This window comes from Pinus tabuliformis, chromosome X, assembly GCF_031772625.1.
Source record: "Pinus tabuliformis cultivar Carrire ecotype Pingquan chromosome X, CPIR1, whole genome shotgun sequence".
NCBI lineage: Eukaryota > Viridiplantae > Streptophyta > Pinopsida > Pinales > Pinaceae > Pinus > Pinus tabuliformis.
In genome coordinates, this window is record NC_142308.1 from 964,772,535 (window position 1) to 964,844,623 (window position 72,089).

Consider the following 72,089-nt stretch of genomic DNA (forward strand, 5'->3'; position numbering starts at 1 on the left):
CTATTACTAGTTTTGGCCATCTAGTTGTGTGAGGGAGAAGTGTGTTTTGGTTTGGAGTGAAGCCTAAAGGGAAGATCTTTAAAACTATTGTTGTTTGAAGCCATTGTGGAATGCTAGTAGAAGTGTGTGGGAACCGGGTCTTGTCTCATTTAGTTGCATTTGAGGTTTTTCGAGTAGCATCACTAAGACCTAAAAATTGAAACTTAACTGAAGGTAAACTATAAAATGAATTCAATTAACCTAAGGCGCATTTGACATTAATGATCATATCTAAAAGGTCTAGGCTAGAGACGTGTTCCAGCGTCTTTAAACCTAGCAGTTGTCATTAGCTTCGAAATTAGACAATGCTAGCACGGATTTGTGCTCCCCGTATCGTCAAGTATATAACGGGAGACCCCACTAGGTTGCAATCCTTTTATCCTTAAGAAGCCGAGTTGGATGCCTTGCGAACATGATACACCGAACATAGCATTCGGGGAGATTTCCTGCTTGTACTTCTTGGTTCACCAGGAGGTATTCTACAGTTCACGGTTTCCTGGTAATCCTATTTACTTAAATCATCCAAAGCATTCATTTAATCTTTTTGACTCATTAAATTTAAAATATCATTTGAGCACTTGTCCTTTCGAGCTCGTTTCCAATCGAAAGCAATAGAGTCATCTTTGTTTCTTTCTTGACTCTTAAAAAATGAAAGAACATCAGTCTTTTATGCGTCTTAATAATTGATTTCCCATGATCCAAAAACATCCTATTAGTCTTTTTGACCAAATCGTGAGTTCCCTTAAAAGGAAATTTTAAAGTCTTGAAGTTATTTGTTCTGTCGGCTAAGACAAGGTCATTGTGGTTGAACCATCTTGTTTACCCAATTCCTCTTCCTCTCCTCTGTCTGAAAGATTGTCTGAGGAGCCATTTCCTGAGTTATCAGAGTCACTCGAGGATTAAAATTTTGAACTCACAATTGTTTTGAGTGTTCAACCATTGCCATCTCATCCTCCAATTACTTTCGATATAGGGTCACTTGCTGATCTTGGCCCGGAATCTCTGGACAATCCCGTTCGAACTCCAGAGAACTCACCGACTACTAACATTCAGGTGTAACTTGATATATTTTACTTGTTTAGAGAGTTTTAAAAATACACGTAAAAGAAAAATCCACATGGTCCCTTTTTGTACATTTGTGTCTCTCGAGCCCGAAAAGGTAGAAAACAATACTTGAGAGAACTGCTTGACAATTTCAGTCAAGGAGTACCTTTTTCGTAAATAGTGCCTCCCAGCTTGAAAAAAGGGATAAACATATACTAGGTGCACGACGTTTCGCATCCATTAACGAGTTCAAAACGATAAGGGCTCAACCATCTTTTAGTGTTTAAAGGGTCGGAAAAGAGCTGAAAGCAGATCCCCTGTTTTTATTCTCTTTAACGAGTCAAAAGGGAAAAAATACTTGGCAATATTTTCATATGAGTTTAACGAGTTAAGAAAAGAGATGAAACGTGACTCATCGTCATTGTCAAACATCCATCACCTGTTGCTGCACAAGTAAGGCAAAGTGTATTATTGAGTCCTTGAGGCAAAATAGGTCAAAAATATTGACAAAACCTGATATTTTCATGAAAAAATGAATAAAAAGGGGAAGAGTAAATATTTTTTTACCATTTACCATTTTACCTTTGCTGTGAATACTTTTTACCTACTTTTTCCCTAATTGTTTTAGAGCAGATTGCGAGAGATCTGGGAGGTCAATCGACGAGCTGTTAGTTCTAGGTAATAGCCGAAGCCCTAAGCTCCATTTTCATGCTATTTATTTCTATTTTTAGCCATTTTTTTGGATTTTTAGGGAGGTTTTTGAAAATCGTTTTCACCCTCGATCAGCACGATTTCTAGGCACGGAATCATGCCGGCCGAGGGTGATTTGCAAAGCCATCAGCGCCGATCGACACAACTATTTTTAGAACATGCGTGCAAGTGCCATGGATAGGGAAAAACCCTATGTTCTAAAAACTAACTGTTTAACCTTGAATTTTAAGTGCCAAGGATGATTATTGACTCAAATTAATGGCTTTTGCATGAGAGAATCACCAAAAATGGTGGATTGGAAGGAAAGGGGACATGAAGATGTTGACACCCAGGAAATGAATGATCCAAATTTCCTGGATGCTTTGAGGGCTTGCGGGCTCCTCAAATTCTTCCTTACACCAGGGATGCCGGCCCAGTCCAAGTTGCTTCGATACTGTGGGATTCATTATGGCCCTCCTTCGACACGGTCACTTTCCGTCGACTTCAACTCATTATCCGAGAAGTTGACCAAGAGACTCCCTTCCAGTACCTTAGAGCTTGCATGCCCTAATGGCAATTTCTTCGCACTCGATGACAAGTTCACATCATTGGCTTTCAATCGAGTGATTTCACGGGTGTTCGACTTCAGTGCCAGTATTCACATTCCCTGAGTTGTGCTGATAGTTCCTTGAGGACCATTGTCATTATTGGTGGTTTCTCTTGTGCTTGTTAAATTTTTACATCATTGATTGGTAATCAAGCAACTTTCTAGCATGTTCGATGTCAACACACCCATTCGCATGCTAGGACTTGTACTTTGATCGGGTCGTTTTGGAGCGCAAGACCCTAGACTCAGATCACAAAAATTCCAGGTTGCAAAGTGGTGTGACATGGTTATGATGATATTCATGTCTCTATCAGATGGATGGCTACGACCAAACCATGAGTTATCATATGTGATCCTTCTCATTATTGGATGGCTGCGACCATACCTTGGTTTCATTATGATCCCCCTTGACGGATGGCTACGCCCATACCTGGATCTATTTACATGATCATTCTCTGGATGGCTACACCCATGCCATGATTCATGTATCATTTGACAGACATCTCAGTTTATGTATATGTACCTGTACTTGCTTGCATGCTTTCCAATGGCAGACCGGTTCCCCGCACTGATTTATAAAGCATTTCATCCCTCACTCTCTCTTGGCCTTCATGCTTTAGGGGGAATCTGTTACACAACATTGTTCACTATCCCTGTACTCCCCATTCCTTGATCCTGGAGGACCTCTACAATGAACCTTGCATGCTTTGCATTCATGAAGACACTCCCATTGTGTCCCTCTTCATGAGCAGATCGTTTCCCTTTTGCACCATTTCCCCTAAAACTTTTGTTTTTCCCAGTTTACAAGACTGACGCTAATGGCCTTTCTCTCCCCTGCACTAATGTGTAGAGATTAGCACTACTCCTCGTGCTGATTGGAGTGATTGAGCTATGTTTCAGTCGTGCCGGTCCTATTATGGAAAGTTTTTTAAATTAGAGCCGAAGCTTCTAGCTCTAGAAGCTCTGTAACAAAAGTCTGTTAAATGGTTTGGCCAGATGGGGTCGAGGATAATAGTTTGGGATCCTTTCCCCTATAATGATGGAACTACCTCAAGGGATAAGTCCTTCTCCCATGAGAAGAGGATCCATTTCCCATCCATATTTCCTATATAAACCTCCCTTCTTCCCAAGCACAAACTAGTCACAGTTGATAGTTTTGGCTGAGTGTGAGTGTTATAGTTGCAAAGTGTTGATGCTATTTTGGAGTAGACAAGCAAGCTATTACTAGTTGTAGCCATCTAGTTGTGTGAGGGAGAAGTGTGTTTTGGTTTGGAGTGAAGCCTAAAGGGAAGAGTTTTAAAACTATTGTTGTTTGAAGCCATCGTGGAATGCTAACAGAAGTGTGTGGCAATCCGGTCTTGTCAGAGGAAGACTGCAACGTCAAGATGAATGGTTGTAATCTCTCTTTGATATTAATATATGCAACTATCGATTGATTTCCTACATGTTTTGTAATATTACATATCCATGTCTTAATGTTTCTTGACTTGTTAAGTAGGTTGAATTGAAATTTGTCTATTATTATGTTTGTATGTTGTTGTTGTTTACTTGTTACAAGAGCTTGAAGAAGGAAGCGAGAGATTGCTAGAGCGAGCAAGCAAGGACATCATCAAGTAGGATAAGTGACCAGGAGGTAGGCCCTCTTGATTTATTCTAACCTAAGGAAATATTCCATAGAATGTATTTGTTGTGGCTAGACCCATTAACGGGCTAGAGGAATTCGTTCGTATCTGCACTTATAATTTTACTTCACCACAAGAGTCTTCAAATAAAAGTTTCGTTAATATCATTAATAATTTGTTGCAGGATAACAAGAAGTCTTGGCATAACAAATACATAATGCTTTGTGGGCTGATAGACTCACTACCAAAAAATCCATTGGTATGTCCCCTTTCCAACTAGTTTATGGGATAGATGTTGTTTTCCCCTCATCCCTAGGAATACTTGTTCTCGAATTACTACAAGAGTCACAAGATAAGCCCAATGATTTACAAAGGAAGATAAACCATACCATACAACTGCAACAATTAAGAGAGGAAGTCTACAATAAAACCCAAGTCATCCAAGAGAACATCAAAAGGATTTATGACAAAAGAACTAAAGCTGATGATTTTCAATTAGAAGACATTGTGCTAAAGTGGGATTCAAGAAATGAGGACAAGGGTAAGCATGGAAAGTTTGATAATTTGTGGAAGGGACGTTACAAAATTGATGCTTATAGAGGGAAAAATGCCTTTTTTCTGAAAGATATGTCTAAAGCAGAGCTACCTGGTGGACCTGTAAATGGAAGAATTCTCAAACATTATTTTCCTTAAGCATAAAAAACTTTTCACTCAAACCATTGTACATACAATTTTATTTTTCTACTGCCAGTGTGGGTGGTTTCCATCAGAAGTTGAAGCCTAAGGAGAAGGCCATAAGCTCCTGATGAGATGCTGCCATATCTACAACAATAAATAGATCAATTCAGATGTAGAACAAAGATTGAAGGCAATGGACCAAGGCTATTGATCCAAGTGTTCTTGACACCTCACAGGAGGATGTCATCCCCAGTTGGAGTGACTGTTAGGGTCATATGATTGATAGTTTCAATTGATGATTGGATATTTCCTTTCAATTAATGAAATTGTAAATAATCTTGTATTCTGCAAATGATCTCTCTCTCTCTCTCTCTCTCTCTCTCTCTCTCTCTCTCTCTATATATATATATATATATATATATATATATATAATGGTGAGAAGAGTGTATCCAAAAAATGTATATGAGAAAAAGAAAAAATAGAATAAAAAAGAAAATAATGAAAAAACCCCAAGAAAAAATGTATGCAGGTGAGCAAGTTGAAATGCCACCAAAAAAATAAAAAATGCATTGAAGTTAATTTAGAAGTTTTTCAAATAAAAGTGTGGAACTTGTTTAAATGCCACAGATAAATAAATTGCATAGTTTAATCATACTGCTTAATCATGATTAAACTAAGTTAAAAAGATTGCATAGATTAGATAATAAATCAACCATTAAGCCTAATCTTGGTTGAAATAAATAGGTAGATTAGAGGAATATTAACCAAAGTGTCTAAACTTGGTTAATTGCATAAATATGCATTAGAATAGGTGTAGAAGCAACCTTAGGAAAATAATATGGGCTTGCTAATCAAAACACACCCTTATGATTAAATTAATTATTTTTACCAGAGATTAATCCTGATTTAATAAAGTTAATCGTGTAATTTAAACACGATTAATTAATATATAATATTATGCTTGGGCACTAAAGTTATGATTTTATTATAAGGTTGAAAAGCGACAAGACTTATTTTGTTAGCTTATGGTATCTGGCGCGCATCATCCATCGGTTGTGATTTACCCTATCTAGATCAACGACGCGGAACCAATTTCAGACCCCCCTGCCCATTCTATCTTCATCAATGGGGGGGGGGGTTGGAAAAGCGGTATTCTTGTTCACGGGCCCCATGATATGTGGCAGGTGCTCATCACTTTGTAGACCCCCCCGCTCTAGACTACTTACCGCCTAACCCCCCTTCGAAAACCGCTCATCTTCTAGCCAACATTTATATGTGCTCGTCACATCATTTCCTGCAATGTCCTCTACTTCTCCTCATCTCCTATTCCACAACGTGTCCTCCCTACTCCCATATGCCATTATTTTCCCTCTGCCACTTATCTTTCTCATTGACACCCCTCCATTTCCATTGCAATCTTCCCGTTACGCCTTGCCTGTTACCTCTTGAATGTTCACTACCTAACAACCGATCCGCTCCATAATGGACCAGAGATAATGGGAAATTCGCAGTTTTCTTATAAAAATCCCTAAATTGATCACTGTGGCTCTTTTCTGCTCCTCGTCCATTTGAGATAAACATGTACAAAATTTTAAACTGCCACCTCATCTGCTTGATTTCTCGGTCACCTCTGCTGATTCTAGTCTGCCATTTTTGATCACGTACTTGTCACAATGACCAGATTCCTCATCATACATTAGAATTTTCCTGGGTAAAGAACAAACTCTCATCTTTGTTCCTGATATTTTGAGCAATGACGCCTAAAGGAAAGTCAAAGCAAACTAATGAAAATGCGTTGATCCCTCCTGCAATTGACTTAGACCATATACCATTGGCAGACCAACACTACAAAATTGCAGAGACCAATTATGAGTTTGACTTGTTCGAACTGCAAAATTGGCTCAAACAAACCTTTTTGGACCAGAGTGATGAAATAAACCTCTGGGAATCCCTCTTGCCATAATTCATGTTTCCCCAGACTCATCCTTTCCCAAATTTTGTCATATGGTGTCAATCTAGATATATTCATAGCTAGAGAGCCAATGTGGCCCATAATGGTGACATTTTGCTGACAATAACCTTAGAGTCCATTAACCAAATGATGCAAGTCCCCTTGAATGACTCTTTGAGCCCTTTTTTTGTAGATTCACTATGGAACTAGAAGTTGGCCTTCCCTTAGAGAGCTAGGATATTTGAGATTTTCCTACCCGAAGATGTTCAAATTCCAAAGAAGAATCCAACATACACAACCTTTATGTTTCCTAAAAGAACTAAAAAATCATGTCATTTGTGTCTTGTCTACTAGGATACCACTTAGATCAATGGGTAGATGAACCTATTTTTGGTTTTCTGTCCATATTCTCCACATAAGAAAAACCTTTTGAAATATTTAATTTTAGTCAATTTCATTAGTGTTAGTGTGCATGTTTTTGTTTCATCAAGCAGATAGATTTCCAATGACCTTGCAGAAATTAGATGATCAAGGTAATGAGAGTCAGTTATACGGTGGAGCTCTTAAGTAAGGAAAAATTCAAGTGATTTTATCTTCAATGACTTCATTGACCAGTTTATCTATAGAGTGGTGTGTCTTCTAAACAATAATGTAGAACCCATAATATGTTATGAGATTCAAAGAACCTTACACCTACTTGATCAAGTCAATGTAGGAGATTGGTATTTATACCATAAATACACAGAAATCACATTGTATGGTTGTGAGCTGCCACCATATAGAGTGCCAAATATGTTCCTATGAGAATTTTCTCATTGGAGTATATCAAGCAAATGATCAATATGGATGATTTGCATTTTGTCTCAGCCAAGAAGAAGGCCCAATTCAAGATCAAAACACAGGTGGGACCATTTATATGCAACAGTAGAGCAGCAGGCACTGAGGCAGATACACTTCTCAAGCAGATGAACTTTCAGTTAAGTTTCACTTGGTCCTATGACCCCTTCGGCATAATTTCCAGTCTAAGAGTGGAGTAGAAGACCACTCCTTATTCTCATACTCCCAGGCCTGAAATTGAGAAGTTTATGAACAAAGATCAATGGGAGGAGAACACCTTGCAGGAAGTTGAGGAGCAGATTTTATCTACAACCACCTCATAGACACCAGTCCCTCAGGAGAAGCATGATAAAAGGCCTAGAGAAGAAGAGTCTTCTCTAGTGACAGAAATTGGAGCCAAGCAGTTCTTAATTTATACAAAGAAGCCTAAAAAGAATCCAAAACCAGTTTTTATGCAGGATGAAGAAGGACAAGCTACTATAGTCATGACAGGTACACATGTTTCAACAACACCAAAAGACATTTTTGCAGGTACAAGATAAGAAGATATTTTTGTAGGCTCTCCATCTTCCTCAGCCTCACAGGACCCTCTAGATGTAGCTCAGACAATAGAGTTGGCTCAAGGCCAAATATAGCCCAACATCTTTGCAAAGTACAAAGAAATAAAGCAGAAGAATGAGATGCTAAAGGCCAACACATACACTTAGTTTTGAAAGCAAAATGCTTCTTCCCAACATAGGCTTTTGTTAGCCTTTGATACTGAACAAGGAAGAATGCAAATGGATTTTCTACAAGCACATGTTCCATTACCAAAATCACCACCAGAGTACAAGAAGACAATATTCTCCTTTGACACAAATCAAATCCATCTGATTGATCAGATGGATATGCACAAACAGACTGGGGAGATGTTATACTCCACTCTGACAAATACTGCCATGACAACTTCAAAACTGCATGCCTCCATCAACAACATACAATCTCAGTTAATGTTGGAGAAGATCTCATCTTTGGCAAAATATACCATAATAGTCATAAGAGGACTTAGTCATTAAGGTAGGTTATGACCTCAAGGATGTAAAGGTAGTAGAGGATATTGTAAGGAAAAATAATATTGACATAGCAGCTCTGAGGAAGAAGTTGAAGATGCCATCTACAAAGGATCCATAGACCAAGGAAATGGGAGAACTAGAAAGGAAAAAGGAAGACATGTTCAAGATAATAATTGAACATAATGTCCAGATCAGAGAAATGGAGGTGGAACTAGAAAAATTTCTTAAAGAGAAGGTGCATTCCTCACAGTTGGCTATAGTTCCACTTACTGTAGTACCTATTTTAGCCACAAGGACAACAAAGGCTTCTACATCGACAACAACACCAACACCAACACCAACTATAGATTCTCCCTCCGAATTGGTTAAAGCCATGCAGGAGATGCCCCTTCAGGGAAAGGAGATTGTGAAGTTGAAAGAGAAATTGAAGAATTTACAGGAACATAAGTTGAAGAATGATAATGCTTATATAATACAATTATATAAATCTCACAGGCTTGCACAAAGAATAGAGTTTTTAGAGAGTGAGTTAGTAATGGATCAAACTCTAGCACAAGCTAAAGAAAACATATGGAAAGATATCAAAGAAGCTATAGCTGAGATTTGGCCATCAATCCAAATCATTTCCAAGCAGGAAGAGTTGATAGAGAGGTCAAAAACATTGATAGAAGAAGTGAAGGAAATGTTTGGCCAAAGACTAGGTGAAGCCACAACGTTGATGAAAGTCCCAAATTATAAAACCAGAGAATAATTAGAGGAGCTACATATTAAAGATAGGACTGAAACCATCTTAGAAACCAAGAAGGTTTTGCATAAGAGAATCCTGATGGTTCAATTAGAGAACAAATTCTAGACTATAGAAAGTACTGTCCAGATACTTGATACCAAGTTTAATCTACTAAATAAGAGAGGTCTACTAGGTGTAGTGGCTTTGAATGACAGGTTAATCATCTTGAGTGACTACAGTAAAAAAATTTACATTATTTCCAAAGATAAATCCAAGTTTGCAGGGGTAAAATGAAGTATGACATGTAAAGATTTCTTGGAGGCTCTAGATTTTGATCTCATCATCAAACATGAGATTAAACATATTTTCATCAACAAACCTATCTTTGAGAAATATATCAAAGTTGATGAAACATATAGAAAGCTAATAAAAATTTTCTATCCCAAGTGAAGACTGATGGGATCAATTGTGTGATTTACTTGAGTAAAACATTTTTCATCTTAGACAACAAGGCAACACCTTTTTGGGACCGGTCATCAACAACCATCCTTGACAATAGTGCTAGCATCTCTAGGAATTTCGAATTCCTAAGTTTTTGTACTATTTATGTAATCTGTTTTAGGTATTTTGGGATTCTGTCTTAATCTTTTGACATCAAGATATTTTGTAAATTGTTTTTCTATAAGTACTTCATAATTCAAAGTAGTAGAGGTTGATGTTTATGTAAAGAAAGAACCATTTATGTAAAGCTCTTCCACAGAGTTGCAATGGACACATTTCAGTAATACATAACCTTTTTCAGGATTCTTGTGTTAGATTTTTTGGTGAAGTGATATTCTCTTTTGTTATTGTGTTTTCTCTATTTTTCATATGTGTTTCTTTTCTCTATTGTTTTAAAGAAAATTAAGTTCAGGATTTGTTTCAAAAGCACCTTGTTCTAGCTTAAAACAATATCAATGTTTTCTATTGAAGTCAAGCAATAGAATTCTTAATTACTCTCTTCTTAATGGAATCTTAATCATTTCTTCTTTTTCCATCTCATCAAACATATAAGATCCAATAAATCTGCCTACCTTGCCCTGTTAGATCTGTCTGTAAATGCTGAAATAAATCCATTTGAAGTATATTGACTCCATTACCCAATGGTGTACTATTACATTATCAACCAAACAACCAAACCAAATATAAAACCAAACCATTGAACTTTCATAACTAACCTAATATCTCAATATAAACAAATCTAAATCTAAAAGAGAGATCCCTCTCTGAAGCTGGCAGGGCTAGATCCCAACTTCCAAAGTGGTTTTATGGTTACCTTTGTAATTATGTCATAGTCTTAGGAAATACATAGTGCTAACACAATTGATGGTCTTAGCCTCCTGACTCACCCATGAAGAGGCTAGAGCTAAAGAGATCAAAAGAGTCATGGCTCGAGAGGTATATGAACTCTAGTGGATGAAGGAAAAGTTAAGAGGCCCTTGTCTCATCACCAATAACCATAGGCTCATAGTTGTGGATTATAGGTTGGAACCAACCTGTATAGATAAACAAGAACATGCAATCTTACACTTTAAAGATACCTTCATATTATTAGGAAATGAGAGCCTACAAGCCTATCAGAGAAGGTGGCATACTCTGCCACACGATTGTAGAATGAAGGAATATCACTCACCAGAAAGGTTAAGGAACACTTTGGATAGAAAACCTCAGTACAAAAGGATACTCCAGATATTGGGAATCAATTAGATTGGACTCAACTTCTGTCATCCTTTACTATTATGCTTGCAATAAAATAGGGACTAGGTAGAAAAACAAAGAGAAAGGGCCAAGATTTAAAAGAATGTAGGTTTCCATCTTGAAGAAGGAATTCCTTTTGAGATAGTTTAGTATGCCAGAGAGGCCACAGGGCTATAAATGAAGTAAAACTAGGTGACTAAGTTTCTCAAAGGATGAGTAACACTTTCAGTAGGGGGGTATGATGAGCCTCGTAAATAGGTACAATTCAAGGCCCATCTGACCATCTTGTCACACATTTTAACCTCTCTTTTTGCATTTGATAATATATTTTTCAACTTATAGTGTGTTCTTAGTAAGGCTAGAAGGAATTTGATATATATTGTATCCTAATGCATTGAATGTGTAGGACAAAGAGGATTTATTGTGAATATCATGTTGGCAATCAGTAGGATAAGATTTAGGAGGCTTGTTCCTTGTATCAACCCATCAACAACTCGACTAGTTCATGAGAAGTTACTACCCCTCAGTGGCTGCGAGTACATCAGGAGACATGATCCACTTTTTTAGGAGTTTTGGTTTGAAGAAACCCTCCCTTCAACAAGGTTTTCCCTCACTCACTTTTGTATAAATAAGAGAGCCTACTAGCTCAATGTAGATTCAAATTATAGAGGCAAGATAGTGACTATAAGAGAAGGAGACTTCCACTTTTTAATTCCATTGTCATGTTACATGTTTGATCAATTTTGAGATTAATGAAAAGCATCATTTTATTTCCAGTTCGAGTTTTCCTTAAGGGATATGAGTTTCCTTGGGTTAGGGCCCAACCCAAGTGCTCAAGCCCCTTCCTTTGTATATTTCTTTAACATGCACCTAGTATATTTGTGATTTTCTAAAAATATGGTTTATGAGAAAATCATTGTCTTTGTAGATTGATAAGTGAGCTCTCTTTGGAATCTTGGTTGTGTACCATGTGTGCAAAATCACCGACAGTACTTTTCCTTTTATGCAATAAGTATATTCTATTCTAAATTCAACTCATCCCTTCATTGATATTATGTTTTCTAAAGTTAGTGTTTTGGTAGCCATTTGATCACTTTGTTTCCATTATCTGAGCATGTATTTTGTGTGTCGATGAGATCCAATGGGTCATAGGGTAGAATAACATCATTTTATGTGCATAAATATCATCCCCTTCAACATTGCTCCTTCCATTGCTATTCATTTATGCCAATTGTTTACGTGCTTGAAATTACCTCATTGAGATACATGAGATGATTATTTTTTCTTTTCCCTTGTAAAATTTAGTATACTAAGTAGATTTGGGCTTGGCAAGGTCTCTTACACCCTTCCATATCTTCCTACCACGTTTTCCCACCTTCAAACTGCTCCTAGAGCCATAAGGTTTCTCTTAGATGCAATCCTATAGGAAAAAGAGCATATTGTAGAAATACTATATAAATCCTATAACAGTACACATAATTCTTCATGGCGTGCCCTTAATATCCTTTAAATATTTCTTTTTGCTTCTCATCACTTCACAATGTCCTTTAAGCCTTGGAAACAAACTTGAGAAGACTAAAGACCCTCTAGATACCTTCCTTTCATCATTGTACTTTCAATCCTACAACTAGGGTATATTGTTTTAGTTATGTGTGGAGTAGAATGAAAGTAGTTTACCTTGCTCACTTTCAAGCATTTAATTGTTTTTTCCAAAAAGAATATAGTTTACCTTTTTTGCAATAGCATAGATTATTTTCCTACAAGATTGATCATATTTACTTTCATTGCATTTACTTTCATGCAACTTGATTAGGGTTACTTACCTGCGATTTACTTTTTGCAAGATAGATTAGGATATCTTTTCTAGCATTTCCTTTCATGCAAATAGATTAGCGTTTCTTTTATGCAGTAGAACAAGTTAAGCTTAAGTTGTAGAAATTCTTTGTAGATTCAAACTGCTAATTGTAATTTACTAAAGCAATAGACTTGAATCTACTCTACTCATTAGCGGAAACAATTAATTGATCGAGAAATCATGAAGCATACAATAGAAAGAATTCAATCAACACATTACACAATGATATCTGTATATTGCATTAGTCTAAAAATATGAGAATATTGCAATGTCTTTCTCAAGCTCGAGCAACCTCTGCACTATCTCTATTTTTCTCACTGCTTCCTGGACAAGCCTAGGCCAATACTTAACCAAATTTTGGCATTCCCATGTCCCTATTTCCTTGCGTTGTTTCCTTGGGAGTTTTGGCTTTCCCAAGTCCCTATTTCCTTGCATTGTTTCCTTGGGAGTTAGACCCCTATTAATTAGGGAAATTCCTCAATATGAATTATGAAATCCTCATAGGCCTTCCTCTGATTTCATGCACCACCTGTACAATTTAGATGATTATACAACTAAAAGCACATTGTCCATGAACTCCAATCTCAACTAGGTAAGTCTCATAACTGATATACATTATTTATTTATGAGTGAATCATCAGTTAACTGGTTGAACACATGAAAAAACACGCCACTGTCTGACCTCCTACTAGTTCCTCCATCATTTGGAACTAGTTTAACTGAATTTAACTCAGTAAAACTAAATTAATTAATTAAAACTCAAAATAAAATCAACCATGGCTCCTATAATGTAGGAGACACTATATATGACTCTAGTTAGACCCTCAACTCGAATTAATTGAGAAAACTAAGTAAATTTAACTTCGTTAACTTGTACAAGCTGTCTTGTGATGTGGAATTACAATTTTATTCCTAATTTAATTCAAGGAAAAAATTAAATCAGGTTTTTCTTGTTGCATTTTCAACATCGATTATCTTTTTTCTTACAAATTTAAGCTAAGTAGTTTTCCTTTTTGGATTTTTCGAAGTGGTGTTTGTACATCTCAATTCAATTCATTGTTTCAAAACAACTTGAGTAGAATCTTCCATGCTCTGCATATAGCACTTACACCTCTTAAGTTTGTACGAAATTTGTAATGATAAATTAAAGTTGGTATCTTTGTGACTTGCAACATTCTTGTTGTAATACAAGGACTCACAACTAGGAATTATAATCAATGTATAACATTGTAAAAGAGCGATTTCTATTAGTAGACATTTTGATACATAGTTCATTATTTTTGGGAAGACCATTCTTAAGTGATTCACACTAGATGGAGAAAACACATATGCACCAAATAATTAAGTTTTAAACAAAGTTTTGATTAAGTTAAACATAGTTTCCAAATGGACGAAATGAATGCAACCACCAATATTTCATCCAACAACCAATTGAGGATGATCGAGTCTATCCATGTGCCTTAGGATATCTACAAAAAGAAATAGAATACCTAATTCAAAGGATTCCCTTGTTTTCATACCCAAATGGTGACCAATTTGTGAGTAAGAGTATGACCAATAGTGAGGTTTTAAACATTTTATTTCCAGTTCTTTCTTCGTGCACTGAATCTATGCTTGTATGATGTCATTATTGGTTTGCAGATTGGCTTTCCAAGTGCTTCCTAGTACGTGAATATAGAGCTCTATTGGTTAACATTCAAACAAAGGTAAATAACATTTATTTTGCATTTCTTCCATTGTTATTATCATTTAAGTTGGTATTAACTATGTGACGATTTTGTAGGATATGATCTCCTTCTCATTCTCACAAATATATATGTTTGACATACTTGTGATGTTATGTAAATTTTGTGAACTTCACTTTATTTTACCCTAACCTCTATTCATGTAAATAATGTGTTAACTATTACCTCAACTTTAGGTTGTTTCACATTTGTTTCTAGTTAGCCATACTTTTTTAGTTTTGTTTTATTTTTGTACATAACTTGTTTATGTTTTATTTTTAAAGAATTGTTAATTGACTACAACATGTCCTAATATTTAATTGTTATTAAAAGAATCTTATTCACTAACAAATTAATCACATATTCCACGTTATTGACTAAGATTCTACTTTCATATTATGCATACATAAGCGACAATTAAACTATATAATAATAAAAAAATTAATATCCAGAAAAGGCCTTCACTTATTTGATTACTGTATTTGAATATTTGTTTCATGTATAGGAGGAGGTATAATGTTTAAATTGTTCTTGCATAAATGATATTGCAGTCAATTTATTTTCTTTAAATTATAAGTTAAACACAACTGAGGCTCTACAATACTCTATGGTTGAAGCCTTAGAGAACTGATTGGCTTGCTGCAGCTGTAAATAATTTGGTGATTGGGGTTAGTATAATTAGTCAGTATTTTGTTTTTCTTATTTGGGTTGCTAAATGTAGGACTGTTCCTAGATAGATGCAAATGCTTTGAGAAGCGAGAGCGTTGAGTTGCACCACTTTTGGCATGGATTCAAATCTTACTCATGTGGATATAAACCATTGAATAAAATTCGTGTTAGTTCTTATTATCTGTCGAGGAGTTCAAGATGTTGATGTAGTGCCAAAGTGACACTTTCATTTCAAAACCATCAATAATTTTCATTTCATTTATACATATAAATTACCCATATTTATTAATTGTATCATTATTCGCTATAGCTTATAATAAGATAATTTCCCGTTACACAGTTAGGACTAGATATAAAATCCTTCAAGAACAACCAAATCAACAAGACTGAGATTCTTGGAAAATAGCATGGAAATCAGAAAGTCTGCCTAAGATCAAAATGTTCATCTGGACTCTTTTAAAAGGGAGAATATTGACCAGTGAAAACTTAAAAAAAAAGGCGTTCAAGGCCCAACACAATGCCCATTATGCATGTAGGTTGAAGAAAATATAAAACATTTATTCCAAGAATGCACTTTTGCCAAAGAATGTTGGCAGTAGCTGATAAGTCCATTGGAAATAAGAATAAATTTTGAAAAGCCCTTGCTGGATTTTCTTCAGACCTTTGAGAAGGCCTACCCATACACAACAAAGAAGAAATTCACAATTCAGAGAATATGGAAGTGCATTCCAGTTGTTCGATGTTGGCAAATTTGGTTGACATGAAACAAGTGCATTTTCAAAAATCAAATTCCAAGGATAGGGAAGATCCTCTCAAAAACGTGGGGATTAACTTATGAAATCCTCAACATCAAAGGAACAACACTAACAGATTATAACACTCTTCAACAGGAAGAGTGAGATTGGCTCAACAAAGCCATAATAAATAATAATGGACAAAAAGGACAGAGGAAGATAAACTCAGGAAATATATGGAAAATAAGAATGAGTGAAGAGGAACTGACAAACTAGAGGAAAAATCAGAATAGATACTGTCTATACTTTGATGGGGCCTCAAACCATAATCCGGGAAAGGCAGGGGCAGGGGGAATAATCCTCGATCCTGATTGGAAAGAAAATGTCACATATGAATGGGGACTGGGACAAATCTCAAATAATGGGGTAGAAGCATACAACTTGTTGATGGGAACAAGAATAATAAAAAAAGAGAAATTCAAAATCCTATCATAATAGGAGACTCAACCATAATAATAGAGGCAATGGCAAGAAACAAAAATCCAAGCAATGAGTTCATGAATATAATTTTTAGAAGAATCAGGAAGAACTTGGAAGGCTTTGGCGATGTAATCTTCAGACATTTCTTGAGAATTCACAATCAATAGGCGGATTATTTTGCAAAGCAAGCATTGGAAAAAAAATGAAGGGCATGTTCATGAAAACCAGGAGGAATATCACAACTCTATTCCTTAATAATTAGAAAAAAATCACACGTATAAAGCTCACCAAAACCAAGGGAAAGATCACAATTATAAAAGCAATAAATTAAAAAACAACAGTCACAAAACAATAAAGGACATATCAATGCAGTAACAAACAGGAAATCAGGGGAATGCAAAGGAAAAATCATGAAACTTCAGACTCTCGTATGAGAAACAATAGGAAGGACGATTGAAATCTTAGTCACAAGAACCACGTTGCAATCTATCTCATTGAAGGTAGGTCTCAGGCTGCGTTAAAGCACTATAAGAATAGAGGGTGCATTCAAAAAAATCGCAGCAGCAATCTCAACGAAGAAATCTTCATTTTCCATGTTAGTATGGTGTTACTTTGGTTTCAAGTCCCTTCCCTGTCTTCTCTAATAGCCCACAGTGTTTCCTCTGTTCAGCACGCAGACTTCATCTTAAGCCCCCACCCTTCTTCTTACCCAGCTCGCTCACCCCGTATCCCTTCAGTCCCTTCAATCCCTCCACTCAACGATCCATTGTAGCGCAAAGCCCTTCAGAGCATCCACGCCCTCCATCTGCCCCTCCCATTATCTTCGCCCTCCTCCCTAACTGTTATAACCAGATTTTGGTCTTCCTTCAATTCTATCATTCACAGGGACTTCAACTCTATTGGAATACACAGGAAAAACCTGACCGAGCGCTTAATCTGAACTTCAAAAAAAAATTCACCCGCAACTATAATTATCGACGGGCTCGCACTCCCAAGCCATTTCCGCAGTGCTTCTCCTTCCTTTCTCTAACCTCTGATCAAATTAGGACCGTTGATCTAGCACTCGATTCGACAGTTGTTGCTTAGCCTGATCAATCAAACTTGCGCGACAATCCTCCATCGTCAATCTGTACTCAATGGATCTGATGGTTCACATTGATTTCGGGTAGATATCAAGCACGAAGAATACCCGCCCGAAAAGCATTTTTCTCTCTCTCCTCCGCTGCTACGTGTCGCTCGGTTAGTGGAATTGGGCAACCACTCCTTTTTACCACTTATGCTTTTTACCCTGCCCGAAATACCACTTCCGCATATAAATATGCTTTTATTCTTAGTTAACGTCCGGACTTGTTCGTGCTCGACGACCGTAGATTTCAACCATCAACGGCTGCGATGGCTCGTCTAGATTCCTCTTCCACCAATGCTTCTAGTTAATCTCCACCATTGATCCCTTGATTCCAATCTACATGATTTAATCTTGGCTGCTATTCCTCTGACAACCTTGTCCGTTGATCTCTGATATCCAAGGGTTCTTGTGTACGACAAATGGAAAGCGCTCAACATTAGCAGAAGAAGAAGTATCTCAGGGAATACAAAATCAAGGAAGCACATCAAAACAAGGAGCAGTAAGCAGAGCCAAAGGAAGAACAAGCAAACAAATCAAATGGAATCCAACCCCATTGAAAAGGCAACAAGGAATGATGCATGCCCAGCATGCAAAGCGAATAAATTCGTGATCCAACGCCTACAAGAGTCACTCAAGGATGTCAGAAATGAAATGAGAATGGAGTATAGTATCCAAAAAGGAAACATGGCAATGCAGAAAGAAGAAATCATGGAACTGAAAACAAAATGCGAACATCTAGAAGAAGTAGTGGCATACTAAAAAAAGAACACTACAAGCAATGAAGGAGAGAACTTGGTCAATTATGACAAGAAGAACCGGCCAACTTAGGAGCAATCATTCTACAAGCCATGAAAATCTGTCAGAGAATCCATGACATGTAAATTTCTCTTTCTAGTAGGTCATTTTGTGAGGTAGTATACTAGAATACCCATAAAAATACATGAAGTTTTGAACACAAGCTTAGGAGAAGAGATTACGTTCCTATCTCATGGCTTAGATGTATATCATGTTACAGTCGATTGTAATAGGAGCTTGCTCCATCAAAGCTTTTGGTAATATATCAACTACCCGACCTTGTTTAAAAAAAAAAAAAAAGATAATTTCCCACAAAATTCACATATCTAAAATTATGATTATGAATGAAAAATAGCTAGAATATTGTGAGACTTAGTTTATAGACCTCGAAAAATGGATCACTAAGAAAAAAATTCACTTAAATTTCCCTATTGGCTCAATGTTCTTAAGAGGAGAGCTTGTTATGGCTTAGAATTTCCCTAAAAGAAAATCCAAAACTTGTCATAGGGGAAAGGCTAAGAAAACTACTAGGAAAGCCACCCTTTTTCACCTTGGTGGCATTTCTTCTCACTTTAAGATCTTGAAGAAAGGGGACTAAACCCTAAGTGGTGAATCCATATTAGCCAAAATAAGTCATAATAACTAGAGTGAAATAAGATAGGAAATGACTTGGCTTGACTCAAAGTAACAAGTTCACCCACCCCATAGTAGTTGTAAGAGGGGTTGAAGGCCAAATGGATGACATATCAATTTGATTTAGTTCTTTGCTTGAACAAGGGAATGTTGTACTCAACTTGTATCACAAATAACATTAAGAAATATTAATCAATATCCAAGAAATATTATGAATTACAAAATTGAGCACATTGATGATGTTCATCAACACTAATTGCTAAATGTGTGCCACATGTATGAAATGCTCAACTAGAGATACCACTTAAACAATCAACAATCAATTGTAAAAGTGGGAGGAGCCAGTCCCAATGGTTAAACATAAGAAACTAAGTAATGTTTTTGTGTATGTTCCATATAATGTATCAAAGCGACCAACTTATTTAAATATCCTTGTGATAATGTGATGATGAAAATTGATCAAAGAACTAATCTCACTGTTAGGAATATATGAGCATGCAGTCACCACACATAGGACAATTCAATTGATGAGCACATAGATATTATGGTTTACATCGCCAACTTGTAATTAGCAGACACTAAATTGTAGAAAACCTACTGAACACATGGAACTATTGTAACTACAAAGCATTGATTGGCAAATTTTATTTTATTTTATTTTTTATTTTTTATTATTAAGATTATAGGGCATTTGGGTATAAATTTTCGAAGTATCTACTAGAGTGTTCATCTTTTAGAATTGTCAACATTTCTATTGTCAACTTGATTCATCTTCAAGAAGACCAAATGTTGATTAAAAAAATGAAAAGATTCATTATCAATAAATAAGAGACAAAAGGTGGGGAAAGATAAAGAGAAGGAAACAAAGAGGTTAGTTATGCAAAAAAAACTAGAAATTGAATAATTTTTTTTTCAATAAAATAATAAATATAATTATTAATATTAACACTTTTATAATTTAACATATTGAAAATATTAATCTTAATATTATAACATTAATAGTTTATTATAGATATAAATATTATTACTATAGAACTAATAAATCTAATATAAGTAATATTAATGTTATAATTAAGAATAAAGATGCTACAAAACCATTATTACAAGAAACATTATTAATACTAATATTTTAAATGTTAATGCAACTTTATTATAAATATAGATAATGTTATAATTAATAATAACGATACTAGTATTTTAGATGTTAATACTACATTATTATAAATTTAGACACAAATATTAATATTATATAGTTATAATATTAACCATAAATAATAACATATTCTAAATAATATTAATAATAAAATTATAAAATTAACATCGTAGAAATAATAATAATAATAATAATAATAATAATAATAATAATAATAATAATAATAAGAATAAGAATGTGAATGTGAATGTGAATGTGAATGTGAATGTGAATGTGAATATGAATATGAATATGAATATGAATATGAATAAATATTAATATTAATATTAATATTAATGTAAAAATAACTAGCAAAATATTTGAAATATTGAGAAGATGAATCACACTGGATGGTTCAAAATTTGTTAACTGTATTTTTCTTATATGATTATTGCCAAAAAAATTGTCAATAATTCAAATATAGATTGTGGAAATAACAAAATATTATTAATAATACTATAATATTATATAAATAAAAATATTAAAATAACTATGATACTAAAATTATAAATACAATTTTTAATATTTAAAAAACATAAATATAATTGATAAAAAATATAATTAGAATTAAATTATAAATATAAATATTATAATATTATTATAATTATTAATAATAAATAATAAATCATTCCAAATAATATTAATAATATATTGCAATTAGTATTAATAATAAAACTATGATACTACTATTAAAATAAAACTAATGTTATTTTAATATCATTATAAAATTAAAACTATTAATATAATATTAATATTATTATTATAATATTAAAATTATAATACTAATATTATTATAATATTAATAATCAAACTATAATACTAATATTAAAATCATATAATATAATATAATAAATTATATTATTATTATTATAATAAAATATTATTATTATTAATAAACTACTATTATAATATTAATATTAATATTATATTATTAAAATTATAATACTATTATTGTTATAATATTAATAATAAACTATAATACTAATATTAAAATACTATAATAATAATATTAAAATAACAAAAAAATTGCCAAAAAATTGGTCAATATTAAAATACTATAATAATAATATTAAAATAACAAAAAAATTGCCAAAAAATTGGTCAATAATTCAACAAATATAGATTCCGAATTCAGAAATAACAAAATATTATTAATCTAAATATAAATATAAATATTAATACTATAATATTATATAAATACAAATATTAAAATTATATAATACAAATATTAAAATAACTATCATACTGAGATGATTATTGCCAATTTTTTGGTCAATAATTCAAATATAGATCCTCAATTCAGAAATAACAAAATATTACTAATATAAATATTAATACTAATACTATAATATTATATAAATAAAAATATTAATATAACTATTATACTAAAATTGCAAATACAATTTTTAATATTTAGAAAACTTAAATATAATTGATAAAAAAAATAATTAGAGTTGAATTATAAATATACATATTATAAAATTATAATATTATTATAAATATTAATAATAAATAACAACACATTCCAAATAATATTAAACTATGATAATATTATTAAAATAAAACTAACATTATTTTAATGTTATTATAATATTAAAACTATTAATATAATATTAATATTAAAACAACAACAACCATTATTATTATTATTTTTATAAAACTACTCTTATAATATTAATATTATTATTATAATACTATTATTATTATAATATTAATAATAAAATTACAATACTAATATTTTTCTTGTAAGCTTATGTAGGACCTTCTCAATTTCGAGTTTTTTACATGTCCGTTATTCACCCCATTTTTGGGGGAGGTAGCACACGAATCGAACCCAAGATCTCCGGCTCGGTGAGACTTCATACCACGGCCATTGCCACTTGAGCTACCCCATGCGGACAAAACTAGAATACTAATATTAAAATAATATACTATAATATATTATTATTATTAAAAATACTATTATAATATTAATATTATTATTGTTAAACACATACATGGCAGCAATAGAATATTAAAGATAAGCATGAGAGTCTATCTATTATTAACAAATGATCTACATTTATAGTACATTCATATGACCTTTGGTTTCGTATTCCAAGGTCTCTTGGACTTCCTTAGACTATTAAGCTTCCACACCAACCCTTAGAGGATTAGGTGTTCAACATTCCCCCCCTTAATCCGAAGGGTTATGTATGAGTCCAAGAAGAGAGCTGTAATACAATATGTGCAAAAATGCATGGCAGCACTAGGCTGAATGTCCTCTCTGAATGTTGGTATAAGGGAGGTGGTTTAAGGATGACCACCAACACTGGAATGCTTAGTGTAGTTCCCAGAACTCTTCCAAGTCTGGCATGAAGCTTAGGTCTTCTACTAGAGGAAGTGCTCTTGATGTTTTGAAGAGGGAAACCTTTAACCATGAAAGGGAGGTCTCACCTCGCATAAAAGGGAGAACCTCAAACTAAAAAGGGAGGTCTAAACCTGTGATGGTTTAAGGATGACCAACAACTCTGGAATGCATAATGCAATTCTTGGAACTCTTCCAAAATTGGCAAGAAGCTGAAGTCTTCTGCTAGAGGAAGTGTCTCCAATTCTTTGAAGAGGTATCACCGACTGAAGGCATGCTTAGGAGCATATTTGTCTCTGGATACAACTTTGAATCTGGTATGGCAGGTTGTGACTCAAGCTCGCTTGATGTGGCTTTGAATCTTGTAGATGGCCATCATTTCACCCCTATCAGATACAAGGCGAGATGATGGAGAAAATTCAACTGCAAGACTATTCAATACTCTAGAACAAGTTCTGACATATGACTGGAATATCTTCTTGGCTGTTGATGCCCATTGCCAAGAAGTGATCCATCCAAGATGAATCTTTGTTCTTACAAGAGGCTTGTTTTTGAAACATATGTTTGAAGAATGACTTGTTTTATGTCAATGCTTACATGGATGAAGATCAAAACAATGATCTTTCATATGGCTAACTCAGTCACAGTGTTGGCATTTAACAACTTGTTGTGGCTGATGTGGAAGAGAAGCAGAATCTGGAACAACTGAAGGTGAACTGTCATGAAGGAATCTAGCACTCTGAAACTGAATGGGCTTTGAGTAATCTGGAATATGAAAGGACACGTCCTTGTCATATCCAAGACCAATTCTGTGCTTGTTATGGACAAGCTCTTCCCAAGGTTTGATGATTTGCTTCGGAAGTGTAGGTTGAATTTTTGCTTCTTTATGCAAAACTTCTCTTGAAATTGGCACTTGATGGGGATCAAACTCAACATTACTGACATGATGACTTGCTAGTTGTTGATGGGATCCTATTTCAAAGTCAAATAAGGAATTGTTCCCAACAAGTTCAGAAGGATGTCTTTTCTATTGTAGCTCCTCTTGCTGTAGCTTTGTCTCAAGTTGCAAAAACTCAATATTCTCCTGTGCATTTTGCAGAGAGGTTTGAATATCTATGAGAGTGTCTTTGTTGACTTTAAGTGTGTTTTCAGCAGTAGACATGATTAGAGTTCTCAATAACTTTAATAAAGTGGTAATTTTAGCCATTTTATCAACAACTCAAACTCAACCAAAAAGGAGATTAAAAAAACTTGGATGCTTGAGCTTGCTATACTGCCTCACAATAATGACCAAGTTCATTCAACATAGAGGTTCAATGCAAAACATAAGCCAAACACATAGTTTCCAAAATTGATTTAGTGGCTTCCACAACTAATTCAATGATTTAGAAAAATTGTGCATAAATAATACAGTATAGTTACGCACAAACAATACCAGCACTTCACCTTACTCAAAACTTATTTACGACAGGTCGGACCAATTTCAGTTGCATTCCTTTATCTCCTTTATAACAAGCACCAACTTCAAGGCTCCAACCACCACTCATGGCCTTCAATTCGCACTGATGTAATGTCTTTTGGGGTCTGAGAAGTCTCTCCAGATTTTGATGTGAATATTTAAAAACTAGATGTGAATATTTAAAAACTAGTTGAAGGAGAGTCCACGCCTTTTTCTATGCTTCTGGTTGGCTCGGCATTGTATAGCCTTAGTTCAAACTTCTTTGCATTGTCTCCTCTCTCCAAAATTCACTTTGTTTCTAAGGAAACTACCCTTCTGCAAATCACATCTGCTCTGCTATAAAAATCGTATTTTGTCGTCTCTCCCATGGATCTCTATTCTACGCGTAGTTTCCATGCATATGTTTTCTGGACGGAATAAGGCATCTCTATATCTATGTCATTTGGGCTTCTACTTTACCTCTAACCAATAATGCTTACTTCCACCGGTATGTGCTTGGATTTCGAAACTCTAGTTCCTCATGTGCTTCATCTTATCTGATCTTTTCCGGTCCTTGCTTTGAGAGACATCATTTATGGTCTGGACAAGCACTCAGTCAGGGCTCTTCAAGGAGGACCAATGTACTAACCAATGGACAGAGCTTGAGAGACAGAGAAACGCATGGAGAAATTGCAGATGCGAGAGAAAATGAAAGCAATGTGGATATTGTGGTGAAGTGACAGAGTAGACAGGCATGGGATAATCAATAGCAACAAACTGAAAACCAGCCTAATCCCTTTAGCAGGTTCTGACCAATCCGAGTAATTTTAGATAAGAGGCACGCTCACATGATGGTAAACACAACACATAACAGTCATCAACCTCCAATTTTAGTTATTCTGCTAAAATAGCAGAACTATTTAGTTTACTTGGTATATGGAAAACCTTCAAATTTTCCATAGAACCAAAAGGAATTAAAACCCCAATTCATAACCTTATTGCGTCTGAAATTTAAATTAACTCACATGCATCTTTCGACACAATATGCGTTCGATTACCCATTAAAAGGATGATCCATCACTCTGAACCTTAAACTCTTTTTAATGATTTTATCGGGTTCACTAGCTGAGGTAACTTGTTTGTAAGTTCCTGCATGATCATTGTGGATCTTCTTAAATCCAGTTCTGTATGTGGATTTCCCCCTTGAGGGTCCTGCTTATCTGACCAATCACTGTTGGTCCCTCGTTGACTTCTCTTTTTATCAAGCACTTCAATTCATGCCATTTATCTCACTTCTCCATATCCAACAAATATCACGTCGTTCGCTCACCAACTAACTCGAATGATCTCCATCGTTGATGTGACCCATCCAATCGAATGGCTATCGCGTCACCCGCTCACCAACTAGCTTGGTCGATCTCCACATTGATGAATCCCGCTGAATCCAATGGCTATCACGTAATCTTGTGTGAAATCTTGCACGATGAATAACAAGTCGAGAGCGCATGAGAAAATTGGTTTTCTCTTTCCATCATGTGCTACGTGTCAACCCCTTAGGTTAATCACATGAAATTTTAGAATACCATTTACAGCTTTTAGGGCGCGCAAGGTACTGCTTACTGCCTACAAAGACAACTCCATTATTCTGCACCTTTTCCACCCTTCTGTCAACACGTGCCTTGATGTGATCTGTCCATTTCTTAACTTACTCTCTTGCTATAAGATCTCCGTCGCTCATCTTCCATTAACCCTGTCCATTGATCTGACTGATCCAACGGTTATTGTGCACTGTCGCCTAATTCGCTGGACCTCGACCTGGAAGGATTTCTAGCCTACAACAAAGTATCAATTGTGCCTATTCAGCTTCCTGACCCACTTAAGGGTTTCGGTCTTAGCTTCGAGCTTCTTGGGAAGTCACTTGTGGACGAGAAAGTCACAGTCCATGGATCCTCTAATGTGGCAGCAGGGGCAATGTTCATATAACTGGATGGTGTATATACTAATATGATTCAAGGCAACCATAGTCACTGTGTACAATCGTGGTGTACATGCCAACACAATTTCACTGATAATTTCACTGAAAAGGAGGAGGTATTATGGTGTGGAGTTAGGAGTATTAATTGTGTGGAAGGAGAGGTGTTAACCAAGAAATGGTCATGGTAATGTAGTATTATGAACATAGTAATACCGCATGACAATCACTCCATGTCAAGCAACACAATGCTTATCCAAAACGCAGTCAACACATTACCATTCAACGTAGAATACCATTCAATGCAGAATATGTATCGAATATTTATGGCTGCAATACATACTTACTTCACTCATGGCACTCACCACGGTCATCTCAGTCTTCCATGCAACACAGACTTTAAAGGTCGTTTGATTTTCTATCAAACGCAGAGCATTTAGGTGTAGAGTCCAGGCTTTTGCGTTTTTGCTATTTGAGGTAGTGGATAGAGAACCCAACACAAATCTAGCTGAGAGAGGTCAACTGGACAATGTGAAGCATGAAATAGGCATGCACACAATAATAGCAGTTCTATCCGCAAGAATGCAGAACTAACATACACAGATAGGTCACAACACAAGTGGCTCAAATTGGAGCAGGGCAGGAGTACGCTCGCTCTAATACCATGTTAAACACATACATGGGAGCAACAGAATATTAAATATAAGCATGAGAGTCTATCTATTATTAACAAATGATATACATTTATAGTACATTCATATGACCATTGGTTTCATATTCCAAGGTCTCTTGGACTTCCTTAGACTATTCAACTTCCACACCAACCCTTAGAGGATTAAGGGTCCAACAATTATTATATTATTAAAATTATAATACTAATATGATTATAATATTAATAATAAACTATATTATTAATATTAAAATATTATAATACTAATATTAAAATAACAAAAAAATTGCCAAAAGATTTGTCAATAATTCAAATATAGATTATGAATTTAGAAATTACAAAATATTATTAATATAAATATTAATACTAATATTATAATATTATATAAATAAAAATATTAAAATAACTATGATAGTAAGATGATTATTGACAATTTTTTTTTATCAATAATTTAAATATAAATCCTGAATTCAAAAATAACAAAATATTATTAATATAAATATTATTACTATTACTATAATATTATATAAAAAAAATATTAAAATAACCAAGATACTAAAATTATAAATACAATTTTTAATATTTAAAAAACATAAATATAATTGATAAAAAATATAATTAAATTCTAAATTCTAAATATAAATATTATAATATTATAATATTATTATAAATATTAATAATAAATAATAACACATTCCAAATAATATCAACCATATATTGCTATTAGTATTAATAATAAAACTATAATACTTTATGAGAGATTTTTGAGCGTACATCACAAGAAATATTATTTGTCGACGCGTTTCGAACCAACTAGTGTGGTTCATCGTCGGGACAAGTTGAATGAGCAGATCAGGCATTGCATGTTAAATAAATAGAGCAGAAACTCCAATGGCTAAAAAAAAAACTGCTATATTGACAACGGCTAGATTTGACTGATTAGTTAGGACCGGATTAGGGTTATAACCATTATTTAATTAAAAAAGGAACCTTGGTTAGTTAAATGGACCATTTTTAACCACCTATAATTATAAATATATATTAAAAAATAAATTATAACCAAAGCTAATATATATTAATAGTTAGTTAGTTATAAAAATTATTAAATATATAAAAGTACCTAATTACTAAATTCAAACATAAGTCAAAGGGGCTGTTCCATACATTAATAAATAAATATTAAATTAATTATAAACTAAATTAATATTAAATAATAGTTATTTATAAAAGTTCAACAAATATATATAAATAATAGGGTAATTTAAGGTTATGATAATAGAGTAATTTGATGGTATTATATATATATATTAATCTGCATTAATAGTACGTAATCCAAGTTATGAAATCTAAATAGTAGAGTAGTTAGTAATAAAATTCATAAACATTAGGGTAATATAGAAAAGCGAGTTATATAATTTAATTAATATGTAAGATTAAGGGACAATTCTAAAAATATATTAGGATAAATCAATTAAAAATAAATTAATTTTAATTCAAAATTTATCAATAAAAGTTAGTTAAAAATTAGAGTAATTTAAGGGTTAGAAAGAAAATGTTAATATTTAAAATTAAAGGTTAAAATAATCAAAGAAAAATTGCAAGCTAATTCCCATTAAGTTATTAGCATAAATAAGAGCTACTATAAGAACTTCAAGGAACAAAGGCCCCAAGAAACAGGAAACCAAGGGAAAAAAGAAAAAGAAAAGTGGAAGGGGGCAGGGGGGCTAGGGAGACCATGACTAGGAGGAGAGGGCTGGGACCTAAAAACTACTAATCCTCCAGCCATCCTCTCTATTGAGATTGTTCGACCTTTTCTCAATCTCAAGTGCCTCCCTAAATTTTTGGTGATGGAATTGTGACACTTTAGCAATCACACTAGCCTCCTCGATGCAGACATGATGATTGGTTTTCTCAACATGCTCTACTAAAGCAGAAGACTTGGCTCTCCTATGCTTAAGGGCAGCTGTGTGCTCACTAATCCTCTGATTAATAGAGCGACCAGTCTCACCAATATAAGGGGTCCCACAAGAACAAGGAATAATATAAACCCCTTTCATGTCCTTGGGGTTGATAGGATCCTTCACAGATCTGAGAGACTTATGAGTGGTATTGTGAGGTCTAAAGGTCGAGAGGACATTATGCTTCTTAAGGATCCTCGCAATCCTGTCCGTCGTTCCCTGAACAAACGAAAGATGGACACCGGGAATCCTCTCCTTATCTCTTCTAGCTACTGAGTTCTTAGCTGCTTTGAGGAAAGCCTTCTAACCCAAATGCCTACTATAACCGTTTTCAACAAAGACATTAAGGAGATGGGATTTCTCCTCTTCGAAGCTCTTTTCATCAGAGATCCTTAAGGCACGAGTAGCAAGGGTGTTGAGAACGCCCAACTTCTAAGCCGGGAAATGGTGGGAACTAGCATGAAGATACTGCTCTATATGAGTTTTCTTACGAAACACCCGGTGGGAGAGGGAACCATCACTAATGTCATCTGGTCTCATGGCCAAGAGGAGTTAGACCTCTTCTTTGATCATCTCAATAGTCAATCCTCAGCCATTAAGTTCACTAAGGAGTAGGATGTCAATGGCTGCCTCCCTTTCCTTGATATTCTTATCTCGAAGAATAGTGATGGTTCCGTCTTCCACTAGGTGTTTCATAAGAAAACTCATACGAAGCAGTATCTTCATGCTAGTTCCCACCATTTCCGGCTCAAAAGTTGGGGGTTATCAACACCCTTGCTACTCGTGCCTTAAGGATCTCTGATGAAAAGAGCTTAGAAGAGGAGAAATCCCATATCCTTACTGTCTTTGTTGATAACAGTTATAGTAGGCATTTGGGTCAGAAGTCTTTCCTCAAAGCAGCTAAGAACTCAGTAGCTAGAAGAGATAAGAAGGAGAGGATTCCTGGTGTCCATCTTCCGTTTGTTCAGGGAACGACGAATAGGATTGCGAGGATCCTTAAGAAGCATAATGACCCCTCGACCTTTAGACCTCTCAATACCATTGGTAAGTCTCTTAGATCTGTGAAGGATCCTATCGACCCCAAGGACATGAAAGGGGTTTATATTATTCCCTGTTCTTGTGGGACCCCGTATATTGGTGAGACTAGTCACTCCATTAATCAGAGGATTAGTGAGCACGCAGCTGACCTTAAGCATAGGAGAGCCAAGCCTTCTTCTTTAGCAGAGCATGTTGAGAAAACCAATCATCATGTCTGCATCGAGGAGGCTAGTGTGATTGCTAAAGTGTCACAATTCCATCACCGAAAATTTAGGGAGGCACTTGAGACTGAGAAAAGGCCGAACAATCTCAATAGAGAGGATGGCTGGAGGATCAGTAGTTGCTGGGTCCCAACCCTCTCCTCCTAGTCATGGTCTCCCTAGCACCCCCTCACCCCCCCTTTTGTTTTTCTTTTTTCCCCTGGTTTCCTATTTCTTGGGGCCTTTGTTCCTTGAAGTTCTTATAGTAGCTCTTATTTATGCTAATAACTTAATGGGAATTAGATTGCAATTTTTCTTTGATTATTTTAACCTTTAATTTTAAATATTAACATTTTCTTTCTAACCCTTAAATTACTCTAATTTTTAAGTAACTTTTATTGATAAATTTTGAATTAAAATTAATTTATTTTTAATTGATTTATCCTAATATATTTTTAGAATTGTCCCTTAATCTTACATATTAATTAAATTATATAACTCGCTTTTCTATATTACCTTAATGTTTATGACTTTTATTACTAACTACTCTAATATTTAGATTTCATAACTTGGATTACGTACTATTAATGCAGATTAATTTATTTATATATATATATATTTATAATATCATCAAATTACTCTATTATCATAACCTTAAATTACCCTATTATTTATATATATTTGTTGAACTTTTATAAATAACTATTATTTAATATTAACTTAGTTTATAATTAATTTAATATTTATTTATTAATGTATGAAACAGCCCCTTTGACTTATGTTTGAATTTAGTATTTAGGTACTTTTATATATTTAATAATTTTTATAACTAACTAACTATTAATATATATTAGCTTTGGTTATAATTAATTTTTTAATATATATTTATAATTAAAGGTGGTTAAAAATGGTCCATTTAACTAACCTAGGTTCTTTTTTTTAATTAAATAATGGTTATAACCCTAATCTAGTCCTAACTAATCAGTCAAATCTAGCAGTTGCCAATATAGCCGTTGAACCACACTAGTTGGTTCGAAACGTGTCGACAAATAATATTTCTTGTGATGTATGCCGAAAAATCTCTCATAAAGTTAATATCGATCACAAAAGCGTCAACTCAACAACTATAATACTAATATTAAAATAAAACTAAAACTAAAGTTATTTTAATATTATTATAATATTAAAACTAATAATATAATATTAATATTAAAACAACAACAACCATTATTATTATTATTTTTATTAAAACTCCTTTTATAATATTAATATTATTATTATAAAATTAAAATTAAAATTATAATACTAATATTATTATAATATTAATAATAAAACTATTATTATTATTAACTATAATACTAATATTAAAATAGTATAACACTATATAATATAATAGTAATGATGTAGATGTAAATTTTAATAATAATAATATAAATGTGAATATCATTTTCTAAAAAACATATATATTATATATAACACTGTATAATATAATAGTAATGATATAGATGTAAATTTTAATAATATAAATGTGAATCTTATTTTCCACACAAATATACATATATAATATAATATAATATAATATAATATAATACAATACAATACAATACAATAGTAATGATGTAGACTAAATTTTAATAATATTAATATAAATGTGAATCTTATTTAAAAAAAACATATATATTAATATTAATGTTATAATGCAAATATTATAATATTATATAAATATTATTATTAAAAATATTAATTGGAAAAAACATAATTATAACTAATTAGAATTAAGGTTGGAGTAAGGTATTTATAAATAATATTATAGAATATTAATTTTAATATATATAATTGAATTCATGATTATTGTATTATATTGTATTTAATTGTCATTTTACTATCTAGATTTACTAGATTGAGTAATTATGAGTATGGTTACTTACAGTCGTTTTGGTTTATCTAATAACCTTAACTATTATATTTTTTTTGTCTAAAAAATCAAAGCAAATGGGTTAGCAAGTTAGGTGGGTTTGGTTGTGGGGAAAACTCTACAGTTAAGCGCGTTTGAGCCCAGAGGGATTGGGTGACCTCCCGAGAAGTCCTGGTTACTAGGTGCAAGCCCCGCACTTGAATCCCAAAAAATGATATCAAATATGAGATTGTCTCTTTTAGTAGAATATCTTAGAAAAAAATAAATAAATAAATTATTTCTAGCTTGGTATTTTCCAATATATATATATTTAATTTTTTTTGAAAGCTTATATTTTTAATTAATTTTTTTAGCCTAGCAAAAGAAAATTTGAATAAGGAAAATAAACAGAGGAAACGGGTTGCCACATGAGACATTGACTTTGAAATAAAATTATTAAAAGAATCATCATGGAAACCTAGAACCAACAAGGGAAGCTGCGAGGCAGCAAGTCCCTGCATCAAGTTGAACTTTAGGTCTTTTCCAAAACTTAAAGGCAACTGCATAGGATACCATAGCAGCTGGCTCAGATGGCTTTCAAAGCAACCACAAAGATAGTACTACCATCATCCATGGAGGGAACCCTCAAGCACCTGGGTGAATGAAGCTAGCTTTTTTGAACATCCGAACACTTTTGCACAGAACATGTGAAAACTGTTTGCAAACGAGTTAACGGCGGATAGCTATGATGCCGATGGGCGTGGTGCTCCTACCTTCGCTTTTCTCTTCTGTATGAGAAGAACTGGTTGAGAAACGACAGAGTAATGCATGAAAGCAATCCGAGCACCCACACCCTGAATGTAAACACTGGAAGAGAACGATCATCGGTTGTGGGTACTGTGAGGGCAACTTGCTCAATTGGCGAATTAGCTTCTTCACCATTTTCAGCTTCCTCGTGATCCTCTTGACCATTAGAATAATATGATCCTTGATCTTGTTTACAAGTAGATAGATACTCCGAATGCTTTCGGAAACTGAACAATGTACTCTGTTCAGATTCCAGAACTGCACCACAGCCAATAGAAGTTGCATCACATGCCTTAACAAGCGTGTCTAATAATTGAAGTTAAAGGTTTTGTAAATTGAATAAGCAGGCTTACGAGGAGTTATCGAATCAGGTGAGTTAGAGGATTCCATGGCAGTTGAACATGAATGGATCAGAATATCAGTCGACCCTCTGCTTGCTCGATCCCTAAATCAAAATATCTACCTGTCTGGAAAATTTGGTAAGGGCACATATCCCGACATTGAAATGAGCATTGGTTTCTGTTGGGCTGTCTGATTACCTAATATCCTGTGTCCTCTTCTCCCCTTTTGCAAGGGGAGTATCGAAAATGAAATGAAACAAGAATGATCCCATATTGTTGCTAAAACAGGGACTGTTATAATGATGGCGATGACTTATTTTTCAAGAGCAAACTTCTGAAGTATTCACAATTTTCACACAATATATGCATGTCCAGAGCTGATTTCAAAAGCTAAGTATAGGACACATATACATAACTTCAGAATAGCCCATACATGTGGTCAACTCAATTTTACACGCTGTACAATTCTGGAATTAAGTATGCAAATTTATTTGCCAAGAAAAGACGGTTGTGTACATTTAATAATAAGTTTTTCTCACCTGCCATGCACTCCAGGAATAAAGAAAGATTTATATTCTTTAATAACCACAAGATGTATCTGCCATTGAATTCAGAATAGTATATTTTTTAAATGTTATATGGGTTTCAATCTTGTCCCAATTTTTTCGTGGGATGTGTCTAGAATTTTTGGAATTATGTACCGAATTTAAAATTTCATTCTAAGGTTAAAAATTTAAAATATAAAAAGGAATTATATTTTTAAAATATGCAATATACTGATTTAGGACGTGGTGGATATTGTTTACCTCATGACACAAATGCCATGAGCCATCAAAATAATCCTTTACCACGTGCATTGCATGCAAGCCATGTGCTTGCGTGTGCCGTTATCATACACTCTAGACTCCTGAAAATGCTATAGTTCCAGATCCAATTCCAGGCGCATATCCAGTAGCGGAACCTACAGATTGAGATCGAGAACCATAAAAACTAGAAACGAAAATAGAATCAGCGGAAGTAACATAGAGATATGCATCTAGAAGCTCTGCATCGCGATCTTGAATTGCTGGTACTAGCATTCGACCTGGGAGGGAGGTTACTACTTCAAAGTGGTCAATCGGCTCTGCCTTCACCTCTGTAGCTTTACCTAAATCTCCAATGAAAGAACCTGGAGCTGCTTGCTCGGATGCTTCACTCTGCTGTTAGTGGTGCTTCCATTCGTTTCATTGGCGCAGGATTGGGATCTTAAACAACGGGCTCTGCTACTGAAGCTGCTTACTTAACAACGGTGATAGATTCTGCTAATGGCACTGAATATGGGTCACCTTGACCTCTGCTAGCGGATCGGCTTCTAGCACTGGATCTTTATTCGCGCTTAGATCTGCTGCCTCTGTGGCTACTCTTTATGTTTTATGGTCAACCTGCTGCTTATGGGACGTGAAGGTATGCTATGTAAATGTACAGAGATCTTGCTTGAAATTTAGATTTCAGTGAAAATTTTGAAAAACAAAGTAAATACAACAGGTTTGATTTAACTCATTGTAATATTTTGAGAATGGTATCCAAAACTAGGCTCGCTGTAATTAAAATCTGCTGTAATAGACTTAACTTTTCCCAAGCTGTTTCCAGCAATGGCGTTCGCTCGGATCCTTGCGTGCGCTCAGGGCCGTAATTTGAAGGAGTAAGTCGGCGGAAGAACTGAAGGCTGCCCACTGCCCAGCACAAGAGGGTAAGTTTTTGCGTGAAGGAACCTTGAAATTTAGATTTCAGTGAAAATTTTGAAAAACAAAGTAAATACAACAGGTTTGATTTAGCTCATTGTAATATTTTGAGAATGGTATCCAAAACTAGGCTCGCTGTAATTAAAATTTGCTGTAATAGACTTACTTAACTTTTCCCAAGTTGTTTCTAGCAATGGCGTTCTCTCGGATCCTTGCGTGCGCTCAGGGCCGTAATCTGAAGGAGTAAGTTGGCGGAGGATACCGAAGGCTACCCACTGCCCAGCACAGTAGGGTAAGTTTTTGTGTGAAGGAACCTTGAAATTTAAATTTCAGTGAAAATTTTGAAAAACAAAGTAAATACAACAGGTTTGATTTAACTCATTGTAATATTTTGAGAATGGTATCCAAAACTAAGCTCGCTGTAACTTTTTCATGCCATTTCCAGCAATGGCGTTCGCTCGGATCCTTGCGTGCGCTCAGGGCCGTAATCTGAAGGAGTAAGTTCAAAGAGGCAGTTCACACAAAATGTAATTAGTATTCTCAAAGAATTCAAATCCCAGATCACAATTCTAATTCAGGCATTTTACACTTGTCCAATGAGCGATTTGGGTTTAAAGAACACTGCAATTCATTGCATAACAGTCCAAACCATTGAGAAGCATATGCAAGCTAATTCAATTTATGGGCCAGCACAACTATAAAAGGGACAATTTGGGGTTTCAGGTATTTCAGCAAAGGAGTCATGCATTCGAAGACATGGACTTACAGTTGAGCTTCAGTCACGTCGGTTAGTAGGAGTCGAACTGATTTGAGCTTCTCCCGGAGACGCAAGGAAGCTTGCTTCTTCACCACCTGACTAAGATCGACTATGCTACCCATTTTGATTGTGGTAGAGCAGAGCATCACTTCCTTAACATTAATAATCACTGAAATTTTAATGATGTTGGACTCTGAATCAGTTAACAGTATGGCAATGATCACCACTCTTTCGTTTATACGCAGAATGGGTATCTTGGCCCTTTTAGATGTAATGGGAATCTGCAAGCAATCGTGGGGTATATTAAGAATGTCAAACTGCCCATTATAGTATTTGACATGAGCATGGCACAAAGAATGAAAGTGCACTCCTTTTTAGGACCCACAAACACACTACACTTTCTGTTTCTGTATTTTCACTTGTGTGCATATAAAGAGAAGAAGAAGAAAACAGATATAATACAGAGGTATGAATGCCTATAATCAATTATTGTGTGAACAACTCCTTCATCCAGTTCAAGATCTAGCCCTTGATCCAGAAGCTTACCTAGTCACAGCAACATACCTAGTTACAGCAGCATACCTCACTGGTTGATCAAATCATGCTCCAATTTGGTTAGAGTCTATCCCTCTAAAAGTATAGGACAGTCTAAAGCAGTGCTGTCAACTTACTATAGAGTGTATGACACCTCTGTTTACATCTAAACATAAGAATAGAAGAGGTGTCATGTAAACAAAAAAACAGAAGATTGTATGCGACACCTAACAGTTGTGGCAGGAAGCGGTGGTGGCATCCGTACATGAAGCGGTGGTGCTTCTCTATTATAAGATGGTTTTCTATTATACTAAATATATTTTGATTAACATAAAATGCTTGAGATTTAATGCTGGCATTAGTCCAGCATTAGTTTGAAGCTAAATTTACAAATTTGAAGCGAAAATATGATATAACATATGCTTTCCGCCTGCTTGCCTCGGGAAGAGGCCAAATAAGGCCATGAAAAAGAATACTGTTAAAAAAGTTAAAAAAGTTTGGATATTCGCGATAGGAGGTGGCTATTCATCAGGTTAAGCAGGTTAAACTAATGCTAAAACCGAACAATTCGATTACTATAGTCCCTGGCCATTGCCAGATGGCAGGGACTAATAACCAAGGCTGCAAAGCATATAAACAGAAAAATACCGCTTACCTCTGAGCAATGTAGGGATATCTGATACAAGTTATTCAATAGGGGGCTTTCCTTAACCTTAGAATAGAGCTCATTAAAAGGTCTAAACTTGTGGATAAGAGAGATCCCACTACACCACAGTTTTAGATTTATAGTTAAGAAAAGCTATTATTTTTTATTGGGTATTATTTTTAATTTCATAATCCAAATTAATATGTCTTTCTTGTTTAAGATTATTTTCCTTAGTTTTGGAAAAAGAACTAGTTTGAATTAGAATTGGAATTCAATTTCTTAATTAATGTAGGAACCATTTTTCTGTTTGCAATGCAACATGTGTGTGAAAGTATGAACCTAATATTTTGGACCGCTTGATGATATATGTTGCCAGGAAAAAGAACATATAATTGGTGAGTGTAGGAAAGAGATGTAATAGCATCCTCTTATTGGTTTGGTTAATGCCAAGCCAAAGTAGCTAGATATAACCTAAAAAACATACTGATCATTTCCATTTATAATAAATAATGTCACTCTAATTAATTTGGCAATGTTACCACAATTTCTTTAATGGAAGAAAGGTAGACAATGAAATATTATACCCTGTGCAACTTACTAGGCATTCAAAAACTAGCTTGTATGGGATAAGCTACCAGGCTTAACAATGGGAAAACAAACCAAAGATAATATATGTATATATGGGTAATACCAACCAAAGGTAACACATATATTTGGAAAGATACATATATGGGTAATACCAACCAAAGGTAACACATATATTTGGAAAGATACATTGACTTGTGGAATTATATTTTTAGAGATAGAAATGAAAACAACGAGGGTAGCAGCAAAACATATGGGATCGAGGATGTAGAAAGGACGACATTGATATTTCAGAATCAATAAATAGCTCAAACTTGAACTCCAGTTGGAATGAGGAAACTGTACCCAGCGCCGAGGAGTTAAGAATCATGGTTGGGTCGATTATTTGTGAAATAAGAGCAGAGACTTATAACAATGGCAATGACTTCAAGACTGTCCCCACCGTGGAGAGATTAAGAAATCGTTTTCCCTTAGGCAACTATGTTTTGACTGATAGGGGTAAGAGAAATAGTGAACCACGTGACAACATTGATCTAAATAACACTTTAGGTAACTCCATTAGGAATAGTTCTTTAGGTAACTCCCCAAACCCTAGCACATCAGATAACCCAGATTTATGCTTCGGAACAATTCCAAGAAGAAAGGTAGTTAGTTTTTCCTCTCAGGAATTAGACCCAGAATTATTAGTATTCTCAACAAGGGTTTAGGATTTGCAGTCGCTCCTAGGAACATTCCTGTTCAAAGTATCATTTGTGGCAAAGAGGATGGGATGATTAACTTATCCTTGGAAGACAAGGAGGCATTACATGAATTTTCCCTCATAATGAGAAAGGCTAAAGTTCCCAAGAGTAATTTAAGCAAGAAGGAACAAAGTGCCTTTAGGCCCCTTCAGAATAATGACATGATTATGGTTCTTAAAGTAGTCATCTTATACTAAAAACAAAATAATTAACAATAGTGATTATAATATCTAGTAACCAATTAATTAATTAAAACTAGTAAGATTAGTTATATTATTTATCTTTTATTAATTATAATAATATAAAATTATTTATCATTATTAAATATAAATTTGATTATTATAACATTTATGAACCAATTAATTAACTTATTAAGTAAGAATTTAGCTAGAATAATAAATTAAAAATCTTTAATATAAAATCTATTTAACTAATTAAGCTAATTAAACATTACAAAATTTGGCACATTAGAGTAACATTATACATGAAAATAAAAACTAATCTTTTAATTACAAGAATAAATATATCTAAAATACAATTTATAATAATAAAAATTATAATAAAAACTTTATACTAGGTTGATAATTATTATAGAAAAAGATAAAATGAATAAATAAATAAAAAATATAAAACATAAGAAAATTAAATGTCAGGCCAGGCAGTAACTCCATGGGGCAGAAATTAATTGACTGTATTATTCCATCAGGTAGGTCCTCATTATATACATGAGGGAGAGACTGTTCAGTTCGTCTCCCGATGACTGTTCATATTTCCTATCTATCTATTTACAATAATTCACCCAATCACAAGGATTAGGTGTCAACATTCCCCCCCTTAATCTGAAGGGATGTTGGTGAGTCCAAGCATCATTCTGAATCGTTCAAGCTTTTCTCTTCCAAGCGCTTTGGTGAAGATGTCTGCAATTTGCTCATTTGTGGAACAATGACGGAGATGGATTGTTTTGGCCTCAACATGATGTCGAATCAGATGATATTTAGTATTGATGTGCTTCGTTCGATCATGGAACTTTGGGTTCTTGGCCAACTTTATTGCAGAGGTATTGTCAATCATGAGTGGAGTTGATTGTACTTGTTTTACCTGCAAATCTTCAAGAATTTTCCTGAGCCACACAATTTCTTTTGTTGCTTCAGCTGCTGCCACGTATTCTGCTTCTGTTGTGGAATCTGCTAGAACTGATTGTTTGCGTGATCTCCAGGAGACAACTCCTGATCCAAGACTCATAGCATACACTGAAGTAGATACTCCAGTTTCTTTGTCTCCATCGAAGTCTGAATCAGAGTATCCAATCAAGCTGAAGTCGTCCACCTGTGTATACTTGATTCCAAAGTCTTGAGTTCCCTTCAAGTACCTTAGAACTTTTTTTGTAGCAGACCAATGTCCCTCACAAGGCTTTTGCATAAACCTGGAGAGGATTCCAACATCAAATGAAATGTCTGGTCTGGTATTAGTTAGGTAGTTGAGACTTCCTACAAGCTGTCTATACTTTGTTGCATCCTCAAATTCCTTTCCTTCAATAGATGTGAGCTTTAAGTTTTGTTCCATTGGAGTAATAAGAGGATTGCACTCTGTCATGCCAAACCTGTTCAAAAAATCTCCAATGTATTTCTTTTGAGAAAGAAATATGGACTTTGGATGTTGGGTTACTTCAATGCCAAGATAGTAATGAACATAGCCCAAATCGGTCATTTCAAAACTTTTCTCCAATTCCTTCTTTATGGATGCAATGTAGCTTTCATTTTTCCCTGTCATTAAAAGATCATCTACATATACAACAAGATATACAACTGTTTTGCCAAATTTCTTGACAAATAAAGTTGCATCATCAAGATCAAAATGATTGAAATTGAGTTTCAGAAGATGCTCAGTTAGTTTTTCATACCAGGCTCGCGGTGCTTGTTTGAGGCCATACAAGGACTTCACAAGTTTGCATACTTTATGTTCATGTCCTTTCACAACAAATCCTTCAGGCCAGGACATAAAAACATTTTCTTTTAAATTTCCATTCAAGAAAGCAATTTTTACATCCATTTGATGGACTTTCCAACTGTTCTGAGCTGCTAGTGCAAAACGTGTCCGGATGGTAGCCCATTTTGCTGTGGGGGAAAAAGTCTCCTCATAATCAACCCCTTCCTTCTGTGCAAAACCTTTTGCCACAAGCCTAGCTTTGTGCTTGTCAAGTGAGCCATCAACTTTATACTTGTTCTTGTAGACCCACTTGTAGCCAATTGGTTTGGTTGCAAATGGAGGATCGACCAGCTTCCAAGTGCTGTTCTTTATGAGGGCATTATACTCCTTTTGCATTGCTTCCTTCCATTCATCATGAGAAGCAGCTTCTTTGAAGGAAGTTGGTTCAAAATATGTAGACAAGTTCAATTCACAATCATAAGAAACATCCATATCAACAGGTGAATTAGAGTCATCTACATCACCTCCATTTTACCGATTTGAATTTCTGGTTCCTGTCTTTCCAACTTCATCAGGATGAACACTTTCAAGTGTCTTTGTCAGCCACTTTGGGGGACCTTTCTCAGATGGTCCAGGCTGCTCCATTGATTGAGTTGGGACTGAGTCAAGATTGAGTCTCCCAATTCTATCAATTACATCACTTAAAGCATCATCCGTTGTTGGAGTTTCATGTGGGGGAGAGTGTTCTTCAGAAGAAGATTCCACATGTTGATCTAGTATATGAATCCCCCCTTCAAGATGTGGAATCTGATTATCAAATTCTTGAAATGATTTTGCTTTTGCGAATTTATCCAAGCGATCAAGTTGTCGCTCAACAACATTGTCAGTTTTGGATGATTCAAGAAAAATTACATCTCTAGATACAAAAAACTTCTTATTTACTTCATCATAGAGGCGGTATGCTTTGGATGTGTTTGAATACCCCATGAAGATACACTTACGACTTCTAGCACCAAGTCTATTTCTATGTACCTTTGGCATCAAGGCATAACAGGTGGAACCAAAGACCCTGAGATGCTTTACCGAAGGAACATTTCCATACCACATTTCATAAGGAGTCTTGTTTCTTATAGCATTAGATGGACATCTATTCTTTATATATGCAACACATAGAACAAAATCAGCCCAAAACATTATCTTTACATTTTTGAAGAAAAGCATGGATCGTACCATATTTAAGATTGTTCTATTCATTCTTTCAGCTACACCATTCTGTTGGGGGTTATAAGGCACAATTGTTTGATGTTTGATCCCATGTTGGCGAAGATAGCTTTCAAATTCATTTGATGTGTATTCTTTTCCATTATCAGTGCGAATAGACCTAATATGAGATTGTGCATCATTTTTAATCCATTTATGAAAATTCTTGAATGTTTGAAAAGCATCAGATTTGTTCTTCAATAAATAAACCCAACACATTCTGGTGTAGTCATCAATAAATGTCATGATATATTTATTTCCATTTGCAGAACGAACAGGCATTGGACCACATAAATCTGAATGAATGAGTTCAAGCTTCCCATGTGCTCTTGATTGTGAATCATGAAAAGACTGTTTGCTATGCTTTCCTAGAATGCAAGCATCACATTGCTTAAGTTTTCTAGGAATTGTAGGCAAACTAGCAACACCATTTTTCTTCAACAAGCGGAGACTGTCATAGTTCAAATGTCCAAATCTAGCATGCCATAATAAACTTGATGGAAGTGTACCTTCTTCATGATGAGCATTGTATGAGAAATGTTGTGCATGAGCAGAGGTTCCTTGCAGTTTGAGAAGCCTTTCTTCTTCTATTCCCTGATGACAAGTGAGTGGTCAGATGCTTTTCTTACCTCAAGCTTGCCATCAAACATATGAATGGAGTGACCTTGCTGGCGAATGTGGACCAAGGACAAAAAGTTTCTCTTGAGCTATGGGAGATATAGAACATGATCCAGAAGAAAGTCTAGAAGACCAGGTAGTTTAAGCCTGATTGTGCCAAGCCCTGATGGCTTGATTTTTGATTGATCTGCAAAGTATACTGCTCCATCAACATTGTCAGTGAAATATTCAAAAAAAACTTTTCTTTGAGTCATGTGACAGGTTTCTCCTGAATCAAGCAACCAATCATTTTTCCAAGAAGCAAGTGAAGCATTAAACAAATCTTCATTTACTCCAATGTTACATTGTGCCTCAACATAGTGAGCGGATTCAGGTGCTTTACCTTTGTCTGTATCATCAGTTTTACCTTTCTGTTGATTTCTTTTCTGCTCAATTTTTTCCCATGGTAGCTTGCATGTAGAGGCATCATGTGATCCATTTCTTTTGCAGTGAATGCAGTGCAAATCTGCCTTTTCTGCTTGAGAATGTCTGCCCCCCCTGCCTCTGAAATATCTTCCTCTTCCTCTCTGACCACCTCTTCCTCCTGTAGAATCTTGAGCAAGATGATTTTATTTATGAGCAAGGCACACAACCTCTTCAGAAGATTCAGGGGCTGTCTTCTTTCCAAAAGCTTTCTCTCTTTCAGCAAACTTTTTCACAAGAGAGTCAAAGGTTATATCTTTGAGATTTCCATTTGCTTGCAATGACTCAAGATAATTGGAGTAAGTAGGATAAAGTGCCTTGAGAAAAGAGATAAGAGGAATATCCAATTCAACCTTAGTGGATTTGATATCATGCATTATAGATTTTACTTCAGATGCAAGAGCAAGAGGATCATTTTTTTGCAGTTCAAGAGTGAAGAGTTTAATCATGAGTTGGACAACTTCAAGTGCAGAATGTGAGTCATAGAGTTCTTTCAGCTTTTGTAAAGCTTCATAGGTAGTTGAATATGACGAAATATGGCGACTCACCTCTTCATTTACATATGCTGCAATTAATCCATAAGCTTTGTTGTTGTTGTTTTCCCAAATGATGAGCTCTTTGTCTGAGGTAGGCTGTACTGGGTCATTGTCTCCGTCTCCAACACACACTCCTTTCCACAACTCATTGAAAATGAGGGTGTGTTTTATCATCTGGGACCATTCAGGATAGTTCTCCTTGCCTGTGAGAACTATTCCCACCATAGATATGATTGAATGCATACTGTAGCAAATAAAATTTCAGCTGCAAATCTTTTACTCTTAATGGAAAAAAAATATAGTTCTGATATAATGGGACAGCAGATTCAAAGCACAAAATATGGCAGTGTAAAATACCCTCAACAACACTGCGTTCACCAAAGAAAAACTGAAGAATGTAGTCTAGATGTATTTAGACTCTCAGATATTGTGTCATACAGAGAAGTATTTAGAATAATTTGAGACAGATGTATCTCTGATTTTAAGCCACATGAAATACGCCACAAAACTGCAAAAACTTAAGCGCTTCTCCAAATTTAATTTCCAGAGAACTAAGAGATCCTCCAGAATGGCATTCAGAGGATACCAAGATACAAAAAAACCTTCTTTTTTTTTATGGCGTGCATTACCCACATCTCTTCTCCAATTCCCAACAATCAGCATGGAGAATTGTACTGCGTTCTGCCAGTGAAGTTGGATGACTCCTTTTTAAGCTACCAACCAACCTTCGACACTGCCTGTCCTTGGACGCAGATATTAAAGAAATGTAATGCCATCGGAGAAAAATAGCTCAGACGACAGAGGTTCGAATCGCAGGGAAGACTCGGAAAAAATGTGGCAAGTTTAAACCCTTTCGTTGCTCCAAGGCTTTGGTTCGAGTCCCGGGGAGATGATCAATGATGGCCTTAATGCGTGCTTACCTTTAATCATCTGAAGCGGCCCATTCACAGCCCATGGGAAGCCTAGTGTCTAATGTGGCTGCGAAGTTTTCATTTTTCCCACTGCAGCCTCCGACGTATAATATTCAGAGAGAGGGAGCCAAGATCATGTTTGCCAGGCTCCGTAGCGAGAAGAATATACACGTTCACCTGCTGGACACCAAGCGGGGCAACCAGATCGTTGCAATGTATTGGCGTCACCCTTATGCCAGGTTTACAGTGCTCTATTCACACGAGAATAACGCTGCTCCTGGTATCAGGGGAGAGCGAGTAATCAGAATAGGGAATCAATTCATGTAATGGAGGCAGCATGCGCAAGTCAGGGCATTTCAAAACTTTAACGCACAGGACAATGCTTGTCAGGACAGTGCTTGTCAAGACAGCGCCCTTTTTTTCTTTTTTTTGAAACGTTTGGATAGTCAGACAGGATGGACAACGTTGGATAGTGGAGGGCAGTATGGAAAATAGTGCAGCTACCATGTCAGGAGCAACTAATTTTATGGAGGAGCTGCTCAGCTATATGGAGAGCAGATAGGGAGTTACAAGGGACACAAAATCTAAAAAAAAGCTGGCTCTGATACCATGTCAGGCGAGGCAATAACTCCATGGGGTAGAAATTAATTGACTGTATTATTCCATGAGGTAGGTCCTCATTATATACATGAGGGAGAGACTGTTCAGTTCGTCTCCCGATGATTGTTCATATTTCCTATCTATCTATTTACAATAATTCACCCAATCAAAAGGATTAGGTGTCAACATTAAAAAAGGTGACCTCATCTCCCTGGAAATTAAATTATCTTAATACTATTTATATTCTCACTAAGCTCTTCTTCTATCATCATTCAGTAAGTGTCCTAATGATGGATCCCTGTTGGGATTTGAAACATCGACAAGTATCATCTTTACTGTGGGTACTCTGATTCAATCAAGACATTTTAATTTGCAGAGTTAACAAGCCAACAATCATATAAATGATGTATTTAATGATATTATTGTATTGGAATATTTTTGGAGGGGTTTTTTTGTTTTTTGGAGAGCATCGAAATAATGCATAATTTTTTTATATGAATATAAACCTAGATTTGTTTAGAAAGATGGATGATATGTGTAGATTCAAAACATAGTTTATCATGTCATTAGTTGCTTCTAGGCACTCATATACCTTTATTGGAAGACACTTGAAGAATATGATGCTGAGTAAAATCTTGAAATCCATTTATTTATGAATTACATGGTGTTGTGCTTACCACTACAAAATGGCATGGCTATATTTTTATGAGTAATCCTTTTACCACTCTTCATTGTGAGGTTTGCTATCTATTAAACTTTTCAATAAAATGGGTCGTTTGTATTCTAAATTTCTAAAAGCTTTGTGGCCTTAAATATTAATAAAGTATTTAATGCCAATGAATCAAATCATGTATTCTTAAACAACTTAATTAAATCTCATTGAACAACGTGTTGCACTTCTATTAGCACAGTTCTATCTACCAACCTCCTACACACAATTGTTATTGCAAGCTTCTATAATCTTAAGAATATCGTCATAAGGGAACTATGATGCCAAAATATGGCTGGAGCTAACCAGCCATATATTGGGTATTTAATGTCCTCAGAGCAGCATGCCACTTAGCCCGATAACACGGGAGCAGGCAAATATTATTTAATGCCGAATTTGCCCGCTCCCGTGTTATCGCGTTAAGTCGCGTGCTGCTCTGAAGGCATTAAATACCCAATATATGGCTGGTTAGCCCTTTCCCCAAAATATAGTTGTTGGCATCTCAACCACTTCCAAGTAAGTGGCATACACTTTTTTTTTTGTCTTTTTCATTTTTCTCTTAGTGATATATCCGCATCTACTTCTCTTCACTTAAAGAAATAATTAGTAACTTGGTTTAAAAAACTATATCTTTAAATTTATGTTTTATCTAATATATTATAATGATTGCAAGATTGATCATTCTTATTAAAAATCTCAATATCCTTATGGATGTAATTAGGTACTTTACCGTGGAAAAATTTTACATAGATTTCTCAATCAACAATTTTTTCTTTTTATGTTTTGATCTCAATATCTTTATGGATGTAATGAGGTACTTCAACATGGACATTTTTTTACACATGTTTCTCAATCAATGGTTTTTTATTTTACGTTTGGAATGGTGATTTTTATTAAAGGAGAAATGTCTAATATGAAAAAAACAAGGTCACACTAGTTGGTTAGGTTTTCTTCCACAAAATAAGCAAATAGAAGAATATTTTTCCATACAATTGATGATTCTTTCAAATTTCAATATCTTTGAATCTAGCAATGCGCTTTTAATTTATAAAATTTGATAAAGGGTTGTGCTCACAATAGTAGCTAGTATCAACAACCATGTCAAGAATCCCACTAGCATCAATTAGGGAGCTATGGATCAAGAAGTTGGAACTAAAACTAAAAGTGAAACTAGAGAAACTTAAGCTAGTGATAGGTACAAGACAAGTAGTTCATGTTGAAATCATTCCTCCCCATTACAAAGTAGGATCTATATTTTCATTATAAATCAACATTTCTCATTTTAAATATACGATGTCTAGATTTTTATAATTAATATATTTCAAGGGAAACAATATGCACGATAGAACTTTTCAAGGGATGGAATGATTATCATTATTTGGCATCTTAAATGTTGTAATATGCATTATAATAGTGTATTTGGAGAGGCTTAGGTATGTATCAAAAGAAAGTATATCAAGAACTATAATAACTATTAGTACTTAGTATCACAAGTATTGTAATGATGGTAAAAATTATGTATAGTTTATATGTCTAGGATTTGTATAAGATTCTGTTTTTATAATGTAAAATAGTTTGGAAGAACTCATGGATTAAAGTAAACGACTTACTCATTGAGTAGCTACATCAACATCAACAACAATGCCTCTAGTGGCAGTAAGAAACTTAGAACCCAAAGCAAAGACAATTAAAGTGAAGAATAGAGAGGCATGTAAATGAAGATTGTGGATTTGAATCTAATGCTACAATCATGCTTAGCAACCTAACATATTTTTATAGCATTCACCTACTGTAAGTAAAGTTTCATATTCACTTACCTCCATTTTTTTATTGTTTCATTTGCAAATGAACCAATGGAAATGTGAAATGTTGAATTCATGTTCTACTTATCTATGACATTTCTTTTATAGATTTTAGAGAACAACATTTGCATTTGTGGAATGAACATGTAAAAAGGTGTATATCCATAGTATTCCATATATCATTTGCATAGGCTCACGTTCTGAAATTTTAGAGCTATTTTTCAAGAACGATAGTAACATTCTTAACAATATACATAATGTACAATCAATGGTAGGAGTGATTGAAGAGAAGAAATGTCATGGATTGAAACACACTTACATGTTCAATTCAACTTCTAACTTACAACAAGTATTCAAGGAACTATACATATAACATTATACCATAAATTCTCAAATTAGCCCTAAACTTTAAAGTAGCCAACCAAACTAAATTAATTCATGCAAACTTCAAAGAAGACTATGATTTGAGTGGTACATTTATTATCTAATCAAAATTGCTTTAGATTTAATCATAATACTTTAGTAGCTAAAGATCAAAAACAAAATTTTAAAGATATACGTATATAATCTAAAAACAAAGCAACAAATAATTACAAAAATAAACTATCTTGAACTAAACACATTTCATATTCTCAACAAAACCCATTATAGATTATTCATGTGGAGATTAAAAAAAAAATGGATTTAGGTTCTTACCAAATTAAAATGCAAGAGAATGAGGAGCCTACGATAGTCATAACTTGTGGGGGTAAGAAAGAATAGAAAAAAATAATTCAATGTTTTGCTCAACCTCCATTTCCATGGTCCTTTAAGTAGGGATGAAACATACTGCCTATAAACCCCAAATTCTATCAAGTGTGGATTAAATGTTACCATAGAAAACATCATTCCAACAAATTTTTGTGAAATGAAAATTTGAATAGAGTGGACATAAATTCCATAGGGTAAAATACCTCCAAATAATTTCCATTTCCATAAAACTAGGGTGAAATATATCCCAATAATTGTCATTACCTGAAAAAATAAGGTGAGTAGGAGGATATAGTTTGACTTTTACAATGAAAAATTTGTTTTTCTAGTTGTCCCCTCTCAAATTCCCATGGGATAATGCTTTTACAAATATATATATTTTTTAAATAAACATTAGGAGATAGATATCTAAATCCCTCATTGAAAATTTTTTGTTTAATCAAAATGGAAAACCCCCTAATTTCGCCCGTAAAATTCTCTATGGTTAATAGTTAAGTCTATGTTCATTAGATGTCTCATTGTGCATGGCTATTGTATGATGCTACTTCATTGTCCAATTAGGTGTATAATATTAATGGACAATATCTCTACAACCTTTGGAGCCTCACTCGACCAAAATTCTATGATTAATTTGTTCTCCTATGATTTGTACTAGTTAACATTGGTGCAAAATGAACCTATTTTGTTTGTGATTCAATTTGTTGGTATTAATATTTCACTATCACTATTGTATTCTATTATTATTATTATTTGGTCAATTAGTTATTTTTCATTAGATCATGACTTAAGTATACAAAACATATTAGATAGTAGTATTATTGTTGTGGCTTGCCACAAGGGAAACCAAACCATTGAAAATAAAGGTAATGTAACTTTATTATGTCTATCAAAGTTAACCAAAATAAACCTACTACTTATGTATCGCTGTGCCAAGATAGATGTTTAACATGGTTATCAGAAAACTTGCAAATAATAAACTCACTATAGCTATCATACCATAATTGTGAAACATATGAGAAAGTAAAATAAAGTTCGCTAAACATAAAAATGAAATAACAAGATACCTGGCCATGCATTAGTTCTCAAAGGAAGTAGCAAGGGTAGGATCCTATGTGCTTCGACCTATCGGAGAGTGTCTCCCACACTTAATATGCTTTTCACATGAGCTAGGTGAGCATCCAAGCTAATAAGACGAGCACTATTGTGTTTGAATTCACTGGATGTCATTGAGGTAGATAATAATTTCATTACAAATATCTTGTTTTTCTTTGATGATGTGACCCAACATTGTTTTAATTTTCCATTAGGGTGATGGAATGAAATATTCGTTCTTTTTTCCTCTAGTATGGATAATATCTAGGACCCAATCATAAAATTTCATTTGAATTTCTGATTCAGAGTGGGAATTCAAGTCATTTGTAGACCAAGATTCAAGTTGGTGAATTATGTCTTGAATTTTAGGAGGGGTGACTCAAAAGGTAAATTTCTGTTGTAGACTGGGCTTAGGTATAAGCTCTAGGTCCGACTATGGAACCTCAACCACTAGAACCATGCCTCTAGTGCATTCATAGCCTTGGCATGGCACTAAGGAAGGGCCATAACCTAGCAACATAAATTTCAGGATATTAGTGCAAGTCGGGGGAATGAGAGCCAAAGGGAGGCTAATATATACCTAGTAAAATGTAAATCTTCAGGGGTGTAAAGAACAAGGATAGTGGGAGTTGGATAACCTATAGCAATAAATAGGGGGCCGTGTTAGGAAATAGGGAAGCTTCCTTGGCTTGAATAGAAGTTGGTAAAACTCATTATAAGGGGTCACTGGTAGGTGTCTCTCCCCAGATGGATAAAAGAGGTTCTTGGATGAAAATATCAAACTCATGACTTTCAAAACAATACTAACAAGAGAGAATGTAATTTAGTGTATTTATGAGTGTGCTTGACGTGTGTAACCACTCCTCCCATATCTACTCAGTTTCACTAGCTTGCCAAGTTAAACATGAGAGAAAGAGCTACTATGACATGAACCAACCTCCTAGGTTCCATTAAGGAAGTGGGGTTCACCACATAAGACAAACTGTCATCTCATAACATTCGACAGGGGCTACAGGTCACTCAAAATCTAAGTAACAAACCCTAGGTGGCCAAAAGTTGAGCTGGTCACCATTTTCTCTAATCTGGGTCCCAAACTGCACCCACAACAAGTCCTCCATGTGGTTGGAAGCCGCTAATCACATGCACAAGCCTGCATCCATGCAATTGCAACACAATTTTCCTAGTTAGGAGCATGCAATCCCAAGATTTGAGCCTAGATTCCAGGTCAACCTCTAGAACACTTCCCATAACTTCCGGTAACTTATCAAAATTAATAATGACATGACAAAAATGATAGACATACAAAATTTAAGGCATTAATTGACATAGACTTCCTAGAACATAATAGGCGTTTCGTCAAACATATTACAAACAAGAAAGATACAAGTCATAAATGCATATCTGATCATAAAAGTGTGAGATTCATTTGTGAATCGTTGAGAAGTCCCTATGCCCTCTCCACATAGATGAAAAAAAACTTATATGTTGATACATTCATCACCGATCAATAGCTAAACAATTGATGACAAGAGCCATAGAAGATACACATAATATAACCAGAAAATAAATAGCATATAAACCATTGAAACTTAGCCACAATATCACCAAAACATTTCCAATAAATAGACATGAATCACAATAGAAGAATAAATCTTATTACATAGGAAAATAACAACCAAGTCAGGGACTTCCATGTACAACCCGACCATAGATTAGGCTGAACCAAATCTCTCTTTCAGTCAATCGCCCCTACGCCATATTCCAAGCGTGAATGTGGGATCTCATGGAATAAACCAAACAAAACCAAACCAAGCTTATAGAGGCCAAACCACCTCAACCTTAAACCAATGATTCCACCTCACGGTCGTACATCACTAACACCAACCAGATCGGTCTCTACCCAAGTTTTCCACAACTCCAGGAACTAGTAACTTAACCCACAACCTTTCATGGCTTCAGAGCGTTTGCCCAACCCAGCTCTAGGATTATTAACTCAATCTAACAAGCGCTTTAGAGTGTTTTTCCAACCTAGGCTCCATGATTAGTAACTCAACCCAAGTTGTTCTAGGGCTCCAAAGCATTTATTCCAACCCACAACCATAAGGAATTATAAGCAGCAACCAGAAAACAAATAATAATGGAAAAACCGACAACACCATGACTATCTAAGAATGACAAGTCTAGGTTAAAAACCACTATCAATCTCGTCAATCCTCCATACCAATGACAAATCATAACCAGATAATCACATGTATATACAATTCTTCCCTAAATCAACAACGAAATCACACATGCAACCTGTTACCTACAAAGCAATTTAGATGTAGCTATTGATCCAGCTATTCCCTTGTGCTTTCCCACTTTCCTTTGTCTTCTTTCTCAAAATACAATGAAAACTAGAGTGCTCCAAGTATGCTCCAAAAATGCTCTAATATTTCTCTAAGTGTGCAAGAGTATGAGAGAGAGAACAGAAGAGAGCTCCAAGATAAAACTAACAAAAGGTTTTGAACTGATACTCAAAATATTGTTTATTATTAAGGCCTTTATTTTCTTCATTTTTCCTCATTTTCCTTCAATTTTCCTCCTCATGCAAATTATATGACCTTTCATCTCTCTTTTCTCCTATTTTCCATTATTTTCATAAATAAAATTCCAATTGATGCCTCTTTTCCTTTTCCAATGCCTTTGCCAATTTCCATAGCTATTTATTAATCACCAGTTATCTCCATCACTATGTTTTGCCCAACATTCAACTTGGAATATGTGTCCCATGACCTTGGTTATTATTTTTATTTACATAGGAAATCAACCAGGGGCTACTACAATCCCCTCTCCCTTGGGGGAACATCGTTCTCGATGTTAGATGACACTAATAAACCAACAAAACACATTCTACCTATGGATATTTATAACAAAGCTCAATATGACATTCACATCATATCATATTCCTGAAGACATAACCAACATATCAAGAACACCATACCACTTATTAGATATTTATAACACCACGCGATGCAATATTTACACACACAGACACACACATACACATAGATATATATAACCAAATACAAGATCAAAAAAATATCAAAGCATATCTGCTAAAGCAATGAAAAGAGAAGGATACATAGCCTGTGTCTGATCAACCATCTCCCATGTAGCTTCATCGGGCCAAAAGTGCTTCCAATGCACTTTAACTTGCTCAATTACTTGATTTCGGAGCATGAGCATCTTTCGCTGCAAAATGCACTGAGGTTCCAGCTAAAATTCTCCTTCGAGTTCCACCTGCAATACATACAGGTCAATCACATGATCAACATATTTCACATACTTCTTAAGAAATGACACATGTAAAACATCATGGAATTTCACTGTTGGAGGCAATGCAAGTCAGTGGGCTACTTGCCCAATCCTCTCAAGAATATTGAAAGGCCCACAATACCAAGGTGCCAATTTGGCACATGATCCAATCCTCAAGGATCTCTTCTTGGGCTTGATGCATAAGTACACATGTTCCCCAGATTTAAACTTCTTAAACACCCCTTTCTGATCTGCATAACTCGTTTCCCTATCCTGTGCTACCTTCATATTCTTCTTGATTACGGGAATTTCTTGTTCCATCTTTTTGAACATATCTGGTCCAATCATACCCTGTTCACTAGATGAGTCCAACTAATAGAAGTATTACAACTCCACCCATAAATTGCCTCAAACAAACTCATCTTCAAATATTCCTGATACCCATTGTTATACACAAAATCCACCAGTGGAAGATACTCTTCCCACTTCCATTGTTGATGCATAACATACATTCTCAACATGTCCTCAAGAACCCTGTTGACCCTCTATGTTTGTCCATATGTCTGTAGATGATAAGCTATACTGAAAGCCAACTCTATACCCAAACCTGCAAACAACTTCTTCCAAAACTTGGAAGTGAACTTGGCATCTCTGTCTGACACAATCTTCCTAGGAATAACATGTAACCTTACTATCTCCCTGCTACCTCACTAGCTGAATTCGTAGACTTCACTAGAATGAAGTGAGTTACCTTTGTCAACATGTCAATCACAACCATAATATAATCATGTTGTCTAGATGTCCTCGAAAAACCTGTAATGAAGTCCATCGAAATGACCTCCCATTTCCATTATGGAATCAAAAATGAATGTAATAAGCCCCCTAGATGTTTACACTCTACTTTTACTCGTTGAAAATTAAAACATCTCGTAATAAACTATGCCACCTATTTCTTCAAATTCAACCAATGGTAGAAATTCTTAACTATTTCTAATGTGTTCTAATATCTCAGATGACCTGAATACAGATTGCCATGAAATTCCCTCAAGATAAGCTTCTTGAGCTCGCTATTGTATGAAACAGAGATCCTGTCCCTAAATCTAACCAAGCCATCTGCTGTGAGATGATAATCCACATTTTGTTCACATGTACCCTAATGTTGTAACCTGTGCTTAAGCTATTGGTATCGGTAATCCTACTGTCCTACCTAAAAGATTCGATCCCGTAAATCTGTCCCATACGAACTCATAGATGCTATGTACTCTTCCGCTAAGAGCATCTAAAAACCCATTCTCTTTTCCCTTAATGTACCGAATCTAGAAGTAAAACTCACTGATTGTAGCCAACCACCTAGATTGCCTAGCATTCAGATTAGGTTGGTCAAATAAGTATCTGAATCCACTTTGGTCACTCATCAAAATGAACCTCATGCTAAGAAGATAGTGTCTCCACATCTTCAATGAATGGATGATCGCTGCCAACTCAATATCATGAGTCACATAATTATGCTCGTGCTCATTCAATTTCCTTGACTCATAACATACTACGCATCCTTCTTTCATAAAAACTACACCAAGTCCCCACTTGTAAAAATTTGTACATACCATAAACTCTTTATTTGGATTTGAAATCTTCAATACCAGAGCATTTGTAAGTAGTTGCTTCAACTACTTAAAACTAGCTACACATTCATCTGTCCATTTAAATTTCTTTCCTTTCCTCTGCAAAGATGTAATAGGATAGGATATCCGTGAGAAGTTTTTGATTAACAGCCTATAGTAACCTACTAGTCCCATGAATGATCTGACTTCATCCACATTCCTAGGAGTTTCCCACTCCATGATAGCTCTTATCTTTTCTAGGTTAATTTCTATACCTTCCTTGGAAACCACATGCCCCAAGTAATGAAATTTTGTCTGAAAGAAATTGCACTTGCTAAGTTTGGCATACAACTCACACTCTCTCAACAGTCTTAATACTACTAATAGATGTTCTACATGCTCTTCCTCATTCTTAGAATATATCAATATGCCATCAATTAATACAATCACAAACTTTTCTAGATAAGGAGACACCACACTACTCATGAAACGCACAAAATTAGATGGAGCATTAGTCAACTCAAAAGGAAGCACGACAAACTAACAATGCCCATACCTAGTGTAGAAAGTAGTCTTGTAGATGTCCTCTTATTTTATGCATACCTAATCATATCCTAATCTCAAATCAATATTTGAGAACACTGTTAATCCCTTCAACTTATCAAACAAGTCATCAATCCGTGACAAAGGGTACATATTATTAATCGTCACCTTGTTCAACTTCCTGTAATCAATACACAAGCTGTGAGTACCATCCTTCTTCTTCACAAACAATATTGGTTCACCCCAAGGCAACACACTTGGAATAACGTATCCTTTGTCAAGAATTTCCTTCAACTACATCTTCAGTTCCACAAATTCTAGAGTGCTTATCCTGTACGGTGCCTTTGATGGTGGTGCTACTCCATACATCAACTGAATAGAAAAGTCCATTTCCTTGTGAGGAAGTAATTCAAAGATCTCTTCTGGGAATACATCCTAAAACTGTTGCAAAGCCGATTACCTCTCCAAGAACTCAACATCCTCAACATCCTTACCTTTGTCAATGGAAATATGAACTGCAAATAATACACATCCTTTCCTGCTACTGTGATTTTCCTGCATAATTGTAGCCATTTTCACTTATGTAGGCTTTTCTTACCCTGCAATATTCTCTTCTTTCCATCATCATCCAAGGACTCAATAGCCTTATCATAGCAATCCACCTTAGTACTGTGAATGTACAATCAATCCATACCCAACAACATATTGTATGATGCCAACAAAAGAAAATTTAGATGCACTGATGTAGACATACCATTCAGCTCAAATGCACAAGCTCTTACCCAATGATGAACTCTTTTCTTGGTACCTATAGCTAATGTACTAACCAAGTTTTTGCATGCACTTCTTTATTCAAAACACACTTATCCACCAAGTCTGGACTGATATAATGTTATGAAACCAGCTCAAGAAAAGATAGAAAAGATAGATCAACGCCTTAGAATTCAGCCTCTTCGAGGGGGAAAACCTCCTTTACATTACATAAATGAACAATTCTTGGATGATACAAATGAAAAGACCTCCTTTCTATATATAGGAGTCTAAGGGGTCATAACATAATCAGAGCCGACATAACAATAATAATGTCAGGGCACAATAATAACAATAGTGGGCTTCTATGGGGCACAATAGTAACAATATTGGCACTACATGGGTACATCAATATAATAAGTGGGTTATACTAATAACAATAAGGGGTTACACTAGTAGTATAGGGGCCTAACATGCCCCTCTCCTTCAAAAATCATTGTCCTCAACGCTTGAGTAGTTCTTGATGCTTCTGTATAAAATTCTTGTCCTCCCATGTGGAATATTCAACGGGTAAGTTCTTCCACTTGATGAGATACTGTGAAATTGATCGATTTCGTAGCTGTCGGGTTCTTGTTTCTGTGACTGCTCCAGGTTCCAATATGATTTTTCCTTCCTCTTTAATTTCTGGCAATATTGTTTGAATTGGGATCTTTTGCAACTTTTGAATAAGTGGCCATACTTCTTCGTCCTTCTTCCATTCATCCCTTTCTTCGTTTATCCAATCTGGTTGGATAATATAAATAACACAAAACAATGCTTCCACATCCTCATCCTTGAAGAGTCTTCCCATTCGATAAGGTCGCCATTTTTTAAGTGCCTGTTGTTTCGTTTGATTTTGCACCGAAGTGGCGTTATCCTTTAAAAGTTGGAGAACTTGTTGTTGATGCTCGATGTGATCTTTCACTACTTGAACCTTTTTCTTCTTGATATGTCCTTCTATCTCTAGAGTTTGAGGAGTGGTAATTTCTTTCAATCCTTTACAAGATATGGTCGGATTTATTTCTTGATGCTCGATGTGATCTTTCACTTCTTGAACATTTTTCTTCTTTATATGTCCTTCTATCTTGATAGTTTGAGGAGTGGTAATTTCGAACAATGAATTACAAGATATGGTTGGATTCATTTCTTCTTTCTCGATGTGATCTTTCAATTCTTGCACCTTTTTCTTCTTGATATGTCCTTCTATCTTGAGAGTTTGAGGAGTGGTAATTCTTGCCAATGCTTTACAAGATATGGTCTGATTCATTTCTTCTTTCTCTGGGGTGGGGTCCTGGTGTATATCTTCTTCTTTTGTTGTTTCTTGATCCTTTTCTTCCTCCTCTTCATATTCTATGTAAAATAATTTCTTCTCAGCACACTTATGACCTTTAGTGCATTTGCTATCACAATTGTAACAAAGCCCTTTTTCTCTTTTTTCTTCCAATTGTTGTGGTGTAACCCTTGTAGGTTGTGGAAGGCTAGGAGAAACAACACTTCCATCTTTATAGTTGTGAGGGGTACACTTCCTGGTTTCCATAATTTTGCTTTCCACTATGTCACAAAGCCCTTTTACTCTTTCCAATTGTTGTGGTGTTGCTCTAAAGAAGGTGTTGCTCTTTGTATCCTCATAATGTGCTATCATTTCCTCCATGAAAATTGACCACGCAACAAGTTTTTTACGAGAACAAAGCCCTTTGTACCATAAAAATTGATCTGGTTCTAAATACGAAGATGCAATAAATACCTTTTGTAACAGTTGTACACCATGTATATCAAAATATTGCTCCATCTGAAGTATCCAGTTTACCGGATCCTTGCCATCAAACTTCCTCATCTTGCTTTTTCTTGATTTTAGGAGCTCTACCTTGAAACGACTGTAACTATGTACTTTCAGATCTTTAAGTTCTGAAATTGTGAATTATAGTAGCCCTCTGTGTCCTCTTTCCAATGCCACCAGTCTGATCCAAATTGGATTCACAAAGAAAGATTTATGCACAATCTCCCAAGATGACCTGATTATAGACTAGTTCAGTAGAGCGAACTTGTACGACGTGCCACGAGTCACTATTTCAACCTTTGGATCTAAAAAATGCATACAAGAAACTACAGTCTGTCCTCTTTCTGTACCTTCTTACAAAATTTCAATCCGATCCCTAGAGAGAAAGTTATGACAATTTTCCCCAGGTCACCTATTTTGAATGTAATTCAGGAGTCTGGAAAAGGACCAACTTCCTCAGATCATATCTCCGCAAATATCATGCGAAAAGCTCTAAAATTCGGACCCAAGGTTCAATGTGGTTTCTTCTCAAATGGGTTTTTTTTGCGACTTCTGAGACGTCACAGAAAAAAAATTTTATAGCGAAAATGCCATGATGACCTGTTTGGAGCAGTGAAACCCTAGAATCCAAAGCTCTGATACCAAATGTTATGAAACCAACTCAAGAAAAGATAGAAAAGATAGATCAACGCCTTAGAATTCAGCCTCTTCGAGGGGAAAACCTCCTTTACATTACATAAATGAACAATTCTTGGATGATACAAATGAAAAGACCTCCTTTCTATATATAGGAGTCTAAGGGGTCATAACATAATCAGAGCCGACATAACAATAATAATGTCAGGGCACAATAATAACAATAGTGGGCTTCTATGGGGCACAATAGTAACAATATTGGCACTACATGGGTACATCAATATAATAAGTGGGTTATACTAATAACAATAAGGGGTTACACTAGTAGTATAGGGGCCTAACATATAACTATAGTTAGATCCAGTGTAAATCAAAATAGAAACAACTTGGTCACAAAGCTTACCTTCCATCTCGATAATAGATGCATGATGATGAACCTGCCTATTATCCAAAGATGCATACATATGAGGAATACTCTGTCCAACATCCCCAACTATCTGTGCCTCCTGAGCACTATAGATATGAAATTTACCACCATGATGATGTGGGAAATATCTCCTGTTATGATCCTTGCCACAAGTCCAACACTGTAAAGGCTTCCTGCCATCACCCTTGTTCTATTCCTCAGACTGAAATCCATATCCTATGTTGACTGGATTGAACTTCTTGTGCAGTGCTACATTCTCCTTGTCATTTGTATCTTGTGGTTTTCCTCTCTTCTTAACCCAATTTCCTTTACTCTTATCATTACCTTTGGAGTTCTTCTTAGATTCATTCTTACGCTTCGATTTCTCATAACAATGCTTCAACTTTATGATGGTTTCCTCTAGTGATTTAGTCTCATCAAACTCAATCCCATCTTTGAATGATACCAACGATCCACTAATGAATCTTTGAATATTTGCTTTCTCCTCCTTAAGATAAGGCACATATCTCAACAACTCTAAGAATCTTCTAGTATACTCCTCATCAGGCACAAATCCAATCTTCAACTCATAAAATTCATTTGCCCTATCATCATAATATCTCTCAAATAGATATTTCTTCCTGAAACGTCTCTTGACCTCACTCCAAGTCAAATCCTCTTCTTGAATTCCTTTGAAATTCTTTACATATTCCCACAAAATGTCTGCCTTTCCTTTAAGACTGAAAGTAGATATCAACACATATTTCATTAAATTTGGAAATATTTTATTACACGGATAATGACTTGAATTGATCTTTTTGGTTATTTTGAAATTCTAGATCAACCATTTAATTAAAAATTTAATGAAATATGTGTTTATCATGGCTTTCATATTCTCTGAGTAATCATGTAATCATAATAACTTATTCTTCCCAAGAAACCAAGGTTTTTCATCCTGTGAGCTCTTCATTTCTCCATCAAATGTAGGAATATTTTCTTTCTTGAACTCCTTTGGAAATTACTGCTTCTCACTCCTTCTATATGGATTGTGATGGTGATGACGATGTTGTCTCTCTAAAGTAGAACTAGAATAGAACCCATAGTCATTACCCGTCCTATCAGGTGTATCCAAAACCTACCATCTATGGTTGTATCATCCTTGTAAAACCTGTATCATGACTAAGACTTGTTTCCATATGCCCCATTGGTCCTTTCCTTCTATCCATGACTAATCCTAAGCGATCTCTGCCTCTGCAAAACTGGCAAAATTTGAAGGATCAATTCATTAACCTATGCTTTCTTTTCTTGTTCCCTAGCAAGTATTTACTATGACTGGATGATCATATTATTATCCGCCTTACAAATCCTAGTATATGCTTTCAAGATTCTCAATGTATATGTTATGTTAGGTGAGTACTCATCACCATGTTTCTCATCTGATATGTAGGTAGAATTTTGTGAACTATAGTCCACCATTTTTCTCTGATACCATTTTGTAACCAACCCTCCCATATCTACCTAGTTTCATTGGTCTGCTAGGATAAACATGAGAGGAAGAGCTACTATGACATGACCCGACCTCCTAGGTTCCATTAAGGAAGTGGGGCCGACCACAAAAGACAAACTAACATCTCATAACATTCTACAGGGCCTATAGGTCACTCAGAAGCTGAGTAACCACCCCAAGTAGGCAAAACCTGAGAGAAACACTTTTTTATCTGACCTAGGTCCCAAAACACACCCACAAAAATCCCTCTATGTAGTTGGAAGCCTCTAACCACATGCACAAGCCTGCATCCATGCGGTTGCAACCCAATCTTCCTAGTTAGGAGCATGCGGTTTGGAGATCTGAGCCTAGATTCTAGGTCAGCCTCTAGACCACTACTCAGAAGTTCCTGTAAGGTCTCACAATCAATAATGACATGAAAACACTACTATACATACAAACTTGAACAAATAACTTGACCTAGAATTCATAAAAAATAACATGCAAACATGTAAGCTACAGGTCATAAATGTATATGTAATCATAAAAGAATGAGATTCATCTGAGAATCACAGAGAAGGCTCTATGCCCTCTCCACATAACTGTAACACCACTTATTAGTCCATACATTAATCACTGATCAATAGCTAAATAATTCACGACAAGATCCATAGAAGATACAAATCATATAAAAAACATATAACTAGAAATAACCAACATATAAACCATGGAAACTCAGCCATAATATCACCAACAAATTTCCAATAAATATACATGAATCATAATAGAAGAATAACTCTTATTACATAGGAAAATACCAACCATGTCAGGGAATTCCACGTACCACCCAACCATAGATTGTGTTGAATCAAATATCTCTTTCAACCAATCACCCCCGTGCCATATTCCAAGCATGAATCTGGGATCTCATGGAATAAACCAAACAAAACCAAACTGGGGCTTCCAGAGGCCAAACCACCTCAACCCTCAACCAATGATTCCACATCATGGTCAAAAATCATTAACACAAATCAGATGAGTCTCGACCCAAGTTTTATAGGGCTCCAAGAACTAGTAACTCAACCCACAACTTTCTAGGGCTTTAGAGCGCTTGTCCAACCTGGTTCCAAGACTAGTTTCTCAACCCACCAAGGGTTCTAGAGCGTTTTTCCAACCTAGGCTCTAGGACTAGTAATTCAACTCAAGTTATTGCAGGGATCTAAAGCATTTATTCCAATCTACGTCCATAAGGAATTATGAGCACCAACTAGGAAACAAATCAATGGATAAACCCACAACACCATGGCTATCTAGGAAACGACAAGGATAAGATAAAAACCACTGTCAATCCAATAAATCCTCCATGCCAATGACAAATAATAACAAGATAATCACATGCATATACCATGCATCCATAAATCAACAAGGAAATCATACATGCAACCTGTTACCTACAAAGCAATCCAGCTATAGTTACTGATCCACCTGTTTCCTTGTGCTTTACTGCTTTCCTTTGTCTTCTTTCTCCAAATCCAATGAAAACTAGAGTGCTCCAAGCATGCTCTAAAATTGCTCCAATATTTTTCTAAGTGTACAAGAGTATGAGAGAGAGAGAGAGAATAGAAGATAGCTCCAAGATAAAACTGAGAAAAGGTTGTGAACTGATCCTCATAAGTCCTTTTATCATTGAGGCCTCTATTTTCTTCATTTTTCCTCATTTTCCTTCAATTTTCCTCAAGAAAATTATGTTACCTTTTATCTCCCTTTTATCCTATTTTCCATTATTTTCATAAATAAAATGCCAATTAATGCATCTTTTCCTTTGCCAATGTCCATAACCATTTATTAATCACTAGTGATCCCCATCACTATGATTTTCCCAACATTCAGCTTGGAATATGTGTCCCATGACCTTGGTTATATTTTGTTATTTACATAGGAAGTCAACCAGGGGATGTTAATATGTGTGCTCATTCCAAAATTTCTTAGCAGGGTCTTGGCTCCATCCCTCTTACCGATTGATGCTCAGACCTGCCACATGCACCCTTATGATTGTGAGAAAGTTTCAAAGTTTGCAACTGTCAATGACGATAGGATGTTGGAAAGCCAAACTAGGAGGGCCTATACGTTCCTTCACTGGAGTGCCATGAATATAGATGTTGGGAAGGAAAAATACCATATGTTTCTTGGTGATACCACAAAGGCTCTAGAAAATGGTCGAGAAATTCTAGTCTTAGCAAGAAGATGCAAAGGATGTATGGTTTTCTATATTAATTCACCCATCCATCATAACTCGTAATATGTATGAATACATGGGGGAGTTAGCCACACCATCCCCCTCTTTAATGCTCAAGGAGGTGAGGGGGTGGCAGACCTTCTGTCATCCCTCAGTAAACATACTATCTGACACCCCCATTGAATTTATTCTATAATTAATACTATTTCTCAAGGAATCAAGATTCAACATTCTAGAATTAATAAGATTGAAAAATGACAACTTCATATTTTGATTTTTTTTTTAAAATTAATTTTTTAAATATCTCAAAGAAAAGTAGTAAATAAAAAATAAGTAAATGCATTTGAAAAATATAATTTTGTAATTTTATTTATTTATTTTTATTTTATTTTATTGTATATATATATATATATATATATATATATATATATATATATTTTTTTTTTTTTTTTTTCGATCAAAATTTTCTATTAATTCTTCAAAATGTTACATTGGATGCACATGGTAACCCTTTCTCTCTGACTCTATTTGTTAGCTAAGATAACAGTGCAAAAACTAATGATAAACTGCCAAGCTTTACATAGTAACAAAAAATAAAAAGACCATATAGTCAATAAAATAGAGAGAATGAGAAGAAAAATAACAACCATCAGTGCATGTCCAACGCTAGGAGTAACTGGAGGGGAATTATCCCATGGGGATGAAATTCCATGTGAACCTCCATCTCATCTAAGTGATTTTTGGTGTGCCTATGATTCCTTCGCATAGAATCCAAGCGATTAATCATATCCCAACAATTTTGTTGCAAATCATTCATAAATGCGATGAATTTGTTGGGGTCTTCGTGATACTGTTGTTTCATATTCTCCAAAATCCCCATTATATTTCACATCTTCAAGTCCAAGGATTCCATGGATGGTGGCTGGTCCATGCTTCTTGGTGACTCGATTTGGTCCTGACCCAATTTCCCCTCCAACTCATCTGCCAAAGCCCCATCATCATCTACCACTCCTACACACCGACTGGCCTCAAGGCCCTAGACCCCTCCGGGCTCGATCCTGCTGCCTCAACATATCAATTAGTACAAAAAACTACTAGAAAGGGAGTCCAACTAAGGATCAAAAACTGCATCCTTGAACTAGACACTCAGATAGATGAATGAAAACTCCAACCCCCACAGACTCCCCAACCACCCCCTTACCCAAATAGCACATCCCCCACTCTTTTGGGGAAACAATGCCACAAAAAACCCAAAGGGATCTCACTCAAACAAAACCATTGTGACTAAAAAAACAATAGAATCCCTCCTCTTGTCAGCCGAATTTCCAAGGCTAGTACTTCCTTGGCTTGGTTCTCACCCAGAACACAACTCCCCTTTGGTGAAAATTAAAGAAAAAGCACACTACTAGAATTTGTGTGAAGAAAAATTCTTATAGACAAAGAGCCTTAAAAGGAAAATTACCAAAACCCTATTGAATGAGCCAGATTTTGTCCATAGACAAGTCTTCATGAGCTTGAACAACATAGTGTCGTTCCATGCTCATTTCACCACCCACACTATTTCCCATAACTTGAAACCACAAGCAAGGTAACCAAACTGTCGTCCAAAATTTATAACATGCTTTTCCCTTCTTGAGGTTTCTAAACCCCCAACGCCAGCTATCCTAGTCTCCTACCTTGCGTTCAACCCCTTTCATTTAAATGATTCCCCTCCACGTTAGGATGTAGTTCTCTTACAATGGTCATCCACCCCCATTGGGGTAATTTTGTAAAATTTTGACAAATAATAAATTACTATTTTTTTCGAGAAAAAATTAACTTATTAAACATTTGAAATACATATGTTTTTAATAATATGCTAAAGATTAAAAAATTTCATTCGATGAAACATATGCTGTATCGATATCTAAAAAACATAGCTAGATGATTTTTTAGATAAACCAAAATCTAGTGTTTTTATGTTCTAAATTTGATGAATTCTTTTGGAGTGATTACTTCATTTTATCTTTAGCCATGACTTTTGGTGTTCCTATGGGTTATAAAATAATGATAAGGCTATAAAAACAATTATTTATGTTGATAAACTCAATTCTCCATAGTGTGTAGTTGGTGATGACCATACACACACTAACTTTGTTGTTGTCTTCCTTGTATAAAATAATTTTTTTGTATACAAACAACTTATTGATGAGCATGGGGTAAATTTTGTTTAGGGTTTAGGAAGTTAAAAGAAATTATTTCATTAAAGAGTCCAACAAAAATAATGATAATAGCTCCCAATGGGAAGGAATCATATAATACTATACTTTGTCTAGATATTGATGATATTATTTGCTTCATCAACATTATTAATATAAGTAAATTTTTATAATAATTATTAGTGTTTTATATATTTAAAAAATTAATGAAATAATCTTATTCACAAAATGAAGGAGATAGAGGATAAGGAAGTTACAATTTGTCTCAATTCATATACAGTAGGGAAATCATTTTCATGCACTAAAATAATGGACAAAAGTAATCTTCATAATTCAAAGGTTAGAATCATCTTCAAATATTCAAGAGCTTTAATAAATAGAATAAACATACCATTTTCAAATTTTCATGGTTAAATGGTTAAAATAATATTCAATTATAAAAAACTCTTCCAACCAGATATGTTCAATGGAACATAATGCAATGGTTGTATTTGTTCACCAAAGAAGAATACAAGATGCCGAATATAATAACATATATAGTAAGGAAATCATCTCCTTGCACCAAAATAAGGACAAAAGTAATATTCATAAGTCAATGGTTAGAATCATCTTCAAATATTCAAGAGCTACCAAATTAGAATACACGATGCCGAATATAATAACATATATAGTAAGGAAATCATCTCCTTGCACCAAAATAAGGACAAAAGTAATCTTCATAATTCAATGGTTAGAATCATCTTTAAATATTCAAGAGCTCTAATAAATATCATAAACATACCCATTTTCAAATTTTCATGGTTAAATGATTACAATAATATTCAATTATATAAAAAAAATCCTATTTGTTTACTAAAGCATAATAAAAGGTGCCAAATATAATAACATAAGCTTAACATAATTTTGGATTTTGTTTTTTTTAAAGGGAGGCTGCATGGCAGCTAGTCCTTGCCTTGAGAAGGGAAGTACGGCTTGAGCACCTTTGTGGCCCTCATTTCAGTCAGGGGAGGCTAAAATAGTTGGGCATGCTTGTCTGCTCAGAAAAAAACTTAACCGAATTACACATAACCCAGAAGAAAAATTTCAGCTTTAGAACAATCTGCAATTTTTTTTGAAAGGCAGCTTCAAGAGGTCAATTTGAAATAAGAATGGAAGCTTAGGATCGCTGGTGAAAATGATCACTTGAAAAAGAAAGGATTGGTGTCAATATGCGTATGTGTGATCAATCAAAGTCTATGAGGCGTGTCAAAGTCTATAGCCTGGAAGAGAAGACCTTTGTAGGGAGGGACTATTAAAACAACCCCCTACCTTTGTTATGCACACTTTACCCACCCGTCCAAACCTGCTATGCAATGCTCATAGCTTTGCATATGCATCCTAAATCTATTCTACAAGCCTATGGAGAAATATACTTGATATTCCCCCCACAACCACAATAAAGGGACTAGTAGGCAGAGTTACAAGGGAAATTTGCCAACTGTTTATGAATCCCACAACAAGGCCTCCAAAAAACATTGCGATGTTATAGAAATAATTTCACACTTGTTACATAAATAATTCCTTTTGTCACTTTGAAAATCATTTTCTCAATTTACAAAAACAAGATACTAAAGATAAAAAGCTTGAATTTTTTCTGATGTTCAAGATTACCAAAAATATTACCGTGTACCTTCTCACTCAAAGCAAACTGAATAAGGAGAAAATCACTTATGACTTGGCTCACAATGTCTCCATTATTTCCATACGTATCAAAAAATCTCATGTCCTAATTCAACAATACTTGGACATATTTGGACCTAATGACCGCTGTCTATCTCTCTTCGGGTAAGTATCCAACATGAAACCTCTATTTCCCAAGACAAAGAAAGAAAAAATTAGGTCAAAATCCAGATGCACAATCAAAGATAGAGTCAAATGAAACCCTACAATCGCAAACTCTAATCAGGTTATGAAGAAAATAAAAATGAATGAATAACAGGATAGAGTTGAATTGGTGTACAGTTGAAAGCACAGTCAAAACTAGAACTAATCCACTATACGGGGATTCTTATTAGGATAGGTGCACATCAATTATAAGTCACAATGAGGAAGTAACTTACCAATCCAACCAACAAAAAAAATAGCTGCCGCTGTATACATAATATGCAGAGTGTGCTGCAAAAAAAGACAATATTGCACAAGTATGGAAAGTACCTAGCATACACCTATAAAAAATTCCAATATGAAACAATTAAGAAATGAATTAATTAAGACAAAAATTAAAGTATCATAACAAACCATGCTATAATCATCCTTTGCCTGCTAACCAAAATAACAAAAAAATAAAAGTTTCACTTGAATTTATCTATTATGGTCATTCAAATTAAAGAAATTATGGTCGTTCAAATTAAAGAAATTAAAAAAAGGTTCAAATTTGTGGAAATCTTGTTTTTACCATGATTCGTAAAAGGTAAAGAACTATGTTGTGTCAACTTAAAATCAGGGTATTAATTTTAGCTTTCTTGCTGGGATATTATACATCTCATGCTTTCTCAATACCAATTCTTCAAATACAAACAAAGTGAATTATTGAACACACACAACTTATTAAAATACCTACAAATAACACTGGATCCTTGTTAGATATCCTGTCATATCTCAATCCTTGTTAAAGAAATTTCCTTTCCCATCAAACCTGTAGGCACTCCTATTCACTGCACCGGGGAAATGTATGGTGTACTGCTGTTTCTGTCTAAATGGAGACTCCATGGGCATTTTTGTATCCATTTCCTCTATGCGTCAGTGTTGTTCTCTTCAAGATTGGTTGACATCATGACTCCTCAAAGTCAGGATCCTTACTGGGTGTGTTTGAATTTCAATAAAAAAACTAACAAATGCTAACTGGGTGTCACAGATTTCAACCCATACAAAACAAATCCGAATTGGGTGTCGCAAAATTCCATCAAAAGCCCTCATAAGTTGGGTATTAATGGTTGAATTCAAACAAGATATAAAATCACAAAGTGTGTGTATAGGAAAACCATACGAGTTTTGTAATTTGGGTATTAGTTGAATTCCAACAAGATATATAACTAAAAATTTGGTTTCCCAAATCCATCAATCCAAATAATGTGTACCTGAATTAAAATTCAGGAAAACCCATCCAACAATAGTAGCATGCACATTCAATGGGTATGATATTCTGTTAAAAATATTCAACCAAGAGGTAGGTAAGGTATCATGTTCAACAGTTGGAGATTCCTTGATGCCAAAGTTTATTCATGCATTTCCTTGAGGAGTCTTTAAATTTCGAAAACAAGATAATAATAATTGACAACGTGGATGGTCTATAGTGGTATTTTGATAATCTCTTTATCAATTGTTCGAATTTTAGCCCAAAGCCATGTATAATTCATGTAGACTGAAACTTTCTCTATAATTATTGAATCATCAAAACATGATCATCAAACCCTGTATCATCAAACCCTATTATCAAAACAGGATCATTAAACCCTATATCATCAAAAACCATCAAAACCAAAATTGGAAATATAAAGAAAGATACAAATGCAGGACACATGAAAAGGAGTAAACTTAGTGGTAAAACATCATGAAGTACTATAGAGAAAATCAAACTTATATCTCACTTCAATGATAACATTGACATCCATTTATTGGTGATAAGTATTTGCATTCAATTGAAGTTGGTACAAGAAGTGGTTTCATTTTTCCGTCATGGCTAAGTAGAAAAATGGGGGCATGGTAGCATACTGTTACAACTTTACCAGTTTCACAGATTTGTAGAGAACTATTTGTTTTTCTATTACAAGGTGACTCGCCATATGCCCCATGAAAGATGTAATTGATTCTTCTCTGAAGGCTCACAATCACATGGGATGTATGTTCCTCATGCATAGCTGAGCATTTTGAGGTGAGCCGATAAAAAGGCAGCCATATCGCAACATCCTAGGGAGCACTTTGTAAATGGAAAAAGTTAGGGTAAGCACAAGAAGGGGGTGTCAGAGTGGTTGTTCGGAATATAGTGGAGCTGATTCTGTAGCGATGAGAAGTAGTTGCTTGAAAACTTTTCTAAGCCATTTGTGGGATCCAATCTATTCCTTTAAGGAAATCAAACAATTGCTAAAAGTTCCTGTTTCTCATATAAATCTTCTTGAAAAACTTTACTTTTGTCTCCTATATGAACTCCGTTTGTTGGTATGTTGGATTAAACTTTGCAAATGGCTTTGTAGAGACGTATCACAAAAGTTGTAAAATCCTACCCCTTTTTGACATGTTGTATATCTATTACCTTATAATTAAGAGAACATGCCCTTGTTGTCCATCTTAAATTCGATGACAATCTAATGGAAAACTCACTCCCAAAGGGAAAAAAATCTTGAACAAAAATCAATGCCTTTGCATCATGAAATATGGACTCCCATGTGCGAAACGAACTGTGTCTAGCAGAGAAGCTAAAGAGCTAGGACAAATTGTGTATAAGCTCTTCAGTACTTTTCTCACATGCTGTAAATAGTTTTTTTAGTATACTGATCTGCCATGGTTTGGAATGTTTAACCTATAGAATAGACTTCAAAAATAGGCTCTATAAATTCTTGTGTAATGACATAAATATTGGCACATATATTAAAGAACAACCAAAGAACTTTTGGTTGAAACAAATATAGAGAAATCTGCGAGCAGGAGCTAGGACACAATACAACTGTGTAGGCCTACACTAAGAATTTCCTATGTAGGCCTATACTAAGAATTTCCTGGTAGAACACAGTACCACAAACCAGGGGACATCTTATGGAAAAAAAAATGAGACAAGTGAAACTCATAAGTAAAACGTGTAGTCCATGCAGGTTCGTTTTTATATTCATAACTACATGTATAACTTCCAGTTACTATGAAAAAGTAATGAGAGGTTTTCATATTTGTGACTAGGTGTATCTCGACTGCTCAACCTTTAATTAAGAAATTATGAAATTACTATTAAAACTATTTTACTATTAAAACTATTTTCTGGCCACTTGTCATTCCTACAAATTTGCCGCTTGTATAGGGTGAATTTTAGATTTACGATGGGTCTCAGGCTTTAGATGTGAAATTCTATGTTCCCCACTCACCCCACTAATCATACTTACCAGTTTATGTCCCAACCAACAAAACAATCTTAAATAAGAGAGGGTCAATTCCAACTTCTAAGCCAATTATTGTTTACCCAAAACTTATTGACCCAACACAAATTCCGGCAAAGTGAAATCGAAAGCAAGTATGGATATTGTGTTACACAATCGGGGCTGATATTTTTGAAAGCTCTGGGTTTGAGGCCTTTCCTTTATATAGTTTTACTACACTTTCCCAACCTGTGAAGTGAGAGGGAATAAAATCTCTAGCTGCTACAATAGCTTGGTTGCCGATAAAGGTAAAGGGATTTCAAGAAAAGGATGAAATATTTGCTTTGACCTAAGAAGGTTAACGCTTTGTCTTTCGTAGCTTAAAGCAAAGAGAGGGGGAAAAGGGATTTCAAGAAAAGGCTGAAAGGTTTGCTCTGACCTAAGAAGATTAAGGCGTCGATTTTAAAAGTTTTTCCTTTTGCAACTTTAACCAAAGAAAGAGGTCATGGGAAAGTTAGTTTTGCTTCATCTGGGAAGAGAATTAGCAGAAAAAGTTTCCACCTTATTGCAATTGGTCATTCAAGATTCCCAAGAGAATCATACAAATTTCTTATCATCTCAATCCACTATCTGATTTGAAAAGTACCAATGGCTTGTTTCATGTTTAGAATCATTAAAGGAACAAAGAAAAAAGATGACGCTCTTGACTTGTCTGGAGAGGCGATTGGAGAGTCGATTTTCTTCGAGTATCGATGGGCTATATGTTTTTATATGCATGGTAAGAATACAAAGAGATATATAGTGTGATTTACTGAGGTATAATGTGATATAAGAAAATTCTAAGCAAACAAATATATAACCAGAATCTCAATAGTATAACTAAGTTAATCCCCTATTGAAGAACAAGGACCTTAGATTCTCCATGGAATGGTTAAGTAAGAAACAATAGGTTTGGTAAGCTTCATCCAACGACTGTTTTGTTTTTTTCTTCCTTAGCGTACATGAACCAGCCAGCTAGCTCGATAGGGATCCAACCCAACAACTAACTATCAAGGTTTGTTAACTTCTACATGAATTAGCAACTAACTATCAAGGTTTGTTAACTTCTGCAGGAATTCTACAGGAATTAGCAACTAACTATCAAGGTTTGTTAACTTCTATAGGAATTAGCAGCGGAAATACCCCAATCTATGGGAGAGACATCAACAACAGTGATGCCTACCAAGCACAGATTAGGCTTAGGCCTAGTATACTTGTTGCTTTCACTTCTTCGATTAGAGGAAAAATAAGTAAGCTCAGTGATGAATAGCGAGTGGAAAACCTAAGAGTTTTCTCATACTTTTCAATACAGCAAAAGAAACTGTAACACACCAGAAGTAGGGTTACAAGGAGCTTCAAGAAGGTGCAATTGCAACTCCAATTGGAAGAGAAAGGTGCAAAAGGTACATGTTTTCTCTTAATATTCTTATTCTTAATATGTGCAGAAAAAGAGGCATTATTTAAACAATTATTTCAGATTTGCCTTGAAAAAATTTAAACAATTATTTCAATTTGCCTTCAAAATTGTTTTCTAGTAGTTCTTCTTGAGGCTCCTTTCCACTTGCAAGGTGTCAGGTCAATTTATGAAGTAAACTAATGCAGATGTTTTACTTGTCAATCCGGGTTTGTAGACTTGGAAGCACGTCCAAAGTATATGGATTTCAGGTAAAGTCAATTTCGAAAGGAAAGGCTCAAAGGTTAAAGGAAATGCATATTACAAATAAGTTCTAGGTTTAAAGAAACTAAAAATTCTTTGATTCAAGATGCAGTAAGTGAAGAAAGAGGCTCCTAACTTAGGAGGTCCTAATTTTCCTTCCCCACAGTACTGTCCCCAAGAATAGAAACTAAAGAGCAATAGTTTGTGATGTGTAGAAAGCAAGAGAAGAGGCTCCTAACTTAGGAGGTCCTGGTTGTCCTTCCTCACAATTCTACTCCAACAACATTACTATTGCATCAAATCATTAACTATAATTCAAGAAACAATTCAAGAAATGCAAAAGGATGATTTTTAGTTATGATTCATAATTTTATAGAAAGAGAATTTAACTTAAATCCTTGGTTGTCCTTTTGTACGCAAATTAGATTTTAAACCAAAATCATTAAAAAATCACACAGAAATCAGAACACACCTAAGTAACTGAATCATAAAACTGAAACAAAAAATATTGAATCAAAACTATGCTAATTTATACAAGATTTAACCAAAGTGTACTTAGTTTGGTATGGGGGCCCTCCAACCTTGCCTTGTACACCTGAATAGCTCTTCAACTATAGCTAACTTGATAAAACACTCACAGAATGAAAAAAAATATAATAATGAAATCGATTATTTAAATTATCTCAAAAGTATCCAATAATCTCAATACAAATTACACTAAAATTACACTTTGAATGGCTTATGAACTGTGTTTAAATAGGAAAATCATAAACAAACTTTGCTATAATGGCTCTATTGAAGGCTCAAAAATTGTAGCCTCAAAAATGGGGGATAACTACCCAGTCCAGACCTTGGTTGGTAGCTCCTTTTCTGTTTGGAGTAGTGGCTCCGACTTGGGATGATGGGACCAATTTCCCAATCTATTTTATGATTATGCAAATGGGGTGATGTTTGAGATTTGGGATAATGCTTATCCTAAAACTAATCTAGTTTAAACTAAAATTCATGTGCAGTTTTATCCTAATATAAAACATTATCTAACTATAACTATCCAGGGAGTAACGTGATATATGCCATCTACAATAATGTCTGAAAGCAATTGATAATAAAGATTATTCAATTACGATGAGAAGTGAATCCATTTAACAATAATCGTTTTGTATAAAAAGTTAGCCAAAATGATTGTGAGAGATATATCGCATAAAAATCATTCATGTACTCAGCATAAACTATAGATCATCATCATACAAAAGTGCAATAATGGCAATCAACAATTCAAACTTTCATACATAAACAACTTGAAGATAAGTTATTGCTTGACCCATAAGTAAAAAGAATTAAGAGATAAAAGTACCATTTATAATACGTCCTACTCATATGCTCCAACAATATTGATCTACTTTCAAATCATCCAACATCATCTAAGAGTATAAAAGTGCAATTTCAGTAGAAGATGTTAAATCAAGTAGAAAATAAATCTTGTTCCATTAATTCCACCAGAACTTCCTCAAAGGGACAAAAGTGCATGTTCTGAAGAATGTTTCTGATAAAATTTCTGGACCTCTCTCTAAATGCATGAGAGGGGTTTAAATACTAAAACTATAATGCTAAAAATAGATTATTACAAAAATAGTTGAGGAGGTTTAAATGACTTGCCTCAATTTATGCAAAAAAAAAATAAAATAAAATTAAAGTAAATAGGGTGACTAACTATGCTGCATTCGATCCTTCAGATTGCAAATGTCCACCATAGGCTTCAGTTGTGTAGGCCGGTTGACTTCAGCTTTCAACTGTCCATCAAATAAGACATCGGTTAGCA

General features: G+C 34.8%; 1 protein-coding gene and 2 long non-coding RNA genes across 3 annotated transcripts; 1 reads left to right on the forward strand and 2 right to left on the reverse strand.

Annotated features, from left to right (window-relative positions):
- Positions 1-32,300: 32,300 nt before the first annotated feature.
- Positions 32,301-33,160, reverse strand: LOC149142928 (oligopeptide transporter 1-like). Its single transcript, XM_089453121.1, has 2 exons — positions 32,870-33,160; positions 32,301-32,774 (listed from the first exon to the last, which is right to left on the reverse strand). Exons 1-2 carry the CDS (start codon positions 32,904-32,906, stop codon positions 32,479-32,481), a joined length of 333 nt encoding a protein of 110 aa, XP_089309247.1. The 5' UTR covers positions 32,907-33,160; the 3' UTR covers positions 32,301-32,478.
- A 586-nt stretch (positions 33,161-33,746) lies between these two features.
- On the forward strand, positions 33,747-34,871 carry LOC149142929 (uncharacterized). The gene is made up of 3 exons (XR_016264383.1): positions 33,747-34,300; positions 34,487-34,586; positions 34,770-34,871. It is a non-coding gene; the product is annotated as an uncharacterized LOC149142929 (long non-coding RNA).
- A 296-nt stretch (positions 34,872-35,167) lies between these two features.
- On the reverse strand, positions 35,168-35,956 carry LOC149142930 (uncharacterized). Its single transcript, XR_016264384.1, has 2 exons — positions 35,882-35,956; positions 35,168-35,616 (listed from the first exon to the last, which is right to left on the reverse strand). It is a non-coding gene; the product is annotated as an uncharacterized LOC149142930 (long non-coding RNA).
- Between the last annotated feature and the right edge of the window lie 36,133 nt (positions 35,957-72,089).

Excerpts from the sequence above, each read along its gene's own strand:
- LOC149142928 (XM_089453121.1), bottom strand. The coding sequence starts at position 32,906 with ATGGAATCCTCTAACTCACCTGATTCGATAACTCCTC. Across the intron at positions 32,775-32,869 it reads ACCTGATTCGATAACTCCTC|TTCTGGAATCTGAACAGAGT; the intron begins GTAAGCCTGCTT and ends GCTGTGGTGCAG.